General features: G+C 47.0%; 1 protein-coding gene across 6 annotated transcripts; it reads left to right on the top strand.

Annotated features, from left to right (window-relative positions):
• Positions 1 to 31,875: 31,875 nt before the first annotated feature.
• ELK3 (ETS transcription factor ELK3) lies at positions 31,876 to 69,693 on the top strand (the record flags this gene model as incomplete). Of its 6 annotated transcripts, XM_080705906.1 has the most annotated exons (5): positions 31,876 to 32,082; positions 54,163 to 54,506; positions 54,726 to 54,957; positions 62,382 to 62,504; positions 69,595 to 69,693. In XM_080705906.1, 5 exons carry the CDS (start codon positions 31,876 to 31,878, stop codon positions 69,691 to 69,693), a joined length of 1,005 nt encoding a protein of 334 aa, XP_080562032.1. The 6 variants fall into 6 exon arrangements, with proteins under 6 accessions (XP_080562032.1, XP_080562033.1, XP_080562030.1 ...); XM_080705907.1 differs by lacking the exon at positions 54,163 to 54,506 and having other exon boundaries at positions 54,619 to 54,957; XM_080705904.1 differs by having other exon boundaries at positions 54,163 to 54,957.
• Positions 69,694 to 71,568: the final 1,875 nt, after the last annotated feature.

The following is a 71,568-nucleotide window of genomic DNA, read 5'->3' as shown; positions in this document are numbered from 1 at the left end:
AAGTGTGCCCTGAAGGGACAAAGAAGGCCTAGCTTATATAGAATTTCCCACAAGCGTCTCACCTTGGTCTGCTTATGCCAACGAGGGATGCCACTCTGCCCATCCCTGAGAGGTTGGCATTTACATACAGCTAAAGGTCAGGTCCAGGGAGTAAAATGAGACTTCTGAGACGCTGTTCTTGGTAGTTGAAGCAGGAACACGCAAAGTCCTGAAGGTTCAGTTTGTGGACCTTTTCAGAACACAGAATACATGACTGGTCCTCCATCAGCAAATGGCTACCAGACTCCATTCTGAATTAAGGCCCAATTAGCCACTCCGCTTTTCTTAAAGTCCACACTACTATATGCCTTAGGGTGGTTTGTTACATAGTATTATCCCAGCACAGGCTGACTAATACACCTGTTCTTGTGGAACCTGGGCTTTCGTTTTCCTTTGAAGACCCAGCGCTCTTCTGCTCTTCATGTACAGGGTGTAGTCGCGCTGACTCCCCAGCTCTGCCCTGTGTACCTCAACACATCACATGGTCTCCCATTTCTCAAACGTGCAGGTATTGTGGGTCTTCTCTGGTGACCTCTCTGCTTTTTTTCATTAAAGCTGAGAGAGCCTCTCTCTCCACCAGCAGTTATGCACGACCTTCGGCTCTGTCATCTGCTAGAAAGGGCCCCTAAGGAAATCTTACTTCTAACCCACACGATCCTAACTCCTGACTGTTTTACAACAAAGGTAGGGAACGAAGAATGTGGATCGTGTATGTGCTCCAAGATACCACACCTCTTGGCTGATTTTTGATTGTGGGAAGGAAATCATGGAAAGCAAATAGTAGTTTTCTCTTGGAATGCAAAGAACAGAAACTGCAGGCACCTGCAAGTACAAGTTACTCCCTGGGCTTTGAGAAAGATGGGTGTCGAGCTCTGAATTATGCATTCATCTGAAGAGCGGAAGTCGGGTTGTGGCCTGTCCAAAGCACTACAGAAACCTAAGAGGGCTTCCTATGGGCTGGGGAGACCCTCGGCTGCACAGAAGAGTTTCTGAAATGCTTTAGACTCGGAGGTGCTTCTTCACAACAATTGACTGTTGGTTAAAACATGAGTACCTCTGCCCCCTTGCACATTAGGATTCTACACGAATTTATTATAAAAAGTAAAATGAAAAAAACCATAAACGCCCTCAATGTAATACATAATTGTATTTGGTTTGGGCATATACTTTTAAAAAAAATATAGATTTTGTATTTATTTGTTTGTTTACATACTTGCTTACTGGCACTATAGACTTAACCAAGGGGGATTCTACCTCTGAGTTACACTCCAGATCCATTTCTTTATTTATTTATTTATTATGAAGCAGAGTCTTGGTATGTTGCTGAGGGCCTCACTAAATTGCCAAGCTTAGCCTCAAACCTGTGGTCCTCCTATCTCAGCCTCTCAAGTACTAGGATTATAGGTGTGTGCCACTGTGCCTGGGTCTTAGACTTTGTTTTTAAAAGCAGTGTTAGGTTTGCAGTCAACTTGATGAGAAGGTATAGAGATTTCCCATATACTCGCTTAGGCACACATGAATAGCCTCTTCCATGACCAACAGCCCCCGCCAGGGGAGTTCATTTGTTACAAATGATAAGCCAACATCGTCACCAAAAGTCCATGGAATTCATCATTCACCTGAAGGTTTGCTCCTCATGTGCATTCTGGGGGCATGTTTCATTAGACTGTCATGCGGAGTAGTTGCACAGCCCTAAAAATCCTGTGTTCTGCCTACTCATTCCTGCCTGTTTCCAACCCTGGGCAATCAAGGATGTTCAACTATCTCCACAGTCCTGCCTTTTCTGGAATGTTACAGGTTGGAATCAGAGAGTGTCGTCTTTCAGACTGGTTTCTTTCTCAAAAAAAGCGACATGGGTTCTTATGCGTGTGTGTGTGTGTGTGTGTGTGTGTGTGTGTGTGTGTGTGTGTGTTTCTAAGGATAGTACATTTACATTCAGTGCACAGACAGCTGGCTCATATATGAACACAGTATGATTCTGCTGAGTGACAGAGGAAGCCAACCAGGCATTTAAAACGATAATCCCCAAAGTGGAAAATGAGCTGTGGAGAATCAGGGTTGATCAACAGTCCTCTTTCCCACACCTTCTTCTGCTGCTTTATTCTCTACCTTGACCTCCCACCCCCCACACACCACGTTTCCACAAGCCTTCCCAGGGCAGTCTGTACGCAGGGCTCACCGATCACAAATGCTGGACCTATCTATCTGTTAGGTACTCTGATGGGTACTGAGAGGTTGGGGTGCTGTGGACTTTGTAAAATACAGACCTTGTCCTTTAGAAGTTCATGCCTAATAGAAGCTAGAAATTTGTAAACAAATAATCTTTCTGTGAGAAGGCAAAAATAGAAACAAAGTGGAGGAAATATTAGAATGTGGTCCCTTTGAAAGAACTCAAGCCCTGCCCTCAGAGAATCTGGTTTAATTGGTCTGGGTTGAGTTTGTTGTTGGACAGTGTTCAAAGCTCTCCCCAGGTGATTCTAATGTTAGCCAGGGCTGAGAAATACCCCAGACAGACAGAATCTGGGACTCAGAGGGTGAGGCCCAGCAACCAGTGTTTTAACGAGCCCCCCAGGTCCTGAGGCAGTTCCAGTTTGGAAACCGCTGCTCTTGGGACTGGAAGGTTTTGGAAGGTTTGCAGTTGGGGTTGGAGCACAGGGTTGGGGAACGAGGGGCCCTTCAACAGGCATCACCCTGGCTTGCCTGCCGCGTGCTAAGGGCAGCAGCACTCCCCTGAGAGCCTGGCCCGAGCCCTCACGGGTGGGAGTCCAGTACTGAGACCCCGGAGGGAGCCTGCCACGGAAGCCTCGGTCCCTGGGCCTGGGGGTCTCTGATCTTTGCCACCTGAAACTCCTAAGCAGGAAAGTTGGAGCCATAGCGAGTACCCAGGAACTTCTCTTACTGGAGAATCCTAGCTTCCAGTGTTGTGACTTCTCATCCTTTTCCCCAAAGTGGGCCCCCACTGACTTGGTTAAAAAAAAAAAAATTAAATTAAACCCCAGACAAGAACTGTGTCCAACTCCATCCCCAGACAGAAAGGCCTCCTTTCCCGTCCATCCTCCATCCTCCCATCCCCAACAACCACGCCCCGCCCACCAGAAAAGCAGCCCTCGGCCCAGTGCAACCCCGGACCCCAATCCCGACGCCCAGCTGCCCCCCGACTCTGACAGCGGCAGCGAGCCCCCGGCCCCCGCCCGGCCAGCGGCAGGCGCGGCGCGGGGCCCCCCGGGCACCCGCACGGGGGCACCCCGGCTCCCGCGCCCCCGCGCCGGCTCCGGGCGCTGGGCGGCGGCGGCGCAGGCTCCTCCCCGGGCGGCGGGCAGGAAGCCGGGCGGGGGCCGTGCGGGGCGCGGGGGATGCGCGGGCCTCGGCGGGCGGCGGCCCCCGCGCACAGCCGCGGCCGGGGCGCGCGGCGCGGGGCGGAAAAGCCTGTTTACACAGACTGCACACCGCCTGGGGAATAATGCAGGAAAGGAAGTGAGCCGGCTCGGCCTGACTGCTCCAACTTCCTGCTCTCACACACCAGAGGAAAGAGAGAGAGAGAGGGGAGCGAGAGAAAGAAAAAAAAAGAAAAGAAGGGGGGAAAATCAGGATCTCATTACAAGAGCAACAGACCGTCTGCAGACGCCTGTCAGCATGGAAAGTCGGGGGCTTTCGCCCGGGTCCTCCTAGAAACTGCCCCGGAGAAGGATCCTGAGCGCTCCCCCACATCTGGGTAGGTGGCAGGGCTGCTGCCTGTTGCTGGGGCGCCTGCAAAGTTTCGTTTGCGGTTTGGGGTTTTATTTTTTTCCCTCCCCTCTGCTCCGGCGTGGTGGGGGTGGGGCGGGCTGCGGGCCGGGGTGCGGGCGGGGGCGCCGCGGGGATGCTGCAGCCCGCGCCGCGCTCCCCGCGCGGGGGCCGGCGGTGCGCCCCGAGGAGGGGGCGCGGGCTGCGAGCTCGGCACCGCGGGACCCGGGTCCCCGGGACTCGGGAGCCCAGGCTGGACCTGCAGGCGGGACGGCGCTGACCTGCCCGCGGGGGCCGCCCGGGCTCCCCCACCCCACCTCGGGGGCTGTGGTCCATCCAGGAGGGAGATCGGGATGCAGGATGGGGGTGGAGGACAGGGGGCGGCGAAGACAGCGGGCTGGGGGGCCGCGTGCACTCTCGCTGGGCAGGTGACCCCCGCCCAGGTCGCCTCCCCAGGCGTGCGCCCTATCAGTCGGACCTTTAAAAGCCCATAGAGTCTATACTGGATACGTTTTGAGAGATGACCCGGGTAAGAGACCTCCTATACCTCCTCCTGGGTCTTTAGCTTCGAACTGAATGCTGGCCTGCCATGCCACTGCAACTTTTTTTTTTTTTTTTTTTTTTTGGAAGGGGGAATTAAGTTGGGGGTATTAAACAAGAAAAACCCAAGGTCTTGGTTTTGTTGTTTTCTGGACTCAGCCTAGGGACAAGCTGCAAGTTAGGCCGGGGGGGGGGGGCTGGGAGCAAGAAATGCTATTTCAGAAACTGCAAAAGGGGCTTTTTAGAGAGAAAAAAAAAACGAGTGTCGGGAGAGTTTCTGGCTTGTCTGGAAACGGCAAGACTAATTGCCATGCGCTTCCGCTTTGAAACTGGCAGCAGACAGCATCTTGAAAATGACTCACTGGAGGAGCTCACAAAGAACTGTGGCTTGCTCCTTCTCAGGTTTACGTATTTGTGCCTTTTACAGTTTCCTTTGTAGTGTTGGAGGGTCCCCCGCCCCTTCTCGCCAGCCCCCTCCAGCCCTCCCGGCTCCAAAGGCCCCTGGCGGTCCTTAACTGCGCCCGCAGCCCCAGTCCTCCAGCCGGGCTGGGGGCAGACAGAGGGAGGCTGAGTTGTTTTTGGAGTTGGCTAGGGAGAGGGTTAAAGGGATTCTGCTGCAGCAGGGGGAAAAAGTTCCCTGAATTTTCCACTGGCTGCTGCAGGAAGAGAGAGCTCCTTTAGTCATTGCTAAGTAATGTCTGCACACACACCGACTAATCTCATTAGGAGTTTCCGCTGCTCCGCACAGGAGGGGTTTTGTGCAGCCCCTGTCAGCCTGGGGAACCCAGCGCTGCAGAGGGAGACAAGTTACTGCCCTATTTACTTAGAAGTGCCTTTCTACCAGAGGCCGCTCTCACGGCAGCCTCTAAAAACGGTGAATTCACTTTGGCCATTTTGAATTTCAGGCTTACAGGTTTTCTTTCGTGTGTGTGTGTGTGTGTGTGTGTGTGTGTGTGTGTGTATTCCGTTGCCCAAGCAGCACACACACACACACACACACACACACACACACACCCCAGTCTCTCCAGGCTGTGCTTGGTCTTTGTTAAGGGTTTGAGGGGGGTCGCTGAGAAACCCCGACATGTTCCGGGCATCTATTAATGAGCTTAAATGGATTTCTGAGCCATATTGCCCAACAAAAATACCCTCTGATCTCTCTCTCTCTCTCTCTTTTCTGTCTGACACACATTTATTTGGAAAAGGTCAGTTATGAGTTTGAATTTATGAAGATTATAAAATTACAAATGGTGTTAGGAGGGCATGCGGGTCAGACAGTTAGGGAAAGTATCTGTAAGTTCTTAGAGTTTCCAGTAATGATCTTGCCTGCAAACCCCCTGGGTATGAAAAGTGATGGCCTTTCTATGCCAAATATAGCACAGGCTTTCTGGCCTTTTTTTTCTTTTTCTTTTTCTTTTTTAAGCCTTTAAATGTTGCCTAGATATGTGTAGGGTTACTAAAAAGGGCAAAGAATTTTAAGTAAGGAACCCTATTGGAATGATTATCGATGAGGACATGCTGCCTCTCTTGGGGGGGAGTGTTTAAGGTGTTGGCATTTCTTTGATGGTGGCAAAGCCTGTCCTAAAAACAGCCCACCCAGCCGGACCTGGGTGCGAGTCAGTGGTCCTGTATACAGGGTGTCTCTCCCCATCACAGAAGAGGTGCTCAAAAAATCATAGCATTGAGCCGGGCATGGTGGCACACGCTTGTAATCCCTGCACTTGGGAGGCAGAGACAGGAGGATCGCGCAGGTTCGAAGCCAGCCGCGTGCGTTGGCTTAGGAGACCCTGTTTCCAAATAAAAAATGTAAAATAGGTCTGGGAGTGTAGCCCGGAGGTAGAAGGGCTTCCAGGAACCCCAGTACCACCAAAAAAAAAAAAAAAAAAATCATAGCATTGACACTGTAACTATGGTTACAAAACTTAGATTTTAAAAAAAAAAAGCTTTCAAGAGCTCTCATCATGGTGCATGAGAGTTCCCTAAGGTTGGAGGTTGTGAATATTCTCCAATATATTTCCATTGAGTAAAAAGGAGATAATTAGGGTTTCTTGTTTCAAGAGGTTGTTTGGCAAGTGGAAGGTTCACTTGTACCGGTGGTCCTCCAGCAGAAGAAAACTTTGGGTTGTCATAGCTAGAGTGGGTACAGCTGGCATCTACTGGGCAGAGGTCAGGGATACTGCTAAACATCTGACAATGCCCAGAAAAGGCCCTACTTTGCACAAAAATATTCCCTAGCCCCAAATGTCAGAAGTGGCCAGACTGAGAAATTCTGACTTACCTTACTGATGAGGATTAAGACTTTAATCTACATTCATTCAACAAACAGGGCATTGAAAAGTGGTCAGTTGAACTTTGTCTCCTTTTGCCCCATGTGTAACATGCCGTTTATGACTTCTCTCTCTTTCTCACTTTTTGGTCAGTTGTGTACAATAGGATTATGTGCAGATGCTGACGTTGTGACTGAATTCTGAATTAGACCCCCCCCCCAGCCTCCACAAGCACCGCATCTTCACACACTTAGACCTTTTTAGATGCCCCTTAGACCACGGTGGCAGCCCCGAATGAAAGAGCTGAGATTCTTAGCCTCACTTGAATTTTGAAGTTACCTAAACGTTTATTAACGATCTCTTTCCTATATAAGAAATTAAGTAATTCAAGATTGCTACTATACAGTAAATGTAACTCTGAGATCATATATTAAAATTTATATTTGCAATAACTTTTCGGAATCATTTGGATCTTTTCCTGAAATTGCTTTTAAAGGACTTTCCAGGCAGCGTATATAAATTAAAATGTTCCTTCTTCTCAGCCGTCAGATATTAGGTTTTGTGCGTTCTGTGCCACTCGGTTATATTTACAAAAGTGTCTGATTCAGAAGACCAACATGGCGCTATGAAATGCTATAAAACACGACCTATCAGCAAACCCAAAACACTTAATAAAAATTGACCCAGGGGAGGATGTGACGTCCTGGAGCAGTCTCTTTTCACGAAGGGCGTGTTACTGCTTACTAACTGGTAGTTTTGCTCCCTCTCAGGCCTAGGGAATGTCATAGTCATCTGCATGTTCCCAGATCTGGGCTTTCCCATTGCATCTGTAAAGAAATAGGGTCTCCAGCCGGCCTGTACACACACACCTGAGCAGCACAGGTAATCATGCAGATTACCTGAAGTGGTCCTTCAGGTATTTTGCATGAAGGACCCCACTCGTGTCAGATTTTCTCGTATGTTTCAGGCAAAAGTTTTTCAGGTCCTAGTTATCTATAACTTCTCTTCGCCTGTGGAGGTTGATTTATAGCATACTTGGGATCAGTCTAGCTTAACAGGCATTTCTAAAGGTTAGTTGTTTTTTCCTGTTGTTAAAAAATATTAGCCCAGATTACCTTAGGAAAATACAGAAAAACACAAGGAAGAAAATAAACATCTCTCATAATCCTACTGTGTTAACATTTTGGTGTGTATTTTTTAGTCTTTTAAAATCATGCGTGTGCTTACACAACACACACACACACACACATGTGCACACATAAAATTGAAATCATACTATGCTCACTGTTTTTTCACTTACCATATCATGCAACGCATTTTAATCATGAGTGCAGAGACCAAAATGACCACACAGAGAGCTTGTATGTATTGATCTCATAAGTGTGTTGACCCAACTGTGGATTGACATAATTTCTACATGGACTTACCCAGTGTTTTTTGTCCTCTGTGGTCCAAGTAATGTCCTAAGAATGCTGCCTTCTTGAAAGACCGAGTGCCTGTGTGCTGTGAAATTTGGGATTTTGATGGTTTCTCTCTGACTTAAGAATGAGTCATGATTTGCAGTAGAATATCAAGATGTAGTAACAGGAAGTACAGAGCGTTACACATCAAAATAGAATGTTAAATGATGAAAGAGGAGAGACGAGGCTGGACCGAAAACGCACCTTGCAGTGATCTAGCTGCCAAGGGGACGGGGCGCGCACTGGTACGCGTAGACGGCCCGTGTTATTACTGTTTCGCTTTATGTCAGGAGACTTTCCGAACTCTGAAATTGGTGTTTTAAATTGACTTTTAGCTCAAGGTTGCTATTGCCCACGGTCAGTTTGAATCGAGGTCATTCAGCTTTTTGATTGAAACCATGGCAGTGAGGCCACGGAGCTCTGGTTTTGCCGCTTATAGCTCAGCCCCAGTAAATTGAATTATCTGTGTGTGTGTGTGTGTGTGTGTGTGTATTTATCTGTGTGTATATTTAACTTTCTGTTAACATATCCTAAAGACCTTCAAAAATAGTAGAACATCCAGTCTTCTAAGTGAGTATTCTTTGCAGAAATTTGACTCTCCAGGATTCCCCCCCCCACCAACCAAAATAAAAATGGCTTTTCACCCATTGCTCGAAATTTACATATGTCGGCAGTTTTCAAATAAACTTAGAATTGATCATTTTAATAAACTGTGATTTGGTTTGACTTACCACTAGGATTCTGACTATTTTATCGATGTGTACTCATCTATATTTCCTGGAAAGTAATTGCTAAATTGTTCTAAGAATTAAATAGGATAATCTTATAAATTGGCTAATTTACTTGTATTATTTTTTAAAGAGATTAAGACGATGACGCCTCTAGTGGTGTATTCTACTTTGGACTAAAAGGAATTTATTCACCCCCAGTCTAAAAAGAGGACCAAAGGTTTATAGTATCATAAGGTTGGTTTTCTGTTTTTTTGGAGGGGGCTGTTTTGTTTTCCTTGTAGTACGGGATTGAATCCAGGGGCGCTCTACCACTGAGCTACATCCACGGTCCTTTTTGGTTTTTATTTTAAGACCCAGTCGCATTAACTTCCCAGGCTGGCCTCCCATTTGCCATCCTCCTGCCTCAGCCTCCCAAGTAACTGGGATTACAAGGTGTGTATAATCCCTGGCTGTCATACGTATTTTTAAACTACATTGTCGAGGAACAGTTTCTGATTATCTTTGTATAAGATGAGAGAGATCAGATAGGTATATCACACATATGTGGATATTTTAAGACCGATGAGGTCAGGGCTCCAAGTGATGGAATAAAAACATACAAGACTCTTGACATCTTTTTTTCATCCCTTTTATAAAAATAAATTAAGGCATAGTCATAATGACATACATTAAAATAAAACTGATCTTAAGTGTTACTGTATATATCCATGTATCCTTCCTTTCCTCCAATAAAGAATATGTCCATCACCACAAATTTTTTTCTGGCTATTTTGTTTTATCCTCTTCTGGTAATTTTGTGGTTCTACCCAGTAAATTCTTAAACCCCAGAGCACCTTGATAAAATATTGTACTATTTTTATTTAATCTGCATGGTCAAAAATGAATCACTAGAATGTATGGATTTCTTCACCATACAGTAAAAAACCTCTTCTACATTATTTAATATTCACAAAACATTTAACCAAAAGTGATCTGTATGCTGTAGGTAAAAATATATTCCCTTTAAACTAACTGGGGTGAGAGGATATTGTTTGATCTCTCTGGGCCTCAGTTTCCTTGGCTGGATGGTAATGTGATTGAAGTGGAGAAGCTGGGATGATCCCGTTCAGATGAGAAGTCCCATGCATGGACTAAAGTGTGATGTGAACTTTTGCCATCATCCCCCGACCACCAACTTAGAAACATCTAGACCAATTTAAACAAGCTCTATTTTTTTTGTGTGTGTGTGTGGTACTGGGGTTCCTGGAAGCCCTTCTACCTCCGGGATACACTCCCAGACCTATTTTATTTTTGGAAACAGGGTCTCTTAAGCCAGCGCGGCTGGCTTCGATTCTGCGCGATCCTCCTGTCTCCACCTCCCAAGTGCAGGGATTACAAGCGTGTGCCACCACGCCCAGCGCAAACTCTGTGATTTTGCAGTGGTAAAAGGAATCATCCTGAAGGGGTTCTCTTCAATTTTAACCCTTACTTGAGTAAAGAAGACCCCGACAGAAGGGCAGTAGCACCTGCTCTGCTAACTTGTGTCCTCCCTTTCGAGGCTTGTGACAGGCAGCACTCATTTCTGATGACTCTCAGCATCCTTGTTTTTTTTGGGGGGGTGGGGGGTAACTGTGACTTCCTCTGGGTTGGGTGCTGAATGGGCCCAGGTGGGGCTTTGATCACCCTCCTAAGTCTCCACTGACGCCTTCCCTCTGAGTCTCTGAGAACTCACCCTCTCCCCCATGACCCTATCTCCAGGGCTGGAGGTCCCTGGAGATCCATCCTCCACCAGTGGCCAGCAGCTAGTGCAGTCCTTTCCAGACACTCACCTGGCCTTTCCCCAATTCCTTAAGCGCCTGTGCCCGCTGGCCACTGGGCCTTTGTAAATGCTCTTCTCTCTAAGGAATCCCTGCCCGTAAGGACCCCCTGTGCCCACGGTGCCTTTTCAATTAGTAGTCACCCTTCAGTTCAGTCTCAGCCTAACCTCACAAAGGTCACCAGGGAAACCTCTGCTGGCTCCCAGATTACCACATCTCCCTCAGTCCTCCCTTCCTGGCCTTCGGAGCCCTTGCCTCAGGCTTGATTTACAGATCTCCTCATTTCCCAAATTCTCACGCTCCAAATTCTTGCTGTCAGAATCCAGGAACTAGACAGTTCTAGAGACCTACATACGTCTGGAGATAGGACCCTTGTCCCTCAGCATTCACTAATATTCTTCATCCAGAAGTCAGAAACCTAATACAATGGCCCTTACCAAATACATATAACCAAGTAGACCGCAGCCCTTGTTTTCTGAAAGTCACTGGCCAAACCCCGAAGGTGGCAGATTCAGAGAGTGAGGTAGACCCACACACGTGTGTGCGTTTCCGTGTGTTCCACAGCTGCGGTGCCCCGGGGCCCGCATCCTTGTATCCATCCCAGCACTTGGTACAATACCTTGCACTCAGCGAATTCAAAGCATCCTGCAGAGGGCCGGGGCGGGTGTGTTTGTTATGCGGCTTCTCTTCCTTTGCAAGTGGAGTTGCTAAAGCACTCTCTTGACTCTTTATGGACAGAAAACTGCTTGGATTACTAACAGGAAGCTCTCTTGGTTAAACCAAGAAGATCTTCTAATAGCATCTTCCATCGTTTTTGTCTAGACTTCTAGACTAGAGCAGTAGATGCAGGAAGACCAGGTTAGTGTCTTCATGTCTGAGAGGACAAACTTTAGTTCTGTTCTTGCTATCAGTGTTATTATGTGGGTAATGGCTGGTTAACAGATAAGTGATTCACAGGATAGTACAGCATGAATCTTAGCATAAAGTTCTTCCCGTATTAGAAGGAATCATTCTAAAATAATTATCCTTAGTCCTTTATTAAGACTTCAGTGAGCTGGGCGTGGTGGCGCACGCTTGTAATCCCAGTACCTGGGAGACTGAGACAGGAGGATCAAAGTACATGCCAGCCTCAGCTATTTAGTGAGGCCCTTGGCAACTTAGTAAGACCCTGTTTCAAAATAAAGAATTAAAAAAAAATAGAGCTGGAGATGTATCTTGGAAGTAGAATGCCCCAGGGTTCAATCCACAGCAACACACATAACATACATGCGCGCGCGCATGCACACACACACACGCACACACACACACACACACACACACACACACACACGGGTGGTAGTGCACCCCTCTAATCCCAGTACTTGGGAGGCTGAGACAGGAGATCTCTGATGATTGGAAGCCAGCCTCAGCAACTTAGTGAAACTCTTGGCAACTTAATGAGACCTTGTTTCCAAATTAAAAAAAAAAAAATTTAAAAGTAAGTCTGAGGGAAAAAAAAAGGATCTGGGAGTATAGCCCGGAGGTAGAAAGCCTCTGGGTTCCACCCCCAGTACCACCAAAAAAAAAAAAGTAAGTCTGGGAGTACATCTTGGAGATAGAATGCCCCTGGATTAAATCCCCAGCACTACACAAATAAAAGACTTCAATGAACCAAGTTTTCATAGTTTGCTTTAATAAACAGGTTTGAGTTCCATAATATTCACAGTTAAAAGCCCTTGTTCAGCTGGGCGTGGTGGCGCACGCTTGTAATCCCTGCACTTGGGAGGCTGAGACAGGAGGATTTCGCAGGTTCAAAGCCAACCTCGGCTACTTAGTGAGGCTCTCAGCAACTTAGTGAGACCCTGTTTCCAAATAAAACACAAAAGAGGTCTGGGAGTATAGCCCGCAGTTAGAAAGCCCCTGGGTTCCACCTCCAGTACCCTCCCCCCACACACAGGCCCTTCTTCACTTATACAGAAATGTATGTGTGCGCAACTTTTGTCCCTAGATTTTTGAGAATAGTGATGCTCTGACTGTAAAATAGTTTAAATTGAGGCTGTGTGATGAAGAGATCAAGGACTAAGTACCCAGATTGTTTTTGGTGAAGTGCTGGCTCTAATTATTTCCACCTGGGTTTTGCCAAGAAGCAGCCAAACCTCGATTAACCGGAAGGAAACAGGATTTTCTCCTTGCACTCAGCTGTCAGAAGAGTCACTAAAACCAACAGCAACATCAGCCCCCGGGGTTTATTCCAGGCTCTCTCCTGGGTTCTGTGCAGGAATTCTACACTGCCTCCACCTGTATAGGTTTTTATCGTCTTCCAACTTGATGATACGAACGACCTAGGCTGGTGGATGCTCTATGAAGCCATGCCCTGAGCCAAGAAAAAGGGGTGTCGATGTTGGAATAATTTTCCAACGCTAAAAAGTTAAGGGCACACCTTAGGTTGACACTCTTCCAATCCAGCGTAACTCACATTTCCCCCTTACTGGAGTTTGGAAGGTGTGCTTTTTCATGCTTTCAAATGCCAGCTCCAGATTTGGAAGTTTGTTGAAAAGTGAAAGAGATGGGTGTGGAAAGAGAGGAGTGGGTGCAGGTGTTTGTGCATGCAAGTGTGTACGTGTGTGCTTACATCAACAAAGGCTGCAAGAGGGAGGCACGTATCTAAGGAAAAAAAGTATGCGATCTCCTGCATTTCTGCTTCTCTTCTACACAGTCACTGTGGGATCTGAGCCCTGGCCCTCTACAGAGAGTGGGTGCAGACGGGACTGTTTACTGAGCTTCTCCACACAGAAGAATCCTCGTTTCATTGTGAGAAGTCAGGCAAGAACCTGCATTTATTATATAATTTTCAGGAAGGGAGAAAGTTTAGATTCCCATGATGAACATACGAGGAAGAGACCAAGCCATTGGGTACTGTTTGGAGGATGGTGTGAGATGCACTGCTTCGATTTTGTGTGTGTGTGTGTGTGGGATGGAAGCCAGGGGCATTCGACCTCCTAGCTACACCCCCTGCCCTATTTTTTATTCTTTATTTCGAAACAGGCTCTCACTGAGTTGCAGAGGGCCTCACTAAGTAGCTGAGGCTGTCCGCGAACCGCGATCCTCCGGGCTCAGCCTCCCGAATGCTGGGATTACAAGCGTGCGCCACCACGCCCAGCACTGCTTCCATTTTCTTCTACAGTCTTGAACTTGAAATCCTTTGGAATCCAGAAGTCCTGAGCATTGGTATGGAAGGCTTTTCTGCCAGTGTCCCCGCCTATTTTCCAAGCCAAGCCCTAGATACTGATCATTTAGACCAGAGGGCATTGGATGGCATCTTCTCTTTCTGTTCTTTTTGAAAGCATTTTAGAACAATGTCTCTAAACACTCCAAGGCAGAGGCATGTTGTCCCATCCGCGCTGCAAGCCCACAGTGCAGAACCGAACCTACTTCATTTTCGATGGCTGCAGGTAAATAAAAGTCAGTCAACCACTCAGCATCCTCCGGCCATGCCAAATTCACTCAGATAGTTGCTTTGTGAACCTCAATTCTGTATTTAAGACATGTGAGCAAATGGAGTTCTTGGAAGACTGTTAAAATGTTTTAAAGATGATGTTTGAAAATATCTTGAATCAAACCAAATGACCCAACCATACTGTGGTTCTTAAAAGACTGGGAACGACTGCTCTCAAAGGGGGCTGCTTCGTTGCCCTGATTTAAATCAGAGTTGAACCACAAGAACAGAATCCTTCAGCCCTTGCCACTTCCTTTGTGTTTTTTTTAAACCTAAATATTAAGACCTAGTAATTGATCTTAAAGTAAAAAATTTAAGACCTTGATGTAGATCACACATATACCATGTGATTAAAATATTTTACATAATAAAAAGGATGATATCCTTTACCAAGGAAGAGGAGATAGCCTGAATCTATATCTGACTTTAGTTTGTTAGGATATTCATACTGAACAATTATTAGAAGAGAAAATAGAAGACAGTTCTTGGGAGGCTGAGATAGGAGGATTACAGTTTTGAGGCCAGTGCATGGTAACTTAGCAAAGCCCTATTTAAAAAAAAAAATAGGGTTGGAGGTATAGCTCAAAAGTAGAATACTCCTGGGTTTCATCCCCAGTTTCAAAAAAAGAAAGAAAAAAGGGAAGAGAGAGAGAGAGAGAGAGAGAGAGAGAGAGAGAGAGAGAGAGAGAGAGAGAGAGAGACAGCAGACAGACAGACAGACAGACAAGTTATATGTGTCATTTCAGAAAGGGCCTGGCCAAGTTAGTGTCTGGCCGATTCCCAGATTCCCACGAGGGAACTGAGGACGCGGTGAGTTTGCCGTGGGTGCGGCCCTGGCGTTTGATGCTAAAGTTTCCAGCAGAGGCTGCTGGTGGGCTTTGTCCACCAGCATTCTTCTGTCTTGAATGAATGAGCCATGGGTCAGCCACTTGGTAATAGTTTTAATGTCATTTTGTTCATTTATTTGATGGATTTTGGTGATTCATTTAAAAAGTAGGTCTTAAGGATGAAGTAGCAGAGAAAATGATTTAGTTTTGAAATCACTCACTGTGTATTTTTCCAACAGTTTTCTTAGAAACAGCATCGTCCACCCAGCACACCAAAATATCTTAAATGTGTTCCACTTACTGCGGTTTGTCTACAAGTTGGGTGTGGTTTTAAATAACATAAGGTGGAAAGCGGGAGGCCCTTTGCTTGCCCTTTTACCTTGACACCATTAAATTTTCACTTCATGTTCAAAAGGACTGTATTAGAAGTGACCTAGGTTTCTATGAATCCCTTTACGTTGGGTGCCATAATTTCCATAGCCATGTATGATAATCTTAGAGAAACTCTTGCACACGGGGCGCAAGCGGAAGGGGACGGTCATAACCTCTCACATGCCGACCACATGAGCCGGGTGGGAAGACATTGAAGACTTTTCGATAGATCTCTTCCAAAGTGAATATATTATCATACCAGATTAGTATAAACACGTTCGTGCTTAGAATTTGCGTTTCCGAAACCACGAACAAGTTTGCCACGGGATGGACACCAAGGAAAAGCAGTGGAACCAAAGTGACCGCAGGACCAGAGGCCCGGAAGAGTCCAGTTCCCGGCTTAGGTGAAGCCCCTGTAAAAGGGCTCTTTGTTCTTCGAATCTCTGAACACGACGTCGTCGGTGGTCTCTGGCTCACTGTACCAGTAGTTCATAACAGTTTTTGTGAGAATACTATGTGTAGTAGGACCCAGACACCAGTGAATACAGCATCATCTGTCTGAACCTTCACGTTGCCAGGAACCAGTAACACAGTTTAGCAAATGTTTACTTTCAGAAAAAAAGAATAGTTTTATCATTCTTTTACCCCTTTGTAACTTGTCAGCAATTCAAATATTCTATAAAGTCTTAACCTTGCTCATACACTTTTAAACAACGTCAGGACCAGCTTCCCGATACCATTTTCTGTATCTGTGTACCACTAAAAGGAGAGATGGAAAGTGGTTTGGGGAAATTTACTCCAGGAAGAGGGAGAGGAAAGTTTTCCTGGAGGACTGGTGTTAGGAATTTTTTGTTTTGTTTTCAGTTTAGTGACTTTGCCATCCAGAAGTGATTGAAGGAACGAGTATTATTTTAAGTTCTATGGAGAAAACGAGAGAGTTCTGTTTCTCTGGGAAGAGCGTGGCCTTTCTCCTTCGCCGGGGCTTTCTGTGCAGGAAAGCTGGAAGCAGAAAGTCAAGGTTCCTATTACTCCATCCAGTTCCCTAGAAAATTGTAGCTGGACGCATTATGCATGTGCCAGAAGGCGCGGGTGAAGAGAGAAGTGTTTTGGGGATGACAGTAGATCAAATGGAAATAGGCAACCTATGGGGCTGGCTGTGGGGACCACGGTGGCCTTGGGAGGGCGAGGGAGCAGAAGTGATTCTTCAACAAGGAGTGGGTTTTGGGGAGGCCGGAGTAATGAGCCACGGTGGAGGGATAGGCTCTCTTGCCGCCCCTCCTCCCCAGTAGAACCAGAATCGCCATGCAGATGTTGGAGGTGGCCCAGACCAGGTGCAGCTGGCCGGGGGAAGGAGAAGGCGCACAGATGGCTGCTACCTCTCTGCCAGGAAGCGCCCGCCCATCGCTGCATCAGGACCAGGATGCACAGCTGTGCACACTTCCTGGTCCCCAAGGCCTCTTGGGGCTCCTTCTGAGAGGAGCTCACACCTGATCCCACCTGAGCCACCTTCCTCCCCCACAGGGCACCATCCTTCCTGGCCCTGGCGCAGCCCAGCCCCATGTGTGTGCACTGAACATTTGCAAGACAGAGACGGGGCAGGTGTGACGTGAAAGGTCACTTAGAGGCAGAACACATTGCAGGTTGGCCATGGAAAAAGAGCAGCATCCGGGCTTTTAATTAGAGAGGCTAAGACATGACTTTTATTAAGCGTGTTTTATCTTTTTTTTTTTTTCTAATGTTTCCACTGGGTGGTGCTGCAGGAATTCCTACCTTTTGCCTTGGATCCTACCCTTCCCAGAAAGACGCCTCTCAAGCATAATAGGAGGAAGTCCTGATTTAGAAAGATTTTACAGTTTCAACACAGTGGAGGAGCTGGGAGGATGGTCTGGCAGGAAATGTTTCAGTTTCTGGATGTGGAAAAACCACCCTCATTTTGGATCGTGTGAGAGCATTCTCACTGAGCCGGGGGTATATTTTGAACCTCACCAGCTTCTTTAGTGCCGAGAAGCTTTTAAGTTTAGCTGAAAGATTATAGCTTCCTTCTTGTGGAAGCGGTATGTAAGATCACCATTATTCTGATTTTTGTAAAGCCATCTTAAAGTATCTAAGTAAATACACCTGTTCTAATGATAAGGCAACCAGAGATGGAAGAAAGTATCTCTGCTAAGGCTTTATTTGAGGCTGAAGACAGTAATCAATTCTTATTTGAAACATTATTTTCATAGTGTGTTGCTCAAAATCACTTAATTAATTAACTTATTTATTTTGCAGTACTAGGGATTGAACCCAGGGGCATTCTACCTCTGAGCTACACCCTCAGTCCTATTTTTATTCTTTATTTTGAAACAGGGTCTAAGTTGCAGAGGGCCTCACTAAGTCTTTAGCTGACACTAGCCTCCAACCTATGATCCTCCTGTCTCAGCCTTCCAAGTACTGGTATTACAGGCATGCTTTGGCACTGTGTCCCACTAGTATATACATCTTTTAAGAGAGGAAATTGGTTTAAAAAGTAGTGGAGAATGGATTCAAAGATTCTTTCTTGAATGGAACCCAACAGAACAATTAATCGAGATGGGGCAAAACCAGAAGTGGACAGGATTTTTTCCTGACTCGATCACTGGCGGGAATGTGGCACTGGTCTCTGAGTTGGAGGGAGGCATTCTCTGTGGCATCCCCCAGTAGCAGGGGCTGTGTGGTGATCGTGGACCTGACTTGGGGAGTCAGATGCTCCTCAAGGTGGCTCTGCCTGCATCGTTCCTGTGGCCAGTGGCTGCTTTCACAGTTTTAATGACCTCCAAGGTATAGTGACTGTGGGTACAGAATTTAGATGGTAGGTATAAAGCACTCTGCACCATGCCTGGTACATTAGCGATCACCAAATGTTAGCGTTAAAAAGAAAGAAAAAAAACTCCTGTAGAAGTGTTTTTCTTTTTTTTTTTTTTAAATTTTTTTTTGCTCTGAGTCTTATACTTAAGAATTTCATGGAGCCTTAATATTGTGGTGGAGGATCTAACAATTTCTTTCAACAGGGCTCTTGATTTGAAATTAAGATTTGTCTTTGGGGTTTTACAAACGTTGATGAAATTGTGTGTGTGCGTGCGCGCGTGGGCGCGCGTGTGTGTGTGTGTGTGTGTGTGCGCGCGCGCGTGCGGGCGTGTGTGTGTCCCCTTCCACCCTTTCGAGAATTTTAGATTCTCAAAGAGTTTTGATTCACAGACCAAATACATGAAGAGGAGTTTCTGCTCTGGGTTTGTGGCTGTGTGTGTCTATTTTGTGTATATGATAACATGTTTTAGGTCATGTATATATGAGATTGTTAGTGTTTGACAGTTTTTGACCCACAGAAACAGCAATTTCATGGAGTTCGACCTAATAGTTGTGATGGGAAATATAATTTGAAATAGGACTGTAATGAGATTGATTATAATGAGATATGATTACAGCTTATTTTCGCATGTTATTTATCAAAGCTTCAAAAGTTAAAATTCATCAGGTGCCCTTGGACTGCCAGTAATTATATTTATCTAAAATGACTTCTGCTGTGCCTTGCTCGTGAAATAGCCTTGAATTTTCACTGGGGACTTACTGGTAACTTTATCACATCTAAATGAGTCGTTTTTCTAGTTGCACATCCTTTGATGCAAATGACTACTTTTAGGAGAACCTGATTAGTATTTCCCCCCCCTGTTGAAATCACAGTGGGGGGTCATAATTACGTTGGGGAGGCAAAAACTGCCCCCTTAGTTTGAGCATCGGTGTTCAAAAGCAAAGTTGGGCTGTTGCATTGAGGGTTAAAACAGACGCACAAGAGCAGCTGAAACCAGAGCTGCAGTTACAAAGTGGGACAGATGTAGGAGGCCAGGTTTCCTGTGGCCCATTTTCCAGTTTCCTGCCTACAACCTGCAGAAGAGGAAGCTGGGTGTTAGCAAGTATGAGAATTGAAAGGGGGACGTGCTTCAAGCCAGAAATAAGCTTCACACAAACAACACAGGTCATGAAAACAGTCACAAAGAAAGTGAACGGTCAGGTTTTTGTCCACACACAAATTGAGGAGGAACAACCCATCTGTGGAAAGAAAAAGCCCGATTCATAACGGAGCCTGTACTTCCATGGGGAGACCCTGCGGGGCAGGCAAGGATGATCCCAGGTTGCAGAAACCTCTGATTTTTACAGCCAGGACTCATCTTTCAAGATGTGGTCTGCTGTTTTAATAGGGTTGGTTACCTGGAAAGATTTCCCCTGCAGCGCCCAGGGCTTCTGTGTCTGTTTCCTGGGCATGTTGGTGGAGGAAGGAGGTGGATGTGGGTTAGCTGAGTGGCTGTAATGAACTACAGCCTCAATTTGGAAAGCCTGGGTGACCAGTTGCCTGCTTTGAACCAGCAGGCTCGCGTTCCTTTAATTGCCCCATAAAGTTTTTGTCTGATGTTTTCAAATAAGAAATTAAATGGAAATAGTCCGTTCAAAGCAACATCTTGCATGCTCCGGTGGCTCCCTGGCGAGCTGTGTGGGGATTTGCAGGGCTGAAACAGTCAGAAGACCCTGGAGAAGTAGACGAGTCCATCTTTCTCCTGAGGGTGGAGTGGCTCATTGGGCTTTTTTTTTTTTTTTTTTTTTTGGTACTGGGGATGGAACCCCGGGGGCATTCTACCTCCGAACCTCACTCCCAGCCTTATTTTTTCTTCTTTATTTTGAAACAGGGTCTCACTGAGTTGCAAAGGGCCTTACTAAGTAGCTGAGGCTGTCTGTGAACTGTGATTCTCCAGTCACAGCCTCCCAAATGCTGGGATTACAAGCGTGTTCCACCAGGCCTGGCCGTTGGGCATCTTTTTAATGAGGTCCTATTGTTGGTCAGGTGCTGTGTTGGAATCTCTGGGTGATGGCTAACTAAAGAAATGATGGCTAAGAGTAAAGAGCCATTGTGGAACCCTGGTGGTGGCTTCCTAGATGGCTGGTCAGAAGGCAGCACAGAAGCCTTGTTGACAACTTAGGGAGTGGGGAGTATTCTTATTCCTCCACTTATCTCATTTAACTGCACTAGCTTCTTTGAGGTACAGAGAAATAGGTGTGTGCTTCTGGGACGACCAGTTATTTATTTACCGTGCAGACCCACCACCTCTTCTCCGGGTCCAGAAAGAACAAACTCTGTACCAGTGACTTTAAGAAGTTTTGGGAGTGCCAGGCATGGTGGTACATACCTATAATCCCAGTACTTGGGAGGCTGAGACAGGAAGATCGCGGGTTTGAGCGTAGCCTCAACAGCATGGCAAGACTTCCAGCAACCTGGGGAGATCCTGTTTCAAAACAAAAAAGTAGAAAGGGCTGGGGCTGTAGCTTGGAGGTAGAATGTCCCTGGGTTCAGTCCCCAGCATGAAAAGAAGTAGTAGCAGTAGCAGCAGTAACAGTAGCTTGAAGAGGCTGCCAAGAGAGAGATCAGAAGCTCCCACTGGAGGCTGCCTAGAGTGATGTGTACTAGGAACACGTGGAGTAAGATAAGGTCGGGTTGTGCGGTGGTGGGGTGGGGTGGCGAGCAAATGCAAGCCGTTCTGGTACTTGCGTAGCTTTAAGGATGTGAAAGGAAGTAGAATGGTCCCAGATACTTCCCCGGCCAGAGTCAATGGGACCATCCAATTACTTTCCCAAGAAAACTCCCCCATACAAAAGCCACCAGTGGGCCAACTTGATGCTTCTAACTTGCCCTGAAGCAACATGGTCAGAAGGAAGGAGAGGTGGCCGGTAAGCACCAGAGCTCCCCACGTTTTATTATGACAGTGGTTGCCAGTGACTTCTTCTGAAAAGTCCTTTTTCTCTTGCCTCAGATGGAAGAGTTATTTAAGACCCAGCATTGCAAACTCTAAAGGGTAGATCAATAGGCTGCACTCTCTTTTCCTAGTCTCTTTTCTAAAATAAAATTGTAGCAAAGTTTGAATATGTAACAATTAGTCTGGCTATTATGTATAATCATAATGCAACAATAACAAAACAGGACAAACAAAAAGAAACAGTCTTTAGATATTTATAGAATAAATGAGAATACAAATGTGTTAGTCAATGAAAAGAGCTTTGGGAAACATAAACTTGCTCTCATTTTTTTTTTTTTTTTTTGTTATGCTTTGTTGGTACTGGAAATTGAACCCAGAGGCATTCGAGGCATTCTACCTCCAAGGTACACCCCAGGCCTTTTTATTTTTATTTTTGTACTGGATGTTGAACCCAGAGGAACTCTACCTCTGAGCCACACCCCTAGCCCTATTCTGTTTTTTTTTAAATTTTGAAACAGAGCCTCACTAGGTTACCACCCACTGGCTTCAAACCTGTGATCCTCCTGTCTCAGCCTCCCAAATACTAGAATTCTAGGCATGTGCCATCCCACCCAGCTCATAATTTTTTACATGTTTTGGTTGAATATAATTAATTTTTTTGAAAATAAATTTTAATATTCTTAGTTTAACCTAACAAAAATAATAAAAGAATTCAGAATTTGTAGGGGCTGTCTATCGGGTTATCTTTATGTAATATCTTAGGCTTTTCTGTGCTTAGTTATTGCAGACATCACATAATACAAAAATACTCTTTTCCAGTTCCTTGGCTTCAGTGTGCTTTGTTTTATATAAGGAACTGAGCTCTACCCTTTCACGTGTACAATGGTAATCTAATGTAACAGGGACACTTAGGTGCTGCTCTGGACCAAGGAATTAATTACACTTAGAATTTTCAGTAGGAAAAGTACAGACTCCTCATTTCTCTAACCATGCGCGTCTTAGCAAATAAAATCACACGGGCTAATTGAGTGCCTACCGTGTGCGTTCCTCATAGAGGAGCGGGCCTCCCTTCTTTGGGCTCACATTTCCGTTTTCTTTTTAATTAATTTCTTTAGTTCTCGTAACCTATAAGCTTATGAAAATAAAAGACGATCATTTTACCCCTTCAACTCCCGCTTCAGTCCAACTTTAAAACTTAAACCCAGAGCGTGCAAAGAGAACCAGTAGAAAGAAAAACAAGAGGGTATTTGGACTTCTGAGAATGGAAGGAGTCCTTCCAGCTTCGCCTAAGGATGCGGTGCAGGCGCCTCACACTAGGACGTCTTGCGCCACCTTGTGGCCGGCAGAGAGCAGAGTCGCCTCTAAGAAGAGAAGAACCGCTGGGGGAAGGAGGTGGGAGAGGGGGACTCCTGGGGATATGTCTAGATTAAGAATCAATCAAGGATTAGGAAAAATGCAAGAGAAAAGACTAAGAGAAATAGAAAACCATTCTCCTATTCTTTACGTTCTTTAAAAACGAAGAGAGTTGGAAGCACAGAGGACAGAGAATCAGCCTGTGGCCGTGTTCCTTCTGTGCTAAGGCCCCCTGTGCGTGGGGCCCCCTCCAGACCTCCGCCTGCCGGCCTCCTGGTCCTGGAGTCATGGGAGCGGTCTTTAGTGCCTTGGCGTGTCATTATTTATTTATTTATTTATTTTTGTGGTACTGGGGTTCCTGGAAGCCCTTCTACCTCCGGGCTACACTCCTAGACCTATTTTATATCTTTTATTTGGAAACAGGGTCTCTTAAGCCAGCACGGCTGGCTTCGAACCTGCGTGATCCTCCTATCTCTGCCTCCCAAGCACAGGGATTACAAGCGTGCGCCACCACGCCCGGCTTGGCGTGTCATTTTAAAGCGTCCCTTTTTTTCTCTTTCTGACCAATAGCGCTCAGAACGAGCCCCAAGGGCAGCGTGACACCCTGAGCCCCTCTGCTGAGGTCACACAGCTGAGAGGCCTCACCCCAACATTCTCATCAGTGCACCCGAGCTGGAGTCAGAGGACGGTGCTCAGGGATTGGGGTTATGAGCAAGAATTTAAACACCTTTGTGTTTTCATTTCTGATGCTTGTCAGGGGGAAAAAAACGAACATAAACATAATCCAACTCACCTTAAACAGGTGCCGTGGAGCCGGGAGGGAGTTCTCCCTGATGAACACGGCACCGAGGTGGACACGAGGCCCTGATGTCGCAGAGCGCTCTGTGAACGGCTCTCTTGCATTCCTAAAAAGGAATAAACACCTAAGTAGCACTTGCTGTGTGCCAGGTGTGGCGTCAGTGTATTTATTAATTACTCCCGTAATCCTTATAGCAACACTATATGAGAAATACCTTTATCGTTATCATCTCATTTTGCCCAAGAGGCACAGAGGGGTTAAGGAGCTTCCCTGACGTCCCACAGCCAGACAGGACTGGCGCTTGCATCCAGACCCAGACAGTCTGGCTACAGAATCTGTTCTTACCCACAGTGTGGCTTTCTAACCCAACAAAGCAGCTCCTTTTATCTCACCTGCTTCAAGGTGTAGAAAATAATTGTACTGCAGTGTGTTTTTTTTTTTTTTAAGTGCATTGTCTAGACTCTACAAGAAGACCCCTCTGGTGCCATTCTGATTTTATGGAAGCTATTTTACAACCTTGTTAATTATAGGGAACTGGATGCAAAATAATCCTTGTCTATAGATATGCAAATTCAGTTCTTACAATGTCTCATTGACGCCCCTCCCGCCCCCAATTTTGTCTCCATTTGCATATTTATTTCAGTATTTCTAATCTATAAATGCCTCTATTATTCAGATCCTTTCTTGAATCCATTGTCACGTCGACGTGGCTCCCTTGTTGGTTAATAGGTAAAATAACATCTTTGACATGTGTTCATTATTTTATTCGTATGGCAGCCATGATTTTACTCTTCTGAAAATTATTTTTAACAAAGGAGTTTTCTTTCATCCTCTCAACAAGGCCTTGATGACCACCTTCACATCTCTGCCACCCTCTACCTGCACACCCTGGTCTCCCACCTCTAACCCGGCTCTTGCTTTGCCGTAGCCCTGATCTTCCGATGAGATTGCGTTCTTCACACATGTTTTCATGGCCTCTCTTTTACTGGAATGTAAGCTCTGTAAGACAGAAGCCCTGTCCCTTTTGTTTACCAATGTGTCACAAATACCTTGGCAGGGAGAGAAGGAGGGAGGGAGGGAGGGAGGGAGAGAAGGAGGGAGGGAGGGAGGGAGAGAAAGAATAGGAATATAAGTATCAAGTGTCTGATAAGATATATGATATATAAATATCTTGTTTGAAAACACCTACACTGGAACAGTGATCGCCACAACTTTTTCTGTGAGAGCCGGATGGGTTTCAACAAAACATCATCTGTCATTTGTAATATTGATCAATAGTCTGAATGGGGTAGAGGAGGAAAGTATTTTGTCTCTAAATTTTATTTCATTGCTATATTAGGTTTATATATCTTGAGTAGCCTTAAATCCAGTTTTGTTGATTATACTTAAGAGAAACTGTAATAAATGGTATAATAATTTATCAATCTGCCAATGCGTTAATCTTTTTTCAGCTTCTGTAAAGAAAGTATGCTTGCTTTTCAGAACTGACAAGCTATTTCGTTATTCTTAATTGACATCATAATTGTATATGCTTATGAGGTGCAACATAATGTTTTGATGCATGTGTACCTGTGTGATGATTGAATCTGGATAATTAATATATCCATCACATCAAACATCTATCATTTTAGCGCCGGGCGTGGTGGCGCACTCTTGTAATCCCCGCGTTTGGGAGGCAGAGACAGGAGGATCATGCAGGTTCGAAGCCAGCCACGCTGGCTTAAGAGACCCTGTTTCCAAATAAAATATAAAATAGGTCTGAGAGTGTAGCCCAGAGGTAGAAGGGCTTCCAGGAACCCCAGTACCACAAAAAAATCTATCATTTCTTTGTGGTAAAACATGCAAAATTCTCTCCTAGCTCTTTGGAAATACAGAACACACTGTTACCGTCTGCAGCCACTCCACTGTGCAGCAGGATACCAGAACTTAACCCCCCATGTAACTGTCGCTTCAGAGCCATTGTCCAGCTTCTCTCCACAACCCCAGCCCAGCCTCTGTTCCCCTCTCCACTTCTAGGAGATTGGCTTTTTGTGATTCTGCATATGAGTGAGACCAGGCAGTATTTGATTTTCTGTCCTTGGCTTATTTCACTTAACATTTTTTTTCCTTCAAATTAACCATGTTGTCATAAATGACCGCATCGCACCTTTTTATGACAGAATAGTATTCCATTGTGTACAGACTACATTTTCTTGATCTGTTCATCAGTTGCCATTTGGGTTGATTCTGTATCGTGGTTGTTGTGAATAGAGCGACAGTAAACCAGCACAGATGTCTCATTGACTACCGATTTCATTTCCTCTGGATGTGTACCCAGTAGTGGAGTAGCTGGACCATGTGGTAGTTCTCTCTGTAATTTCTTCAGGACTCTTCATACAGTTTTCCATAGTGGCTAAATTAATGAAGCTTCCCACCAGCGATACATAAGGGTTCCCATTTCTCCATATCCTGTCCAACATTTGCAAGCTTTTAGAGCTGATCTATTTGCAACTGTAACAAGGTCTAGGCTGTAAGTTACACAGGTGTTATGGTTTGGACCTGGAACATCCTCCAGAAACTCGTGTGTTTAAGGCCTGGTCCACAGTGTAGCAGTGCCCAGAGGCAGGGATTCGGGGATGCAGCTCGGACCCCTCAGTGGGTTGTTTAATCCATCGATGGCTTGAATGGGCCACTGGGCCATGGTGGGTACTGTAGGCAGGGAGGGTGTGGTTGGAAGACTTAGGTCACAGGGGGCAGAGCAGTGGGGATATATCTTGTCCCTGGCCCCTCATCCCCCCCGTCTTGGCTTTCCTTCACCACATCTTTCTCCCATGATGTTTCTGCCTCGGGACCCTCTACTGGAATCATGAGCCAAAGTGAGCCTGTCCCAAGTATTCGTCACAGTGGTGAAAAGCTACTAACACAAAAGGAAAGAAGCATTTGGGGCGGTTTGTAGGTGGCCCTGCTCCCTGGAGAGGGCTGGGGGATCTGGGCCAGCTGCTGGGTCTGTCTTTGGTCAGCTCCGGTAGAAATGGTGGGAGACGGCCAGAGATGGAAAGGACCCGGAGGAGCAGCAGGAGCAGGAGAGAGCGAGGCCGACGAAGGCGAAGGAAGAGCTCTTCCCCTGACAGCAGTGTGCCTTTGTCTATTTCTTTAGGTACTGGGGATTTTTTATTTGGAAATGGAGTCTCACGAAATTGTTGAGATCACTAAATTCCTGATGCTGATCTTGAACCTGTGATCCACCCGTCTTAGCCTCCCAAGTGCTGGGATTACAGGTGTGCACCACCACGCCCGGCAGAGCAGTGTGCCTTTAAAAATGGGCTGAAGCTGGGCGAGGTGGCACACGCTTGTAATCCCAGCATTCGGGAGGCTGAGACAGGAGGATCGCAGTTCACAGACAGCCTCATCTACTTAGTGAGGCCCTTTGCAACGAGACCATGTTTCAAAAAAAAAAAAAAAGAATAAAAAAAAATAGGGCTGAGGGTGTAGCTCAGAGGTTGAATGCCTCTGGGTTTCATTTCCAGAACCTCACCAAAAAAAAAAAAAAAAAGTGGACTGAGTCTTCCATACGAGAAAGCAGAGAGCTTGCTTTTTCCATAAAGAATGGCATTAAAATACCTGACAAAATTTCATACATTCAAAATAAGTCCTGGGGAGGGGAAGGAGAAAGTCCTGTAGCTAGAGAGAGAAAGAAGCAGTAAGTTCTACTGTTCCACAACACAGAGGGGCAGTGCGAGTTCACACAGTAACCTGCTGTGTATTTTTTGAAGATCTAGAAGGGAAGAGCTCAGAAGCTTTAAATGTAAAGTAACGATACGGAGAAGGAAACGCTAATTGCCCTGAATTGATCAGCGAATGCTGAATGCACCTGTTGAAATATAATACTGAACCTCATTAAGATGAACAGTCAATACACGTTAGACACAAAAATGCACCAGAAAAGATCTGGGGACTATTTTTGCAGTTTCTAGCATTTCTTTCGTGGACTCTACAAATTTTAAGCTGAGAGTTGTGGGCAGTGAGTTAAGCTGATGAAACGTGTTAACTTAAAGCAGGCCTCTGTTGGCACAATGACATATCAGACATAAATCTCAAGAATCAACACTTCTTGAATTTTTTATTAATAAGAACCACAGCACGCTGCCTGAATTACGTTCCTTTATAGTGACTTCCATAAAAATGGAACTTTATTGTATTTTTGTGTTCAGGTATCAGAGTTCATTAAGGATTCTAGTCGTCAAAGAATTAACATAGGAAAAATATTTCTTTTTTGTGTGTGTGGGGGGGTGTACTGGGGATTGAATCCAGAGGATTCTACCTCTAAGCCACAACCCCAGCCCTTTTTATTTTTATTTTTAAATTTTCAAACAGGGTCTTACTAGGTTGGCCTTGAACCTATGTTCCTCCTGTCTCAGCCTCCCAAGCACTGGGGTTCCAGGTGTGTGCCACCATATCTGGCTTAAAAGGTGCCCCCCCCCAGCTGGATTTGCTAATGTGGATAGTATTTGGGTAACACTTCACTTTTGCTGCTCCCTGGTCACAGTCTTGGGACTCTCTTTACTATGGGCAGAATCCATAGCTGGCAGAGGTGTGATAGGACAGAACGCATGATTGTATGTGCAAACTACAGTAAGTTATGAAACTCGATTTATAGTAATTTAACAGTGGAGGCGGATGTGGTGGCACATGCTTGGGATCCCAATACTTGGGAGGCTGAGACAGGAGGATCGTGGGTTCGCGGACAGCCTCAGCTACTTAGTGAGGCCCTCTGCAACTTAGTGAGACCTGTTTCAAAGTAAAAATAAAATAAAATAAAAAATAGGGCTAGGGGTGTAGCTCAGAGGTAGCGTGTCCTTGGGTTCCATCCCCAGTACTGCAAAAATAAATAAACAAATAAATAAATAAATAAACAGTGGAACTAAAACTCAAAGGACACCCAAGGGGGTGAACAAGAGCGTTCTCCTCGCTGCTGGCCCACCGCCGGCCTGCACCCCACACCCAGTACCCCATTTTAGTCATGCAGGTGGCTCTGGCCAGAGTGGACTGCAGGGCCCAGAGGGGCCCCCAGGATCTCCCAGAATGACTTGCGGTGCATAGCAAGGAGCGGCCGATCTTTGCAGATAGGGTTAGAAGCTCAAAGGGAAATGTTTCTGAGACTCATCTCTGAGTAATGTGAGGCTTTAAGTGACTGCACAGTCATCGAAACTGGCACCCAGAGCAGGGTCAAGGAGCGGCTGGGCTGGAGGGAGCGGGAGGAGCTCAGGCCCTCGGCAATGGGCGGGCCGCCTTAGACCCCGAGGCCTCGGTCCCTTAGTCACCTCTGGTGGAGAGGGCTTGCTCACAGCAGCCCCTCTGAATAACTCTGTGGTGCTCCCCAGTGCCCCAGCCACCGCCCAGGCACCGCCCGACAGCTGACTGGGCTCCTCCGTGAGTCCCAGCCACCAGCTCCGGCCACAGAGCCCATGTCCTCTCTTTTAGTGTCTGGGAGCCCCTGAACCAGGGGGTTCCCATCCCCACCATTTATACCTCTGCCCATTTTCATTTTTCTCTTTTACATCTCTCTCCATTTTCCTTCCTCACTTTCCCTCTTCAGCCTTTGATTTAAGGTACTACCTTGGCACTAGTACGGGCACTACTTCTGCAGCATGGGTACTGCTTTAGTACCCACGGCTGTTGTTCAGCCCGCTGAGGCCGCTAAGTGAAGATGTGATCTCCCAAAAACGTAGCACGTGGCCACAATGCCCAGCACACCTCAGAGCTGTGAATGTGAGCTCTAGAGTTTAAAGACGTTGGCACCCCAGCCCAGGGAGAGACGCACGTGCGGGATGATGTAATAGTCCACTTTGGCTGCAATGGTGCTGCGTAACGAACTTCCCCGACAGTCGCTGGCTTGCAGCAAGCAGCATTTCTTCTCCTCACCAGTCAGCCTCAGAGATGCCGCTTCAGGCTGTGGGTTGGTAGAACTTGGTTCCAGGCTTTGGGGCGAGCTCAGGCCGGCTCCCTGGGCCTCGTTGTGGGGCAACAAGTTTCATGGAGTTGAGGAAACACAGGAGAGAAGGTACAGACCTGACGCTTCGGACCTCAGCTCAGAATGAGCATGGCGCCACGTCCACCCAGTAGCCCGTTGGCCCAAGGAAGTCACACGCACGATCAAGCTCAAAGATCAACATGAGGGGGAGAAAGTACCGCACCCAGTCAGGTGCAGCATCCCACAACAGCCACCGCAGGAGGGAGTGAGAACATTTAGCCAGGCTGCCATACAGGGCCTCGTAAGTTATGCTCAAACACAGTCTGATGCACAGGGTTGAAACGCCATAAAAAGTGATTCCAAGAAGCAGGCTTCATGGAATCTTGGATGCTTCAAGGAGGCCGGGCTGCGGGGAGCTCTGTGTGAGACTCGTGCAGAGCCTTCCCCGGTGCCCTCTGGTGCCATAGGCAAGGGTCAGTTGTTGGCCATTCCGGGGGGGGGGGGGATGCCGCTGATACTTTTGCACCTGCTGCTTCCCTCTCCACCCCGCCCTTCCCGGCGCTTGCCTCTGAGCACCCACTTAACATTTCAGAGATATTTTAAAGCTCAGTCTGAAGTGTTTGGCCAAGAAGACACCAGGAATTTGAAACAACTGGTAGCAATTCTTAGTGCCAGTGACAAGAAACAAGTTCGTGGCTCATCCTCAAATCCTCAGAAGAGTGGTTCGCATTAGGAACCGGGGCCCTGGGAGCTGCTGCATGTCCCAGAAGTTGTCCTTACAAGACTCAGGGGACACAGATGTGGTTTGGAGCCAACACTGAGTTGATTGACCCAGAGATGGAGTGGCCATCGTGGCGAATATTGATTTCTGCAAGGAAAATCTCCTCTAAAGAGCCATAAAATGCCCTCTGGGTATTTGGAGAGCCTTCCTAATCTGCTTTCCTTTAGCCGAGAAACCCTTGTTACGCCATCGCTCAGAGGGACAGTGAGACTCATTCTTCCTGGCTGAGCTCGTGAACAGAAACGAGGAATCTGGGCTTGCTGTCAGGCGAGGCATTTCCCACTCTGTTCCTGTGTGCAAAGGGAGAAAGCTGATTGCTGTCAGAGTCTGCAAGCTGCTTCATGAGCAGCAAGAGAGGCGTGCCGGAGGGCACATAGCTAGAGACGCAAGCCGTACACACCTACAGTCCCAGTACTGGAGAAGCTGAGACTGGAGGATCATGAGTTCAAGGCCAGCCTCAGCAACTTAGCAACTTAGTGAGACCCTGTTTCAGAAAAGGGGGGAGGGGCTGGCGGCACGTAGCTCAGGGGTAGAATGCCCCTGGGTTCAATCTCCAGTGCCTACTCCTCCCAAAAAAGATATAGCTGTAAATGGCCGTATTGTGGCATCCCTGTACTAGAGTTGTGCATCTTTCCCAGTGGCCCCTACTGCTGTCAGCTGGGCTGTCCTGAGGGTCTCCGGGCTTGCCATAGTAAAGATGATCCTTAGGCCTGTCGGGCTCACCCCTACCTCACAGCTTGGCTCGGTGAGTTTCTCGTGCCGGAAACTAGACCCTCCCGACTCTGGTCCTTCCGTGGCGTCCTCAGCTGGGCTCTGAGGGCTCAGTCAGGCCGGAGGAGTCCACTGTAACAGCCGATCCACGGCGAGGCTTCTGAGGCCAGCCCAGCCCCTTCTTATTTCCTCATTAAACACAACAGTGATAAAACCCAAGGGTAGCCATTATTGTTGTGGTTTCAGGATCATTACACATTGTTGTGAACATCCTCCGGTAACCGGCGGTGAGAAACTCTAGCAGGCCCCACTTGAGCTGGGTCAGGACGGGTGAGCAAGAGTTCACCAGGCTCCAGGGAACAGCGTTCTAGAACAGGGAACAGCGCTTACGAAGCCGACAACATTAGTCAGAGGAGAACAGTGCACAGTGTTTCCTCTCCTGATGGGAAGCGATGCTTTTACCACCTGTGTGTTTTTGGGTTTTTTTGGTACTGGGGTTCCTGGAAGCCCTTCTACCTCCGGGCTACACTCCCAGGCCTATTTTTTTTTATATTTTTATTTGGAAACAGGGTCTCCTAAGCCAGTGCGTGCGGCTGGCTTCGAACCTGCATTATCCTCCTGTCTCTGCCTCCCAAGCGCGGGGATTACGAGCGTGCGCCACCACGCCCGGCCACCCGTGTGTTTTAACTATGAGGTCTGAGCTGCCCCAGGACGCTGCCTGGGAAGGAGAAGTTTCCTTTAATTGGCAATAACTGAGTCTTCAGTTCCCCCAACACCTACTGTCTCAGCACCTACCACATTGGGGTATTGTGTTGCGTTGTGAGTCCGACAGAGTCCCTTCCTCTCAAAGCTCGTCATGTGGTAGGAGGGATGGTCACACCTGTGGGTATCCCCCGGCCTCATCACCCCTGCCCCCTTCTATACATGGGCACAGCCTGGGTGCCAGCAACTCAGCGAAGGGGGGGTGAGACGGAGACCGAGCGACAGCGGCGCTGGTGGGACTGGCGGGAGTGGGCTCGAGTGTTACGCGAGGGAGAGTCTGAACGGGGACTCATTCCACAGTGCTCGTTTCTTTTACCATCCTTTCTCATGTTCTCGGTGCAGTGTGGTCCCGGGCTGGGCTGTGTGTAGCCAATTCCAGGACCTCTGTGCTTCCCTGCATTTCTGGATCTGAGCTGCTTACAAAAATGTATGTCGCCAGCAGGCTCCTGGTTCAGAGTGGCCGGGCTGGGTGTGGAAGCTACTTTCCCTCCCTGCAGCTGTGGGCGTCTCACCTGCCTCCTCTCCCCGCAGGTATGGAGAGTGCAATCACGCTGTGGCAGTTCCTGTTGCAGTTGCTGCTGGACCAGAAACATGAGCATCTGATCTGCTGGACCTCCAACGATGGTGAATTCAAGCTCCTCAAAGCGGAAGAAGTGGCCAAGCTGTGGGGGCTCCGGAAAAACAAGACGAACATGAACTACGACAAGCTGAGCAGAGCCCTGCGGTACTACTACGACAAGGTAGGCACGGGGCTCAGGAGGCTGCGTGGGGGACGGCGCCCCGCCAAGCAGAGGACCCAGGGCTCAGGAAGGGAAATAGACGGGGAGGCTGAGACAGGAGGGTCGTGCTTCGAGGACAGCCTCAGCTACTTGGGCCCTGGACAACTCAGTGAAACCCTGTTTTAAAATTAAGAATAGCCGGGCGTGGTGGTGGCGCATGCATGTAATCTCTGCGCTTGGGAGGTGGAGACAGGAGGATCACACAGGTTTGAAGCCAGCCTTGCTGGCTTAAGAGACCCAGTTTCAAAAAAAAAAAAAAATAGGGGTGGAGGTGATGCTCAGAGGTAGAATGCCCCTAGGTTTCATCCCCAGTACCGCAATAAATAAATAAATAAATAAATATAAAAAAATGAAATAGAGGCAGGTTAGCTCTGTAGATGTTCTTATCGCCCATTATATTGTCACTCCTGTATTTTCCTCTATAGTTTGCAGAAGGACATTGCTAACAGGAGAATTAAGATGCCGGGAGGTTCTGGGGCTTTCCTAACACTGACTTGCTGGAGGGATGTATAAGTATTCAAATCCAAAGTCTCTTTGGCCTGTGAGTCTATAGTTCCATCGTAAGGGCCTTTTCTGAGCAGTGGCAGCTTGGACTATTGATTTTTTTTTTGTACTGGGGACCGAACCCAAGAGCCTGCTACCTCTGAGCTATACCCCCAGCCCTTTTTATTTTGAAACAGAATCTCTCTAGGTTGATGAGGATCGTCTCACTAAGTTGCTGAGGCCGGCTTTGAACCTGTGACCCTCTTCCTGTTTCCTTCTTCCAAGTATTGGGATTACAGGAGTGTGCCGCCACGCCTGACTTGGGCACGTGAGCTCTAAGGATCCATTGTCTCGGGGTCCCCGGTCTAAATGGGAATCATAATAGTACCCATCTTGGGGTTGCTGGGAAGATGGAGCCATTCTGCGTCAAACACTTGGAACAGCGCTTGGTACATGGCTTTTGCAACTTAGTGGAAAACTTCTCCAATTAGTGGAAAGTCTCTTTTCATTTCTAAGTCACAGGGGTGAGGCAGAGTGCTTTGTTAAGTAAAAATACAGCCTCGTTGACAAAGCCAGGACCGCTGGGTTGGTTTTACTGAATTTCTGGACAAGCGGTTAATGTGCAGTGAGGGTCAGATTGCTGCCCAGTAGGGAAACCAGTCTAGGCCTGTGACTGGTGACCATTTCTGTTTGAATCTATGGTTGCCGAATATTTAGCCTCGCAGACATCAAGACTCAGAGTCATACTAACAGCAAGCTTTTGTTCTGGTTTCCCTCTTCATACTGAAAGGTGAATTAAAAGCTGATTTAAATATTAGCTCCCGATCTATATTTAGTGCCGACTGTCTGCCAACCTCTTTGGAACTGAAGATGTAAGGATTACACATTTCAGGAAGTGAAGACATCATTAATTATAAAGTGTTCCTTTATATGATCGTGATTGCAGATGATTATGTCATTGAAATGCTAAAACTGCTTTCCTTTAATGTGGCAATTAATTAATCCTGGCTTAATGCGGAGCCCTACTCAGATGTGCGCACTTCTTGCTAATTGCCTCGTCTGAAAGCCAAGCAGATGGTGTATTGTTTTGCATTTCCCCCAGGTTCTAAGTAATACCATGGGAATTGGTCCCCTAAAGGAAAACAGTCCTTCTGCCTTGCCTGCTGGCAGAGTACCGAAAAGCCTGGTGTTTTCATTGTTTTAAATCAAGGAGTCCTGCCTTGTCTGGGACTCTGTCCGCCTCTGTGCTGGGCGCTGGGCTGACGGTGTCTCCCTCCAGCAGGACAGGGTGGCCTGGGCTAGACATGACTGCTCACCATTGGCCGTTACCGGTGGTGTTTAGACTCAACAGCATTTCCTGTGGCTGATTTTTTTTTTTTTTAATCTCTAGAGAAAGCAGTTTCAAAGCTTTCAGTCAACAAGGACATTTGGGACTTTCTGGTTGGCATCTAAGACACCCGGCTGAGCGCTTCCTGCCCTGGTCTCCTTCAGACTAGACATGATCCCAGGAGACAGGCACAAAAGAGAACATGGGTATTTGATTGAGAAACCTGGCCAAGCTCACGCAGCCGGTGAGGGGCAGAGCCCAGATTTGCACCCGGCTGGTGTGCCCAGGTCCCGAGCCAAAGGCACACGCACACCTGCCTTCCGGGCTGCGTTCAGGTCTGTGATCAGGTTGCCCCAGAGTTGTTACAACCCAAGACATTTTTCTTCATTACCAAGAACACTAGTGAGGAAAGATCCTGGTAGAGCCGAAGGTCCGGGGCGCAGGTGTGGAGGGGGGCTTGATTGCCTTCCACATCACACGTATGCGCGTGCTCTCCGGACTCTTGGATGCTCCCAGATGCAGTGCATGTAAGGGATGAGTACCGCTGCAAGCCAGGCTCTTGACCAGTTCATTTTCTGTTGCTGTAACGAAACACCTGAGGTTGGATACTTTGTAAAAAGGGAATTTCATTTCGCTCACAGTTTTGGAGATTCCTGAGCGTGGCACCTCCCCTGGTGAAGGCCCCCTTGGCCGCATCACAGCATGGTGGATGACGTCATGGCAGGATAGGTGTGAGAGGGAGAGAGAGCACGGGAGGCAGGAAGCCAACGAGATTGGGAGTCAGGCTCACTCTTCAGCCCCATTTTATTTTTTTATTTGGAGACAGGATCTCATTAAGTTTTAGAGGCTGGTTTTGAACCTGTGATTCCTTACACGCCTGGCTAGGCTCACTCCTTTATAACAACTCACTCTAGTAGAACTAACTGGGGTGTAAAAAAGTAATTTCTTTGGAGGGCAGCCTTCCCAGTGACCTAGTCACCTTACCCTAAGCACCACTTCTCAAAGTCCCTCTGCCTCCCAACACTGCGGCCCTGAGACCCACGCTCCCAACACCGGGACCCTCGCTCCAACCACATCCAGATCACAGAAGACTTAGTCTCAGAGTTTGAGAAGAAAAGAAGAAGAGGGGAGGAAGATGAAGGGGAAGAAAGGAGAGGCTGACAGGGGGCGGAGGGAGGAGAAATAGGGGGGAGGGGAAATAGGAATGAGGGGGAGAAGTGTAAAAGAAGGTGACACGGGGGATGCTGTATGTTACATTTTACGTGAACACTTTCAGCTTCTGCAATGACTTGCTGACATGTGTGATGAACAGAACAAATTGCCAACGTCTGACAGTTGTTGACCTCCATCATGGCGGTCAGGAATGGTTGAGCCTCTAACCTGAGGGACGGCACAAAGTCACCCTTGGTTCCTCAGGCTGACCCTGTCTGCTTTTCCATCTCTGCCCGTCTCTTCTTCTTCCTCCTCCAGACTTATCCAGAGCCTGCAAGCTGCGTGAATGAGCTAACCATCCCCAGGCTCAGCAGCCATGTTCTCTGTCCTGTTGTCTGTTCTGTTCTTGTTTTTCTCTTGTCTGAGACTGCACATCTCTTAGTTGGTCCTATTAGGGAAGCTTTCCTGCCAGATTAGACAGGCATAAGGATATCATTATTTTATATGTTATATATTACATTTTTAGCCCATTCCAGAATATTAAAAGCTGGCAGAGGGGAAATACAAAGTAGAAATATGTGCAAAACTCACCTGAGGGAAAGAATAGATGTGCTTGTGACGTCAAGTCAGGCAAGGACCTCTCACCCCCGCTCCTTTAGTGCCTGCGCCCCAGCCGGGCTGTGGACAGCGGGTGTTGCAGCAGCAGCCCTGAGCTGGCCATGCGGGTTTGTGTCCAGCTCCGGCAGAGCTGCTCTGCACAATTGCTCTGGGCCTCAGCTTCCTTTTCTGGGCAATGAGTGTCACCGTGGAGCCTGTGCCTGGGGTTACGGGTGAGCCACAGAGACACATGTGCAGTATGAGAGCCGAGCCCAGGACCCGTGGGTGTGCTGAAGTGTCAGCCAGGGTGACCACGTGGGTGCTGTCTTCTCTATCTCAAACGTGAAAAAGCCACGTAAGTTCAAAGAAGACATTGAAGCCTTTATAGCAACTTCCTGCATGGGCACTCAGTGAAAGGAGCGCGGGGTCCTTGGAATGGCGGCTGTTTTCATTCCGGAGCACTTTGTCCTGCCCTTTTATGACTGAAGACAGACGACAGCTGTTTCTTTACCACTTGACTGTATGTCTAGGCTGCCACAAACATTCAACTAAGGCACTTCCCAATTTAAACGACTCTGAGCAGGGTGTGGTGGCACGCACCTGTAATTCTAGTACTTGGGAGGCTGAGACAGGAAGACCATAGGTTCGAGGCCAGCTTCTGCAACTTGGTGAGGCCTCGCTGCAACTCAGTGAGATCCTGTTTCAAAATAAAAAGAATAAAATAAAATAGGCCTGTGGGTGTAGCTTGGTGGTAGAATGCCCCTGGGTTCAATCCTCAGTACTGCAATAAATACATAAGTTGGTACATAAGTGACTCTGAATCAACCTTGCACACTTCTCTTAGCACCCCATGGCATCAGGCTTTCCCTTTTCCGCACCCCTCAGCAGCCATTGTGGCTTTGTATGCACAGCTGTGGTCAGAGTCCCATGTCTCAGCTTCCCCAGGGAAAGGCAGGGGGATCTTTGGGTGATTGGATCGCAGGTAGATTAAGAGAGGATATATCCGAGGTACTTGGCACAATACCAGGTACCTGGTGAGCGCACACTCCATAAAAGGCCATTTGCATTATCTGTGTTTATAAACCTTCCCGGGTTTTGCTGTTTATATGGGACACCTTTCTCACAGAACCACTTTGATGGTCACGGCGGCTTGCATAGTATCGGGCATGCACTAATGGCTCAGTAAATGCTAAACACAGGAGCAAATGGGTAAAATAATGAAGTGTAGACTACTCAGGTACCAATCACTTCTAAAAATGTTATATAAACTTTAAAAACAAACCTTGCCACCTTTTGGGTATGGTACTCTCTTAGTCTGCTAGTGAATATTCTCTAGGGTTCAGGAGGCCGGAAGCTCAAGGTGGGTGTGTCAGTGGGCGGGGCTCCTTCCAGTTGGTGGAATCCTTCCAGGCCTCCTCCTGGCTTCAGGCAGTGGCCATCAATCTTTGGTGTCTTTCTCTTGCAGCTACTTTACTCTGTCTCTGCCTCTGTCATGACACGATGTTCTCCCTTCATGTCTCTGTCCAAACTTCCTTCTTATGAGGATACCAGTCAATCGACGAGGGCCTCCTGTCCTAATGTGGTATGACTTCATCTTGACTTGGTTACATCTGCAAAGATCCTACCTCCAAATAGGGCCACAGGCACTGGCACCGGCATCAGCAAGTAGGACCTTGGATGGAGATGCATTTCTTTTCCTTTTCCTTTTTCCTTTTTCTTTTTCTTTTTCTTTTTTCTTTTTTTTTTTTTTTTTTTTTTGTGGTACTGGGGTTCCTGGAAGCCCTTCTACCTCCGGGATACACTCCCAGACCTTTTTTTTTTTTTAACAGGGTCTCTTAAGCCAGCATAGCTGGCTTCGAACCTGTGTGATCCTCCTGTCTCCGCCTCCCAAGTGCGGGGATTACAAGAGTGTGCCACCACGCCCGGCTTGGAGATGCATTTCAACCTATAATATGTATATACATCTCAGACACTGTGGGGCTTTTGTTTAGATTTTTAGAACTACATCATAGAGGAAGAGCTTTGGAGATGAGGTCTGATTCAGCAAACTAAAGACAACTGCTCCCATGATATGTTTGGCAACTAGAATCAGTGGTAGGTGCAACACTAGACTCAGTAACAGGTATGACTTATGATTCAACAGCAGGTGCCCGGGTGGGGCCTGGGGTGGAGGAGATGAGTCCTGCTTTGGAGGGATTCAACGCCTTTGAGAATTCTGTGGTCCTCTGATCCTGAACAGCAAAGGACCTTCATAGATGACTGAGGTGGGAAGAAAAGCCCCCTGGGGGCTCTGATCCCAGGTTGGCAGTGACTGAGATCTAGCTGAGATTCCCGGTTCTCTCCCTCCAGCTGCATTTCTGTGGGTTCCCTGGTGCATGTGTCAGGGAAGGCTGGAGGGCCAGGGGTTTGCAACTGAATGCTGCCAAAGACCTCCTCCCCCACTTGGAGCTTTTGAAGGGGCTGCCCCGGCAAACCCAGGTAGCCTTGGGAGTAATGGCCAGTAATAGCCAGGGAGCATCGGGCTTTCTGCTTCCCTGGGGCTGGGGACTGAAAGGTCCCTGGTCAGTCTGAGAAGTGCACTGGTAGCGGCACACTGAGGGCAGAGACCAGGGCGGCGGAGACCTGCGCAGGGCATTTTGTTTGAGGCTGGCCATTTTACAGTGACCCTCTGCCACACAGATTGTTTTCCTCAGTGTCACTCTGAGCCCTAGGGCTTGTTAATGTTGTTCTGATGATTTGAATTTGGGGGAAGAGCTTTTTCCCAGTTACCCCCCTCCTCGGGTTCAAATTAAGTTTTCAAGGAGGGAAACTTTCTGATGCAATAACAAAGATCTCTTTCTGAGATTTCATTTACTCACAGGATGGCCAACCACTTCTTTTTTCCATTACTTAACAGCCTGGGCAGACTTAGTGTTTAAGTCTTTCTCCTTAGGGTGGAGAAGGGAGCAGCCAATGCATGCCCGCGCTGGCCCTGGCCGCCGCCATGGGAGCTGTTGGGGTTCACAGCAGTGGTCGAGCCACCTCTTGACTGGGTCCTGGGTTATTTGAGTTGTGCATCCACTAGCAGGTCACATGACCCCTTCTTTCAGCTCTGCCTTTTCTCCGTCATTCAGCCATTCCTATGAAAACAGTCCTCTCTCCCCTTGGACCTTTCTGCAGCAGCTGATGGTTGGAGACAAACATGCAAACTAGTGCTCTCTCCCAAATCCTGGGAAGCGTTAGCGTAGACAGGGTGCCCAGCCTTTCACAGGAGCGAGGGGGGCAGGGAGGCTTCTGGAGGTTAAGAAACTTGCCCTGAATCTCCAGGACTGAGAATGAGTTTGCTGTCCCGAAAATAGTCTGGGCTGAATCTACCAAGAGTGGGAGAGCCTGTGCGAAGGCGGGAGGTGTGGAAGAGTTTGACTTTTCCAAGCAGCAGCGTATTTATTTAGGAAGCGAGGGAGGGAAGAGGCTGGGATGCGCGTGGGGAGCCAGCCAACGTGGAGTGGATCCCGCCACTGTGAGCCCTGGTGAGAGCCTCACGAGTGCGGTGATCAGACTCGCGTCTCTTCTCCTCTTGGCATTGGCTGTCCTGATCTGTGTTGCTGGGTTACCGGCGATCCATTTCTCCTCACTGGAGAAGCTGGTCCTGTCTGCCTTGCTCCAGAAACCCCAGGGTGGAGAAGGAAGGGGTGACACTGGGCGCTCACATTGGGCGGGCAGCTGTCCCAACTCTCTTGGTGACTGCAGAGGGACACCTGGAAGCTTGCACAGCCCCTCACCCTTTTCTGTCAGGCAGACCTTTGTCCTTGTTGGCGGTGAGCAATCATCCCAGGGCGAGGCTGAACACCCTGCCAGTCCCCTTCTTGTCCACAGATGAAAAGACTGTGGTTACAGCACAGTCCTGTGCCCACAGCAACATCCTGCTCAGCCCTTTTATGTGTGAGGTACTGGGGATTGAACCCAGGAGCATTCTACCTCCGAGCTACACCCCAGCCCTTTTTATTTTATTATTATTATTAATTTTTGTCTTGAAACAGGGCGTCACTAGGTTACTGAGAGTCTCACCAAATTGCTGAGGCTGGCCTTGAGTCTCCAATCCTCTTGTCTCAGCCTTCCAGGTAGTGGGATTACAGATGTGCTCTACCGTGCCTGGTTCCCGCTCAGCCTGTTGATGGACTAGATGATCTTTACTTCATTGGGAGGGGTTTAAGGGCAGATAGTTAAGGCAGAGTCTCATGGTTCTGGAAGTAGAACACATCACCTTCTTAAGTTAATTGGCTAATCCATTATGAATTGGGTGTGCGATTGCAGCAGGGAAATGTGGGTATTAATAATCCATGTCTGAGGTCGACTGCCTGTGCCAATAAGCTGGACCATGGCAGAATTCTTAAATCCCCTAAATAAATTTTATGAAGGTAAAAATGATGTATTGTCAGAGCAGAGAAAGAACAAAAGTCTAGCTAGACCGCCTTTGTTGATTGTGGAATTCCACGGAAGACCCCTCTCTCCTGGACTCCGTTGACAGTGCTCTGTGTAGCGACAGAGCCATCGGTGCCCAGTGCTGGGCCCAAGTGTGAGAAGCCCGTGTATTTTCTTGGCTCTTTCCTTCCCTTTTGCACCATATCCGCTGCTTGGATAGCTTGAAGCATAGCAGATGGCCACTGGGCTTTTTGCCTGGAGACCAGGGCTGGGGGACGGGGTGGTCACCAGGGCTTCACTGCGTGCATTTGGCCCCAGAAGCGGCTTCCAAACCCACCGAGTAGGTTGCTGCCTCCTGGAGATCTTCCAAGCTGATCACCTTGCCCGGGGAGTTAGCAGCCCAGCCGGCAGGCATAGGGGCCAGGCTGCAGGGGGAGGGGGCGGACACCATGCTGCCTTGGGGTGCCTCCCGCCTTGTGCGAGCTTCTGAGCCAGCTTCCCAGTGGCACTCAGCGTTCCCCCAAATAGGACAGTTGCTAAGGAACGAGGACGAGCCGGAGTCTTGGGAGCACCTTCAGCCCCACATTGATGAAAATGCCTTCGCGCTCCGCCTGGCTGCCAAAGCTCCCGCAGCCCTGCCAGGTCCACTTGCGTCAGGCTGTTCCCCGAGCCCACACGGAGCCTGCGCCTGCCGGCAGCAGCAGCCCTGCTTCTGGGCGTTTAGCTGCAGGAAAATTTAGGGGTTGTATAGACACACTGACAAAACCCTAACATTCACATCACACCACCTACTGCCCACTACCCCAGCTGCTCCTCTCCTGGCCTCTCTCCCACCTCCAGCCGTGCGCACCTCCCACCCCAGATAGTAGCCTGAGGAGGGCACACACATGGACAGAGCATTTTGCTTTATCCGGTACTGCGTTGGGTCTTTTTGCATCTATTAGCTCATTTTCTCACTCCTGAAGCACCTGTCCTTATGGTCAGATGCAGGCCCAGCAGAGAGAAGAGGATACTGTGTCATAGAGGTTGATTGACAGCTGGCCCATGGTGGAGCTTTCTGCCTGGAAGCCTTGAGCCCTAGGTCCCTGCTGGGATCGTGAAGCTGTGGAAAACTCTACACTGCAGATCCACAGGCCCAGACTGGACCCTTCCATTCCTCACCTTGTACATTACTGCCGCAAGGGCAGGCAGAAGGGAGAGATGGAGCCAGATGTAGTGATGCACACCTGTAATCCCAGTACTTGGGAGGCTGAGACAGGAAGATCGCAGGTTCAAGGACAGCCTCAGCAACCTAGCGAGAGACTTTGTTTCCAAATGAAAAGGGTTGGGAGTGTAGCTCAGGTCGAATGCCACTGGGTTCAATTCCCAGAATTAAAAAAAAAAAAAAGGAAGAGACAGCCCCCAGCATTTTTTATTTTAATCAAGTTGACAATGAAAAGACTCCAGAGGAATTCTCTGAGCCAGCTGAGAATGAGAGGTGCTGATTCTGGTGGCTCCTACATCCAGAAGACTCTTCCTAAAGACAGCCAGGTGGTGTCAGCACACGTCTGCTTGTGCACCTCCCAACCTAGCCTTGGCCATGGGCAGGACTCCACAATCCCTTCACCATCTGCCCCCAACCCCAGGTGGCCACTGCTCCTTCCCTCTGGCTCCTGCCTGTCCCGCCCAGGCCGGCTCTCAGCTCATCTCCGAGTACACCTGCTCCAGCCAGGCCTGCGCCGTGTCCCTGCCCTCACCTCCTGTCATTCTTTCTGCTCCTGAGCCCATGCCGTGGTCCCTTATTATCCCAGCATGTCTATGGTGCCAAATAAAAGCAGAACGCAGAGCCGGGCATGGTGGCGCATGCTATAATCCCCGCGCTTGGGAGGCATCGCGCAGGTTCAAAGCCAGCTGTGCTGGCTTAAGAGACCCTGTTTCCAAATAAAAATATAAAAATAGGTCTGAGAGTGTAGCCCAGAGGTAGAAGGGTTTCCAGGAACCTCAGTACCACCAAAACAAAACAAAACAAAACAAAAAAAACAAAAAAAAAAACAAAAAAAGCAGAATGCATATGTGAGTAGCCAGCACAGCAGAGTTCCATCCTAGTGACTTGGAAGGGAACCTGTCACCTTAGAATGTCAGCGTGGGAAAGGACCTACAAAACCAGCTCACACCACCTCCATGCCTGTGGCCAATGAGGACCCCACAGGGAGGTGTCTTTCTTTCGTTGTATTTTTATTCTTTTTCTGTGTGGTGCTAGGGGTTGAGTCCAGGGCTCTACCACTGTTCCCAGAACTGAGTTCCATCTCCAGGCTGGGAGGTGACTTTTCAGTAAATCGGTGGCAAAGCCGGAATGAGAACACATTCCCGAGTTACCTGTGGCCCCTGACTCCCCCACGCACCTGCCGGCACTGGAGGGGGGTCACTGCCACCACAGACAAAGGCCACTGTCTCAAAGTCCCCAGGAAAAATGGGGGAAGACATGCTAGGGGAGCTGTTTGCATTTTATTGACTACAAACATCCGTGAGTGTTTAAAGAGAGGCAGGGGGAGCCCGGACCCAGCGGCAGCCAAGGAGGGAGAAGAGGGTGGGAACATGTCCAGTGTCCTCTGGGGCCAGCAAGATCACGGTTGCTCGGGCAGCAAGGCTGAGGAGCCCTCCCCCATCAATTTCAGGCTGAATTTGGTGAGACAGTTCACACTGCAGCTTCCCAGTGCCAAAAAGTAAACAGTTCTCAGCCCAAACCACAAAAACTCCTCCCCTGGAGGCGGTCTACTTTGAAAATCAGAGCCTGTTCCGGGCACGTTATTCTTAGAAGTTTAAATGGAGTGTGTGGGTGTGTGTGTGTGAGAGAGAGTATACATCAGAGAAAGGACGGCAGGGCTCCAACTTGTCCAGTGCCCAGGGCAACAAGCACTTCTCGGTGACAGTGACAGCCAGCGGCAGTGCCGGCGTCACAGCAGGGAGGCGCTGCTGAGCCTAGCCCGGAGCCTTCCTTCCGCCGGACCCCATCTCCTCAGCATGTTTTGGGAGAGCACCTGCTTATTGAGAAGGACCGTAGTGTGTGATTCCCACAGGCATGGCTTGTTCCAGCTTTGGAGAGAGGACAGTTCAGGTTTTGTGTCAGAAAAGACTGAGGGAAACTGCACTCCCGACGGCAACCCGAGTGAGTCGCTGAAGAAAAGGCGCGGACATGGATGGGATGCTGGAGCGCGGAGCCCGCAAGTTCTGCTCCCTAATTGTGCAAACTCACTGGCCGGAGCCCCGGGGCCCTCATCTGTGAAATGGGCTTGCAGCATCCTGAGACTCACGTGAGACCATGTGTAAGCCCGCTGTCACATGTTTTAAGGACCTGTATGAGCAGGTTCTGAGGGCACTGACATGTATGACCCTGTAGAACAAAACTACCCCTTGAGGTATTCTTATTCCCGTTTTAAGGATGAGTACACTGAGGCCTACTTCAGCAAGTTCTGTAGAAGAGAGGCTGGGAGCTCAGCCCGGGCCTGCCTGTGAGATCTGACTTGTGGGTTCCTGGCCTTGCCCCGGGGGGAGCTGCTGCTCTGTGGGTGTGTGGGGGCTGTGGACACCAGCCCCGGGGGGTTTCCTGGCACCTGCTGTCACACAGACAGCCAGTCTCTGCCTCCTGGGGAGCTGCTTCCTCCGCAGAGGCTTTTTTCCCCCCGGGAACTCTGCAGTTAGTGCTCCTGAGCTCTGGGGTGTGGGGGCCCCTCGGTGCTGGCGGGTGCCCTTAAGCAGCTGTCTCTGGGACATGTGCCCGACACTGCTTCCTGGAAGAGGTGTGGCTGAGGAATCGAAATGGCTGGAGTGGGGGTTGCCGTGGTCGGGGACAGCTGGGTTCAGACTTCAGCTCATCAGTGATGAGCTGTGTGGTCCTGGGCTAAGCCTTCATTTGACAAATAATACGTGTGATTTTTGAAAATATGAAAATATGGGTGAGCAAAAATCAGTATTAAAATCACTAAGTTTTAGCCGGGCGTGGTGGCGCACGCTTGTAATCCCCCTGCTTGGGAGGCTGAGAGAGGAGGATTGTGCAGGTTTGAAGCCAGCCTCAGCTGGCTTAAGAGACCCTGTTTCCAAATAAAAAATACAAAATAGGTCTGGGAGTATAGCCCAGAGGTAGAAGGCCCCTGGGTTCCATCCCTAGTACCACCCCCCCAAAAAAAAATCACTAAGTTTTATTATACATCTTTTAAGTTTTTTTCCCTTCTTTTATATAAAAACACTTGTATCTCTATAGAAAATCATCTCGCTGCTGGGCGTGGTGGCGCGTGCCTGTAATCCTAGTATTTGGGAGGCTGAGACAGGAGGATTGCAGTTTCCAGGCCAGCCTCAGCAACTAGCAAGACCTTGTTTCCAAATAAAATATAAAATAGGGCTGAGGTGTAGCTTAGAGGAAGAAGGCCCCTGAGTTTCATCCCCAGTATTACACACACACACACACACACACACACACACACACACACACACACACACATCATTTCGCTAAAATAATGGGGTCCAAGTGTGCACATGATCATCATCATCATTATTATTATTATTATTATTATTATTATTTTTGGTGGTACTGGGGTTCCTGGAAGCCCTTCTACCTCCGGGCCACACTCCCAGACCTACTTTTTTATATTTTTATTTGGAAACAGGGTCTCTTAAACCAGCGCAGCTGGCTTCGGACCTGCGCGGTCCTCCTGTCTCCGCATCCGAAGCGCAGGGATTAAAAGCGTGCGCCACCACTCCTGGCCTTACACGGTCATTTTTCATTTAGTGTATATTTAAAGACAGGAGGAAATACAAATGCTGTTTTGACCATTGAACTAGCCAAGGGTGCACCACTGTGTGGCTCACTCCACATCGAACCCACTGCCAGGTGGTGGAAATGAAACCTCACCATCCAGGCCAGAGCAGCGGCCTTGGACTTCCTCACCTGTCAAAGCATGGCAGTGGGCACCTTGCGAGGCGGGTGGGGTACCAGCAGGTGATTGGCTTTCCTGGAGGAAGGCTTGGTGCTTTTCTCCATCCATTCTACCCACGGCGCCGTCCTCAGAGAGGGCCTACCACAGTGAAGATAAACATGCCCCAAGTAAGCCCACTGTCCTGTGTCTGCTAGCCCAAATGCCTGGCCCCATGTGTGGGGGACCTTGGACAGGCGCTCCAGGCCAGCAGAACCTACCGGCCTCTACCAGGAGTCCCTCTCTGCAGAGGCCTGGCTGCAGTCCGCACCGCGAAGCCCCCGGCCTGTGTGGACAGCTTGTTTCTTGCTCTGACAGCAGTTGGGATCAGCCAGGTGTCGGGTTTAGTGTCTACACCACCTTCTAGGGCCTGATGTGCTCACCCTGACTGCGGAGTGCTGGGCTTCGGCGATCACCTCCTGGGGGCCACCCTTGCCTCCCCCATCCTGGAGTCAATTGGATTTGTGAGGTTCGCATCATGGTGGATGTCCAGTGCTGGCTGTACCTTGAGTCTATTTCTTGTCTGAACCCAATAAATAAGCCATCACGTTTCTCGTCATGGTTGATGTACGTAAGCCAGGTGTAATCATCCTGCTGTGCCATGGATCACGTTAACACAGCCGTGAATAAAGTGGGATAGAATGTGCACAGCCTTCCCAGAGGGCAGATAGTGACTAGTAAAATGTTACTGGGACTGACAAGAGGGTAGTGTTTATGTTTTGGGTTTTTTTTTTTTTTTTTTTTTTGGTGGTACTGGGGTTCCTGGAAGCCCTTCTACCTCCGGACCACACTCCCAGGCCTATATTTTTAGAAACAGGGTCTCTTAAACCAGAGCAGTTGGCTTTAAACCTGTGTGATCCTCCTGTCTCTGCCTCCCAAGCGCGGGGATTACAAGCGTGCGCCACCACGCCCGGCTTATGTTTTGGTTTTGTTTAATTGGAGTGTAAGAATAATGATAATTGTAATAGCTAGTACACATCACCGACTTACACATGTGCAGATGTCGGGCATTCTGATACGGGTTTTAGGCATATAGGTCTGTCCCCGTTTTATAGATGTGGATACTGAGGCGCACAGCTAGTGTGAGATGGGGTAGCAGTAGCTTTTGTGATGCTGTGATCTGGTGGTTATTTATTGGAAAGGCGCCTACTGCTGCCCCCCTTACTCAGCCCTGCTACCAGTGTAGGGGTAAGAAAAGGCCCAGGCCAGTGTTAGCAAGAGTTTTCTGCACATGTTTTTCTATTTTCTTAGGGAACTATTGCCCTGCCTTGAATTTTGAGAAGATAGGAAGGTGCAGTCGGGGAGCCTGAGCTGGGTGGTCAAGGGGGAACCAGCCCAGGCCTGGCTCCTCCTAGGGAGGAGATTGGGTAACAAGCCTGAGCATACCATAGATCAAATCAAGGTGCCAGGCCAGCATGATGGACAGACACCTGGGGAACGTTTTGCTGAGTCAGCAGACAGATGAAATTACAGCTCATTAAGCTCTCAAGGGAAGCATGCAGTTGAGGTGTGCTTATGGCCGCGGTGTCTGTTTGGGAGTTTTCAGTTTAATGCCAACAACAAAAAAAAAAAAAAAAAAAAAAAAAAAAAAAGCAGGCCGGGGCATGGTGGTGCACGCCTGTAATCCCAGCATTCAGGAGGCTGAGACCGGAGAATCGGGGTTTGCGGACAGCCTCAGCTACTTAGTGAGGCCTTCTGCAACTCAGTGAGACCCTGTTTCAAAATAAAGAATTAAAAATAGGGCTGAGGGTGTAGCTTGAAGGTAGAATGCCCCTGGGTTCCATCCCCAGTACCGCAAAAACAACAAAACCAAAAAATCCATCTGTGGTTGGGACACATACCCATGGAGCTTTAACCACCTAGGGAATTGGCCTTAGAAAATATGTCAGTCCTGGGGCTAAGCCTCTGAATTTTGAGAAGCCTCTGGCTTGATGCTGGCTTTAGTTTTTCTCATTCATTCACCAAACATTTAGTTAACTTATTTTGATATTAACCTGATAACATCATAATTAATAAGGTAAACCAGGCATGTTAGCATGCCTGTAATCCCAGTCAGTACTTGGGAGGCTGAGACAGGAGGATTACAGGTTCAAGGCTAGCCTGAGCAACTAACTTACTGAGGCTCTCCTGCAACTTAGTGAGACCCTGTTTCAAAAATAAAAAAGAAGCTGGGTGTGGTGGCACACACCTGTAATCGCAGTACTTGGGAGACTAAGATGGGATTGCTGGTTAGAGGACAGCTTCGGGGAGCAGTAAGACTTTCCTCAACCTAGGGGAGACCCTGTTTCAAAATAAAAATAGGGCTAGGGATGTTGCGCAGAGGTTGAACACACCTGGATTCAAACCCCATTAACACATGCGCGCGCGGACACACACACACACACACACACACACACACACACACACACACACGGTAAATTAAATTTCAAAAGCATCTCTTTCTATACCTACTTCTGTTTGTAATTTTTTAAAAACCACAAAACTTAATTGAAACATTTCTCATCTATCTTTTACAACCATGGATAAAAAGTATTTGGGAAAAATAAATTGCATCTTTACCAAACATGCACAGACTTTCATTCCTTGTCATTATTTCCTAAATAATATGGTATAACAACTCTTTCTGTAGCATTTATGTTGTGTTAGGTCTTATATGTAACCTGAATATGTGCATAGATTATATATAAATCACACCATTTTATTCATTCATTTATCTGTTTATTCATTTTTTGCGGTACTGGGGATTGAACCTAGGGACATTCTACCTCTGGACTATACTCCTCAGCCCTACTTTATTTCTTTTTAATTTTGAAACAGGATTTCGCTAAGTTTCTGTGTCTCAGCCTCCCAAGTACTGGCATTACAGGTGTGCATCTCCATGTCCAGTTTACCATGCCATTTTATAGAAGGGTCTTTGAGCATATGTGGGGGTTGGGGGTTGTTTCTGGACCATCAGACACTGAACGATTATATTTGAATTTATTTACATAGGCTCCTTTTTCCCTCCTCAGAGGGAAAAGGCAGTATACCCTATGTCCGTGTGTGTGTGTGTGTGTGTGTATTAAATACAACTATGTGCACACCTAGTGAGCCCTGTAACCTGCTGTCAGGCAGCAGGCAACCCCAAGGGACTTGGATTTGCTGACTGGTGTCTTCTGCCCTGTTAGGGGGTGACAAGGGGTGCTCAAGGGGGAGTTAGTTGGGAGGCCTCTCCAGGCTGCACGTGAGGCTCCTGCGTCATCGTGACACCACGGAGGATGGGACAGTGGCATTCATCCCCCGGTTTGCTCTTTTGCTCAGAGCTGCCTGGGGCTCCTTGTAGGAGAAGGTCACTTCTTCCCTCCCTCTGAAGTCAGCATGCCCCTGCTTGCTGCCTGGAGCTGTCCTGGAACGCCCAGAAAAGCTGGCCCTGGGACACGTTTCCCAGGGGATTACACAGGCTGGTCCCACACGCATAAAGGAGGCAGATGTGTGGCTCTCAAACCGTGCCCACAGTGGCTTGGACCGGCTGGGGACACGCCAGCATCTGTCCGGTTACTAGGCAACTAGAAGCAACAAATACTTGGGAGTCTGGGGTGGGGGAGGGGAAGGAAGGCAGACTGCTAAATATCTTCATCATTTCCCATAATGAGAACCCTACGTAAGTTCTCTGTCATCCTGGGCTGGCCAAGTGCCACCAAGGATGCCAGTGCCCCGTTGGTCCTCCCCAAGTACAAGCCTGTCATGGTGCATGATTTATGCTCTCTGAGCCTTGGTTTGTTCACCCCTCAAATGGGGATAATAATAGTTCTGATCTCTCTCAGGATTACATGAGATGCTTGTCAAGTTCTTAGAGCAGAGCCTGACATACTATGTGCTTAGCAAATGCTAGCTGGTATCATCCTCCTCTTCCTTATCATCATTTGTGGTATTAGGGATTGAACCCGGGGCGTTCTTCCTACAAGCCACACCCCACCCCTTTTTAAATTTTGAAACAAGGTTTTGCTAAGTTGCTGAGAGCCTCACCAAGTTGTTGAGACTGGTCTCAAACCTGCAATCCTCCTGTCTCAGCCTCCCAAGTACTGAGATTACAGGCATGTGCCACTACACCCGGCTAATATTGTTATTATTATTGTTTGCACTATGAGTCCCCGGTACCACAAAAATTAAGTAAGTAAGTAAGTAAGCCAATAAATAAGTAAATAAATAAAAATTAAAAATAAAAACAAAGCTGGGTGTGGTGGCGCACATTTGTAATCCCAGTACTTAGGAGGTGAAGACAGGAGGATCACAGGTTTGCAACCAGCTTCAGCTACTTAGTGAGGCCCTCCGCAACGAGACCCTGTTTCAAAATAAAGAATAAAAAAATAGGGCAGGGGGTATAGCTCAGAGGTAGAATGCCCCTGAGTTCAGTCTCTGATACTACAAAGAAATAAGTAAGTAAATAAATAAATAAATAAATAAATAAATAAATAAATAAATATAAAAACAGCTTTATTGCAATGCAGTTCATTCATTTAAAATAAGTGTATAGTCCAGTGGCTTTGACTATATTCAGAGTTATGCATCCATTCCCATAAAATATCTTTATTGTCCCCCAAAGAAACCCCACTCCAGCTAAGCCACCATCCCCCATTCCTTTACCCCTCTCAGTCTTTGGTAACCAATATCTACTTTTTGACTCTATGAATTTTGCCATCCTGGACATTTCATATACATAGAATCTGTAATATGGGGCCTTTATACTTATGTAGTATCTGGCTTCTTTAGCATGATGAATTCTAGGTCATGTTGTAGCATTCATTAATACTTTATTCATAATTATTGCTAGATATTATTCCATTGTAAGGATATACTACATTCATTTAGCCTCGGTGGGCAGGCATGTGGGCTGTTCCTCATGTTCTTTTGAACCCATAGAGGCTCAGCAACTCTATCTGTGAGTGTCTTTTGATTTCTGACTGTGTGTGTGTGTGTGTGTGTGTGTGTGTGTGTGTAACGTGATAAAACCTAGGGGTGTGTTGCCACTGAGCTACATCCTTAGTCCTTTTTAATTTTTTTTTATTTTTCAATAAGGTCTCACTAATTACCACACACTGGTCTTGAACTTGCCATCCTCCTGCCTCAACCTCCTACATAGCTGGGATTACAGGTGTGCACCACTGGCTTCCAGCCATTTTTTGATGAGTAGACACTTTTTTTTTTCCAGTACTGGGGATGGAACCCAGGGCCATTCTACCTCCAAGCTACACTCCCAGCCCTATTTTTTATTCTTTATTTTGAAACAAGGTCTTACTAAGTTGCAAAGGGCCTAAGTATCTGAGGCTGACCACAAACCCTCCATCCTCCTGTCTCCGCCTCCCAAGTACTGTGATTACAAGCATGCGCCATTGTGTCCAACTGTAGTAGAAACTTTTTAAAAATAACTTTTATCACAGACCTAAATTATTTCCTGGCTTGTTCATGAATATACTCCCTCCTCAGACATGAGGGAGTTCTGAGCCTGTAAGAAAATTAAAGATTTTAAGGAAAAAAATTAGTTTATAAGACGTGCCAAAAGAAAAAATTCAGACCTTACCATTTCTTTTTTTTTTTTTCCCTTCTGTATAATTATTTAGGCTCAAAAGATTCACTCAGTTTAGATGAAGGTTGAAATTGAAGGCTGAGGAGGAAAATAGTTTGCCCCCAGGGAGGAAAATATTATGGGTAAAAATCAAAAGCAGCCCAGAATTCTAGTACAGGACGCCCACATGCTCCAAGACAGCACATTTTCTTTATAATAGGAATGGACTCTGGGACAGGTGGGTTCCATGACACCCTTATTTAATCTTTTCCTGCTGGGAGCCTGGCTCGTTCTCTACCCAGGTCTGGTGCTACACTCTGCAGATAGGGAGCTGGGCCCAGGTAGAACCTTTCAGTCCCCCAGCTTCTGAAGGCTTGCCCGCCTGGGTATGGGACTGAAATCAGCTGGAGTCCTGGACTGGGTAGGGTAAGTTGCATCCAGAGCCCAGGATGCCAGCCGCTGGACCCGTCCAGCTGTCAATCAGATCTAACCTGTCCCTTGGTGAGGGCCAGCCTCCTGCGTGCTGGTGCTGCGTGAAGTTTCCCCAGGACTTGCATGAGTGGGGTTTCCTGTGCTGAGTGAGGATCTGTGTGTGCCCTGTTTTAGATACTTGCCCCAAGGAATTTCTCCTTGGAAATCCCAGTGACGTGTGCCATTTCTCCCTCCTTCCATCTCTTCCTTCCTTCCTTCCTTCTTTCCTTCCTTCTTCCTTCCTTCAAGGGAGCAAAAGGCAACTTAGATCCGAGTACAGTGGTTCATACCTATAACCCCCAGTACTTGAGAGGATCACAGCTTCAAGCAGTTTAGTGAGACTGTGACTGTCACCATTTAGTGAGACTAAAAAAAATATAAAGGGCTGAGTGTGTGTGTGTGTGTGTGGGGGGGTGTAGCTCAGAGGTAGAATGCCCCTGGATTCCATCCCCAGTATCACACAAACGATCATCAAAAAAGGCAATTCAGAATACCATTAATTAGCAAGATGGCAGGCCAAACCCTAACATGTTTATATTTTGGACCAAGCCATAATCACCAAAGGAACATCAAAATTTAATGAAATCAACTCTATTGGGGGTGTTCTTCGATGCTCTCTCTTCATATTTGTGTGTGTTAAATGTGAAAAGTTCAGGCTCTAGGACCATAGGTCCTGGAGGTTTGGGGCAGATGCCACCCCATCTCTGAGCCTGGGTATGACTGGAAAGTTAAAGGATGCAAGACGGTCGGTGTCGAGGTCCCGCGCCTCAGCTTGCACACAGATGGCCTGTTCAGAAGGGCTGTCCACGGGAGGCTGCTTCTGAAGCTCTTCTTCCCCAAATGATTTTATCTTTTGGCCCTTCCCTCATACGTATTTTATTTTATTTTTAATTTTTTTAATTTTTTGCAGTACTGGGGATGGAACCCAGGGGCATTCCACCTCCAAGCTACATCCACCAGCCTTATTTTTTATTCTTTATTTTGAAACAGGGTGTTACTGAGTTGCAAAGGGCCTCACTAAATAGCTGAGGCTGCTCGCGAACAGCAATCCTCCTGTCTCAGCCTCCCAAATGCTGGGATTACAAACGTGCGCCACCTCGCCCGGCACTCATACGTGTTTTAGGAGGAACAGCTCATAAGAATCATCAGAATCTTTTTCTCACGGAGTGGCACTAGCTCTTTGTGCTGGAGGGAGTCCATCTCTTTCCCCTAGGCACCTGGGACCTCACCCAACCTCAGATTGAGGCACGTGGCAAGTATTCAATAGATAACATTTGGAATCTGGTGGATTCTGCAGACAATTAATGTACTGACTTAATAAACTCCAAACAAGGCCCAGCCTTTACTATAAAATTTCTTTTCCCAAAGGGCTTTGTATTGTTTGCAGTGTTATTATTTTTTTTTTCATTTGCATCCTAATGTTTGAGGACTGGAGACATAAACCAAAGAGCCAGAAGTAGATACTAGGAACTTAAAATACTAGCCAGGTGAGGCGGTGCACACTTGTAGTCCCAGTACATGGGAGGCTGAGATAGGAGAATTGCAGGTTCAAGGCTCGCCTCAGCAACTGAGCGAGACTCTACTTAAAAATAAAAATTAAAAAGGGCTGAGGATGCCGGGCGTGGTGGCGCACGCTTGTAATCCCAGCGCTTGGGAGGCTGAGACAGGAGGATCGCACGGGTTCGAAGACAGCCTCAGCTACTTAGTGAGGCTCTCAGCAACTTAGTGAGACCCTGGTTCCAAATAAAATATAAAAAAGGTCTGGGAGTATAGCCCGGAGGTAGAAAGCCTCTGGGTTCCACCCCTAGTACCACCAAAAATAAATAAATAAATAAAGGGCTGAGGAGGGTGTGGTCGTAGGTAGAAGGCCCCTGGGTTGAATCCCCAGTGCCAAATAAAACAAACTATATGAGTGCCATAAATATGCAAGACAATAAATATCCAAATAGACAGTTTTTTTCCGGCAGTGGCTTTCTTAGCAGGAAGTAGGAAAGGCAAACGTGGTGATATGGATTAAGAAAAGGTGTGCTGTGTGGCACGATGACTTTGACTCCTGTGCCGCTTTCCGGTCTGCAGGGCGCTTTTTCATTATCGTCTCCTTACTTTCTCTCCCTCCAGGGGTGCTAAGACATGCCGCTTCCCACTTACCCATGGGGTGGGGGTTTGAGTTATTTAAGTGCTCAAATTTAAACTTACCTCATAACTTTTACTTATTTTTATTTCAGCGCTGGGGATCAAACCCAGGCCTTGCACATGCTAGGCAAACATTCTACCCCTGAGCCACATCCCCAGCCCTCTAGATTCTTTTTTTTTCTTTTCTTTTTTGCAGGTCTGGGGATGGAATCCGGGGGGATTCGACCTCCAAGCTATACCCCCTGCTCTAGTTTTTATTCTTTAATTTGAAACCGGGTCTCACTAAGTTGCAGAGGGCCTCACTAAGTAGCTGAGGCTGTCCATGAACTGCGATCCTCCGGTCTCAGCCTCCCGAATGCTGGGATTACAAGCGTGCGCACCATGCCCGGCTCTTTTGATTCTTAACACAGAAATAACAACACCTTCTTCCTAGGAGCACAGCACAGATTATATGAGATAAGGTCTAAATAATCCCAGCCACGTGATTACTTTTTTATTTTTTTGCGAGTCTGGGGATGGAACCCAGGGGCATTTGATCTCTGAGCTATACCCCCTGCCCTATTTTTTATTCTTTATTTTGAAACAGGGTCTCACTAGATTGCGGAGGGCCTCACTAAGTAGCTGAGGCTGTCCACGAACCCGCGATCCTCCGGTCTCAGCCTCCCGAATGCTGGGATTACAAGCGTGCGCACCACGCCCAGCGTTCATTACTATTACTATGTTATTAGGAATGATAATCCTTGTTTTACAAAAGAGGAACTCCCAGTTGACATCAGCTGGCCAGTGGCCGCAGCCCTACTAATTAACAGGACAGGATGCAAGTCCAGTCCTACAGCCTCTAACTTTCCTCTTCTTCCTGCCTCTCCAAAGCCAGCGTGTGTGCATTGGGGATTGGCGCTCGCGACGGGAACATGAGCCCTTACGTTGCACGGCCTACGTGGTGTCTCGGGTGCCCTCCCATCTTTAAATGTCTCCTTTTGTATCTGCAGAACATCATCAAGAAGGTGATTGGGCAGAAGTTTGTGTACAAGTTCGTCTCCTTCCCGGAGATCTTGAAAATGGACCCCCACACGGTAGAGATCAGCCGGGAGAGCCTCCTGCTGCAGGACAGCGACTGTAAGGTGTCCCCCGAGGCCCGCGAGGCCCACAAGCACGGCTTGTCCGCGCTCAAAACCACGAGCCGCAACGAATACATCAACTCAGGCCTCTACTCCTCCTTCACCATCAACTCCCTGCAGAATTCCCCCGAGGCCTTCAAGGCCATCAAGACAGAGAAGCTGGAGGAGCTACCTGAAGACAGCGCCCCCGTGGAAGAAGTCAGGACTGTGATCCGGTTTGTGACCAACAAAACCGACAAGCACATCACCCGGCCCGTGGTGTCCCTGCCCTCCACGCCGGAGGCCGCCGCCGCCTCCGCCTTCCTAGCCTCATCCGTCTCAGCCAAGATCTCCTCTCTAATGTTGCCAAACGCCGCCAGCGTGTCGTCCGTCTCGCCCTCCTCGTCCCGGTCCCCATCCCTGTCCCCCAACTCGCCCCTCCCCTCTGAACACAGAAGCCTCTTCCTGGAGACCGCCTGTCATGACTCGGATTCCCTGGAGCCCTTGAACCTGTCATCCGGCTCCAAGACCAAGTCTCCATCTCTCCCCCCAAAGGGCAAAAAACCCAAAGGCTTGGAAATCTCCGCGCCGCCGCTGGTGCTGTCGGGCACCGACATCGGCTCCATTGCCCTCAACAGCCCTGCTCTCCCCTCGGGGTCCCTCACCCCAGCCTTCTTCACAGCGCAGGTAAGAGCTGCTCCAGGGTCCTGGCCGCACCCAGATTCACTGCTTAGCCACTTCCTTCTGTCCTTCCAGAGAGAAGCCCACCACCCTTGTCTCACTGTAGATCCAGGAAGGGAAGTCGCTTGCTTTTCCATCCACAGACTAAGGTCTTCACGGGAGACAAGGCTGGGATGCTGGTGATGGAGGCTGGTGGGCTGGTTTCTTGCTTCTAGTGGCCTAAAGTGACCAAAAGGAGAAAGACGAGGTGCCCACCGGCTGTCAGGGCACATCTGAACAGTGGTGTCCTGTGGAAATCGAGGAGGGCAGATGTCTGCTTTAGGAGGCACTGGGGCCTTAGGAAGTTTCCTGTCAACAAGCGTGGAGATGTTCACAGGTACCAGCATTGGCGTTTTGAGCGTGGGTCTGAGCTCATCATGTTCGCCTCCAATAAGATATGCAAAGGCCACAATGGGCAGGAGATTGGTCGGTAAATACAGTGCTGTTGGGCGTGGTGGCGTGAACCTGTAATCCCTGTGCTTGGGAGGCTGAGACAGCAGGATCACAGATTCAAAACCAGCCTCAGCAACTTTGAGAAACTCTCAGAGACCTAGCAAGACCCTGTTTTAAAGTAAAAAAGGGCTGGGTGTAGCTCGGAGATATACCCTCAGAGGTACCCTAGGTTCAATCCCCAACACCAATAAATGAATGAATGAATAAATAAATAAATAAAAGCGCTATTGTGAGGAAGTGCAAGCCCGCATTGCAGAGGAGAGGAGAGCACATTTGTTAAGCATGGAAGTCTTGGTTGCTGTCGAGCCAGGGAGAAGCAGCCTTTTCCTTAAAATAAAACATCGAGTGGCACTAATCTGGTCCATTTGGCAGCCAGAGTGGATTCTGTTTCTCCTTGAAAGCTGCAAACAGTTTAGTGGCAGAAGTTAAGAGCTTTGGTTTAGGGGTCACCAGCCCTGGGTCCCTTTGGATTCCATTCCTTGCCCCCAGCTTTGTAGGAGTTGTTAAATGTGTGTGTGTGTGTGTGTGTGTGTGTGTGTGTGTGTGTTACTGGAGGATGGAACCCAGGGGCTTTCTACCTCCGGGCTATACTCCCAGACCTATCATATACTTATTTGGAAACAGGGTCTCACTAAGTAGCTGAGGCTGGCTTTGAACCCGTGCCATCCTCCTGTCTCAGCCTCCATAGCTCTGGGATCACAAGAGTGTGCCACCATGACCGGCTTTAGGCAGTTGTTCCCTGAGCAAAGTAGATTAGTGTAGGGAAGAGGGGAGGCGGTGGTCCTGCTACCTGGTGGGTGGGGGCACCTGGAACTTTGTGGCCCCTGGGTGGGCACACGTGCTAGGTTAAATCAGAGCCCGTGCCTCCTGCCTCTGTGGCTGTTCCTGTGAGCAGCCTCTGCACATGAGCTCTTCCTGTGTACCACTCCCTTGTACACTCCACAGGTCTCCCGGTGTGTTCTGTGGACTCTGGGGTCCAGCTGGGGCGAGTGGACTCAGAGGTGAAGTGCCTTATCTGGGGTCACACAACTAGAGGAGAGAAGGAGCGACTTTGGACCCATGGGTCTGCCGTCAGAACCTGTGCTCTGGAGGAAATGCCCTCTCCCGTCCCATGGGGAGAGCGCCCACTGTCTCCTGGGGTGATGGCGACCGTGGGGCCTGCCAGCGGCTGAAAGCAGCTCCTGGTCACTGTCCTCACACTGGCTCCCCGGAGATCACATAGCACCTGGGATAGGCGCTGGCGGTCACCCTCCTGCTGCCACGGGCAGGGGTCATGGCTGACAGGTTGGAGTGAGCTCCTGTGCTCTGACGCCAGGCTCTCTCTAACAGATTGAATGCTGGAGACCAAGGACTGCAGCTGAATGGCTCAGAGGCAGCTTCCCCCAGGAGCCCGGTGGGGGGTGGGGGCAATCTGAGCTTCTCCTCCCCTGGTTTCCGTGTTTGCAACTGTAAGGCTGAGAAGGGGCTAAAGCCTGGCCAAGGCCCACTCTGATTTCAATGCCTGCGCTCTCCTCTGTGAGCCTGTACCGGCTTCTCTGAACACAGCCGGCCCCGTGCCAGGCTGTCTCAGGGGAAATCAGCGCAGCTTTGCCCTGGGGCTCAGCACCTGTGCATCGCAAACATGGGGTTTCCCCGCAGTGGGGCTGAGCCACCGAGAGGAGGGACTTGATCTGAGAGAGGGATCTCCAGGGTGGATGCAAATAAAAGACACTGCAAGGGAGCAGGGGACAGGCCCCATTGGAAAGGCCCCAAAGCTGGGAGGGGGGTGGAGGAAGGGCTGCCGTGAGAGGCCGTGCGGCCTGGTGGTTGGTGGAGTTAGTGCCAGCAAGTCCCAAGCTGGGGCCCACGCTTCCCGCTTCCCGAGGGAGGGAGGCAAAGGCAGGAGCTACGAAAGCAGGCCCAGGCCCAGAGGGTGCCTAAGACCAAGCAGAATGCAGGAGTGGCTGGCAGGAAGGGAGAGAGGAGAGGCAGGTATTCAAAGATGGAGTCTCTCCCCTATTCGGGACTAGGCAGGCCTGCAATGTAGAATGTAAGATGCGCATCTGTAGAGACATCTGCTCCCGAGGTGACCGCAGAGCTCACCCACCTACCCTTGGCTCTGTGTGGGTTGTGTGGGTGGCAGCCAGAGCCCCTGGGAGTCTGATCCAGCTGCACTGAGCCTCCCCGGAGGCTGCGGGAGTGCTCAGTCCCCAGCTCCTCGGCCTTCCTTCCACCGCAGCACTTTCTGTCTGTCTAGAAACCCTCCTCTCCTCTGCGGGGAGTGCCAAACACCTTCTGTGGGCACGTGGCATTGGGTAGCCCATGGGAACCTACAAGCTTATCCTCTGCTTTTTGAAGAGGAAAGGGGTGTGTTGTAATAGCAAGATGCCCTATAGATGAGATTCCCAAGGCTGGCTCTTTCCAGCTATATATGCAGCAGGAAGAAGGGGAAGGATGTCTTGGCATGACTGCACCGTGTGGAGACAGTTCTCTCCAGGGACCTTACAAAACCACCTACTGGTTTAGGCCCAAATTCAGATTTCAAATTTTGATACAACACAACGTGTGTAGAAAACCCTTCAGCCTCATTCTGGCGCTCCCCCCAACCCTGCAGAGCCACTGTTTGCCTCAGAAGTAACTGCGGTGCATCTGCTGGGATGGGGGGCTGTACGAAGTGCAGACTAGATTACCCTTGGTTTTGCGTTTGTGATAAACACAGATCATTAACGAAGACAGGTTGATCATCAGCCAGGGACCCCTTGAGCCTGGGACTCCCAGGAACTGAAACACTTGAACACAAATGCCAGCTGGGTACCAAGGAGTGACGGCCCTGAAGCTTGGCCACCGAGGTCGTATTTGAGTGTCGCTGAGAAGCAAGGTTGCTGTCTCTGTTGGCACAGGTGACTGAAATCGAGACGGGGGAAGATTCAGGACACAAAGCCCTCCTGGTCCATAGCCAGGCACCTTGGCAGCCTGAGAGGTGCCAGCTGGAGCTCCCCATTCTCTCTTCTACCTCGGTCTCATCTGTCCCTCTTCCTTCCACTTAGCTTTTCTGTGTTGTTTTTCCCACCTCCTTTCGTAAGAAGGCCAAGTTTATTCAGAAGCAGAGGCTGGCACACTTCATTTCCCCTCGTATATGCCAAGACCTGTGTTAATCTCACCTGGGCTATGCAAGATGCTGAACTCAGATACGTGCGGGCACCGGGCATGGTTCGCCGTCAGAGTCTGAGTATGCATGCCCCAGGATGTTTTATTAGCAGTAGCCTGGGATTGGCACTAATGGAGCGCAGACAGCCTGCCGTAGTCTGGAACCTCCGTCCTTTGTTACCGGTTGGCAAAACAACTTTGAGCCAAGGTCAGAAAGTGGGAATCTGGAGCGACCTGGATGTGCTTGGTAAAGAGCAGTTAGGGCATAGGCTTTCCTATCCCCAGCTATAGGGCATCCATCCCTCCCTCATAGATCTATGGCTGGTTTTTCATTTTATTGTCTCGTTTTGTTATTATCATCAAAAGGAAGAAGTTTACTTTCCCCCCCTTTCAAGGACAATACAACTTCCTTCTTACTCTATAGCGCTTCCCCAGCTCAGCCTGCAGCTGTCAGCCATCCTTACCAGGCAGAGAATGCCCTGTTGGATCCCTGTGCCATGAAGATGCTCCTCCAGGCAACGGTTCCCCTCTCCCCAGCTGTGGCTTGTCCAGATGGGCTGGGGGACACCCTCCTTCCCACTGGGGACACCCTCCTCTCCCCCTCCTTGTCTGTCTGTCGCTCCTCATGGTTCTGCTGCCTTGGTCCCAGTCCATCTCCCACCACTATCTATATCAGCCCTAGACTCCTCTAAGTTTCCCCTTTTCTTAAGATCAGTGCTACATAAACTCCTGTGGGGTCCTATTCTCTTTTAAGAGCCTGTAAAGCCACATTTTTACTTGTTGAAACAACTGTAGGTGCACCTGGAGGTTCATGGTTACCTTTTGTTTACTTAATCCCAAGGTGGCAGGCATGGGTTCTCTTGGCATTTGTGTAAATTTAAGATTAGAGCTGTTTGTATAGCTTGTCAACAGACATCTCAATTTCTGTTGCCTTTACTTTCCTACACCCTGAATGACTTACCAATATCTCAAACCACCAAATCGAGTCAGTCAACAAATATTTGTTGCTTAGCAGCTCATCCATATTCTGTTTAGTTGGTCAAAGTTAACAAATGCCTACCATTATTTGTTGTTGTTATTATTATTAGTAGTAGTAGTAGTAGTAGTAGTAGTACTGAGGATTGAACCCAGGAGCATTCTACCTCTGAAGCTATACCCCCCATCATCCTGGAGGAGGGTCCTTCCCCTTGCAAATGAATGTCCACTACCCTGTGCATCTCTTTCCCTGGCAGCGTATGGGATCAAGGGTTCCCTATGGCCAGTTATTAAATCAAGCTTTCCTCCATGGAGGAAAAGAAAGCATGGTTTTGCTTGTGACTTTGCTCCTTAGCCCTCCCCCTCAGGAACCTTTCTGTTTGGCTCCAGAAGCACCAGGAGAGATGCTCTAGGAGCTCGCACTGTCCCAGAGATAACCCAGGGCCGACTTCATAGGAACTTTCAGAAGTAACCAGGGCTTTAAGGCCATAAGATTTTTAGAGAGAACAGGAATGGGCGGGAGAGAAGATGAAGTCATTTCAGTGTTTACTTGCATATATTATAGAAGACATTTCAAACATATTAACCAGGAGAAACAGAAGGCCACTGTATTCCGAGTACATCCTGTATCCCTTGGAAACAAATGTGCAAACATCTCAAATTCAGAGATGGGTGAAATATTTTAGACGACGGAAAGCTGCATCCTAAGTCTGACCTATGGCCTAGAGGAGTAGAAGAGACAGGCCTGTACCTGTGGCTCTAGAGGAGAGAAAGGCAGTTGAGTTTTGTGTTTTCTAAGTGGTCTCTTGAGGCTTCGAGAAGCCTTCACGGACCGGTGAACCAGGAGGCTCTGAACACACGATGTTAATGTGATCTACTGAGGTTGGATAGAGCGTAGCTTCTGAAGAACAGGCAAATACTGGTTCCCAGGTCACCGGAGCCTGTGGACTTGAGCCCAACCCACTCGGAAGAACCTATGAGCAAAGCTGACGCAACTGTGTCTGTTTCAGCGTCTTCAGTCCTTTTCTATATACACTTGAGAATTTCTCCCATAAATACATGAAATGCATTAGCAAGTACATCAGGTACACTTTTAATTAGTAACTTGTATATCCATTCAAAAACATTTACTAAACACTTAGCGAGATTATAGTCTTCAATACTTGCTGGCCACTCCCATGTGGGGGGCACATATTAAGAGCTTTAGAGAGATCGTATTTCATCTTCCCAGAAAGCTTGTAGTGTAAGAATTTTTATTCTCTCCATTTCTCAGATTAGGAAATTGGGCCACAGAGTGGTTGGGGTGCTTGCCTGAGGGCCCTGAGCTAGGAAGCGGTGGTTCTGCGATTGGAATCCTGGCAGAGCTCACCCTGTGCCACTAAAAAATTCTTTACAGGCCAGATGGGCCTGGCATCCTTGTGAAATTGGTTGAACTAAAACAAATGGACAGCTTATTCAAAACATGTATTTATCCTAGTAACCTCACAGGTCATTCAATATGCAGGAAATGCCACGGAACCCAAGAGTCAAATAATGCGGTGAAAATCTGTTTACCTTTCAGCACCACGCGGTTCCAAGATCTTTAGATGTTGGTCTCTGTTCCCCTGAACAGAGCAAACCTTTCAATGCACATTTAAGCCCGAATGCTCTTGATAATTAATGGAGCTGCTGAGGCCAATTCTAGGGGGGAAAGTAACACTTTTCGCATCCAGCATGATGCAATGTGAAGTGCTGGCGCCTTCGCTGTGGTTCTTCTTACACAAAGCCCCCTATTGACTTTGCAAACCCGAGGGGTTCCTGCTAGTCAGCAGAGGTGCAAAACCACCCTGTGCTGAGAAGCAAAGCTGTGATATCGTGTGTCTACTGGCTGGGGAGGGTCGTTTCTTCTTCTGTCCTCTGTCTGGCCGGTGGGCCAGGGCTCCTGCTGCGTGTGCGCAAGCAAGAGCCGGCCTTGGCACTCTCCCGGGAAACTCAGTGTTGGCTCCACATCCAATCTGACAAGAAAGAATCCGCCACCCACCCCCACCCCTTACCACTGCCAGGGCAGTGAGTCCTCACCAACCCCACATCCGGAGGAAAATCTGGAAAATCCAGCTCAGAGCCCCTTAAGAAGCCACTACGGGGTGGGTGTTTTAACAGCAGAGTCTCCACTATTAAAGGGCTATTGATAATGGAAAGTGAAACTTGAGAGGCCATTTTAAAATGTGTCTGCATGCCCGTATGTGTTTGTAACCTAAGTAATGGATGTCTATTATAGAAAAGCAATTAGATAAAAAATAAAGCAGCCGGGCATGGGCTTGTAATCCCAGCATTTTGGGAGGCTGAGACAGGAGAATCTAGGTTTGCAGCCAGCCTCAGCTACTTAGTGAGGCCTTTTGCAACTTAGTGAGACCCTGTTTTAAAATAAAAATAGGGCAGAGGGTGTATCTTGGAGGTCAAATGCCCCTGGGTTCCATCCCCAGCACCGCAAAAAAAAAAAAAAGAAAAAGAAAAAAGAAATAATTACCCCTTTGTGGGACCCCATTTTGATTGTTTTGATTGTGCACTAAATTTTATTTAATCTGGGATGGGGAGCAAGTTAAAGAAACCATTTGGGGAAAAGTTGCTACCAATTTGAGTTTTCCATCAGAAGGTTAATGCCTCTTTTCATTATAAGTTGCTCATAAAATTAGCTTTGAAGAAAATTAAACTATTCACAGCCCTGTAGCAGTAAAGCTGCCCAGTTCTCCTGAGCTGGCAAGGCTTGGTGCTTGGTCTGTGGCCAGTGCACCTAACTACTGTTGATCATGGCCGGAGCTGGACGAACCTTTACCAAACTGTCTATTTGCTTTTCTCAGACACCAAATGGATTGCTTCTGACCCCGAGTCCACTGCTGTCTAGCATACATTTCTGGAGCAGCCTTAGCCCCGTGGCTCCGCTGAGTCCTGCCAGACTGCAAGGGCCAAACACGCTGTTCCAGGTAAGTGTCTGGAAATGAACTCTCACGCATACAAATTCTAAGGGATTTCCCTAAATCCTACAAAGGCTTCAGATGGTAGTTTCTGCCACATACTCAGTGCATATGTTAAGTGTCCAGAGGGAGTTTGTGTGGAAGGGTCCGTGAGGCTGCAACACCCTTTTAGAGGCAAGAGATTTTACTGAGGCAGAAATGGAATACTTATGTCAGGTGTCCATCAGTAGAGCAATTAGTCATGAGGGTGTTTTGTATATTTTGATTACGGAACTGGGAATTTACAAAGGAAACATAAAACTTTAAATTTATGAAAGCTCATGAAGACTTTCAAAATATTAAACAAATTAACCAAGTTCAAGTGATTAGCTTGAAATAAATGGGAAAATGAAAATAGTGATCAGTTTCTTCATACTGGGATAGAAAATTACTTGCATAATTCTGTGAATAATAATTAGGTTCTCTTTGCTATATAATAAAACAAAAAAGAATGTCCATGGCATTTGGGTAAAAAACAATGAAGATAGCCAGGCCTGCTGGTACACCCCTGTACTTGGGAAGCTGAAAAGAAATGTGAGGGTCATAGGTTTGAGGCCAGCATCAGCAATTTAACAAGACCCTGTTTTGAAATAAAAACAATGGCCTGGGGGTGTATCACAGACGCAGAATGGCCCTGGGTTGAATTCCCAGCACTCCCTCCCCGCAAAAAAAAATAAAACTAAATACAACGAAGTCTTAGTGGCTTTATCCCTCAGATCTCCTTCATTCATTCACAGGCTAGAATCTTACAGTAGCCTCACTTGCTATCATGGATGGATATCAGTATTTTCTCTTTGATTCTCAAAGGTTGTTACCTGCTGACCCGAGGTGTTACTGCCAAGATATGTGAGTACAGGTAGAAAGGACCGGAGGGACAGGAATGAAGCAAAGCAAAGGAAGATAGTGTGATCTCCTTTACCCTCATCCACCCCGTGTCCCTTGCTCCCAGTGCGGCTCTTCCACTGCACTTAGCACTCAGTACTTTTGTGTTATGACTGCCTGTTGATCTGGCAAATTCTGTTAGACTCTGGGCCCTCAAAGAGACTGAAACTGTATCCTGTTTATTGTGGTATTTCCCAGAATCTAACATGTTGCTTGGTATGCAAATATCAGTAATTATCAGTGGCTGACTAAGTGAAAAGATGCCCCAAAATTTGTAAAGATACATCAACAAAAGGTAGGTGTTAAGAAGATGAAGTATAAACTGGGTGTGGTGACGCACACGCTTGCAATCCCAGTACTTGGGAGGCTGAGGCAGGAGGATTGGAGTTCATGGACAGCCTCAGCTACTTAGTGAGGCCCTTTGCAACTCAGTGGGACCTTGTTTCAGGAAAAAAAAAATAGGGCTAGGGATATAGCTTTGAGGTAGAATGCTCCTGGATTCCATCCCCAGTATTGAAAAAAAAAAAAAAAAAAAAAGATGAAGTCTGTTATCTTCTGAGTTGGCTGTTCTGCTTGCCAAGGCCAATATTTTCTGAGTACCTTCTCTGTACCAGGAGCACATACATGCACATACTGGGATTGAAGGTCTCATTGAAAGCAGTCTTGCTTCTCTGGTTTCCTGGTGGGCTTGGGGTAGAGTATCGTGATGTGACACTATCTTTGGAGTAATTGGGTTTCTTTCTCCTAGCCCTCACTCCTTTCACAAGAAATTGAGCAATAGTGATGTGCAGCCAACAAGTTGACTTTCAACCATTTTAAGTTGAGCAGGGAAGCAAAGACTAGACATTGTGAGCAAAATTAGCAATGAGTGAAAGTAATATTTGGAAAACTTTAGATAAGATATCCTAATCTTTTGGTGGGATGATGAAAGATCTCAAGATTGGAGCAGCAGCACTCTGTGAGTAAGTAGGGCAGAAGGGAGCTGTATGGTCAACTCCTCGGCTAGGGTTACACGACTCCTCTGGATCTTGACACAGTGCTTTAGGAGAGCTCAGCAGATACTTGTGAATAATGAATGGCCTCTCATTTTCCACCTATGGGAATTCTGCCACATGATTGGTGCATGGCTTGGTGACCTAGTAGGAAAACCATGAGAAGTACTGGAACTATGCTAATATTTTCCAGTCCAAATATTCCCAAGTAAGTATTGTCCATGTCCACAGTGGTTCTACATCTTATCAAGATCTCTGGGAGTTGGGAGATATACATACCTAGTGGTTGTCAAAATTAGTACGTAGTAGCATCAACTGGAGGTTGTGCCAGAATAAAGATTGCTGGGCCCCGCCTTCAGAGTTTCTGACTTGCTAGGGCTTGCTTGGACAGGGTCAGATAGTAACATTTCATTCAAGTTCCTAGTGATGCTCTTGGTCTGGAAGCCATACTCTGAAAACCACTAAAGACCAATGGTTCCTAATTTACATTTATAATTCTACAGAACATATTACTGCATTTAAAGGCCACCTGCTGAGAGTTTCAATTTTAATTTCACCATGTAGGCCTGTTCTCTCTCCTGGAACCATTAAAAAATCAACCCTGAAAGAATAAAACAAGATAAAACCCAGTCTGGATAGGTTTCATGGCTTTGGGCCCTTTTTTTGTGTGTGTGTGGTTGGAGCCATGAAACCAAGGGAAAACAATTTTGTACCTTTAAATATGATTACTCTTCTAATTAAAATAATAGTTTTGAGTTTGGTGAAAGTTGAAGGCAGCAGTTTTAAAAATGGTAAACAACAAAATGTGGTAAAAGAAAGACTTTGATTTTTTTTTTTTTTTTTTTTTTTTTTTTTTTTGGTGGTACTGGGGATGGAACCCAGGGGCATTCTACCTCCGGACTACAATCTCAGACCTATTTTATACTTCATTTGGAAACAGGGTCTCTCTCTCTCTTAAGCCAGCTGAGGCTGGCTTCAAACCTGCATGATCCTCCTGTCTCAGCCTCCCAAGCGTGAGGATTACAAGCGTGCACCACCATGCCTGACTAGACTTTGATTTTTAAAACTAGACATTGCAATTGATAGAGTTTCAGAATTCGGATTACTATTGAGTCCTTTCTAAACTAATGAAAATCATTTCCTTTCAAAGTAACAAATATCTTTCGCATATTAAATGTGTTGACTGAAGAAAAAAAAGGACTTGGCCCTACAACAAATTTTAAGTGATGTGATTTTGGCAAGTTTCTTGTTGAGCTTTTTGGTAAATCAGAATCCTTAGGCTACTAGTTGACAGAGCTGAAGTATTTCCACACAGCAGATCAACCCCAGATAATACATTTTTATAGTAGATAGAAAGGAAAATTACAGGAGAGAAAAGAGGTATGCTTTTTAATCGAGAAATGTTTTAGCAGAGAGAGAGAGAGATGTCAAACACATTGTGCCAAGTAGAAACATACAGCCTAGATTTACAAATAATTTTCAACTGGATAGTTGGCATTTGAGTTTATATACTTGATGTTTATTCCACTCCAACTTCGGAAATAGATTTTGACCAAATTTGGAATGCACCTAGTAGGTACAGGTGCATGTTTTAAAAAAGGGGGACTAATTATGTTTTTAGTGGAGAATGTGCTCTGTAATTTTTAGTTCAACAGCTCTAACCCAGCTAATATCTGCAATGCTCAGCAGCAGGGACTGTAGGAAATATACAATATATGAATGGTAGGAGTGTAAACAGAGTGTATACTGAGGTCCTGAGCGGCTCTTTCTAACTAGACATAGGCTCCAAGGAAAAGTGCCTCCTGGGCTGAGCTGGGAAGAAGGGACAGGATTCTGAGAGAGCACCGGACTTGACTTAGGATTTAATAGATCCGCATGGCTTGGATGTGGAAGTCTGTTGAGGGAGAGACCTGGGGATACGTCAGGTCTAAAATGCAGATGTGGGCTTGATGAGATGCTCAAGAGTCTCCACCTCAATCTGTTGTTCAATGTTAAGGCTTTTTGCACTGGAGATAAAAGAATGAGCTTTCTACTTAAAAAAAATTCACTGATGTCCATGCGGAGGAAGAAGGAAGACAGGAGAAGACGATTAAATTCCTTTCACATACTGAAGGGATGATTATCTTTGGACCGGAACAGTGGACACAGGCATATATTTAGAAGACACTTAGGGGCAAGACTGAGAGGAAGACCTTGAGTTGGGTGGGAGGAGTATGCAGGAGTGAAAATCAGGAAACGGCAAGCCATCAAAAGACTGGGAAGGCCATTAATAACCAGAGTTAACATTTATTGTGGCTTCTCATTTAATACTACCAGTAGTTCTACTTTAAAGCTGAGGAAGGAGAGGCACAGAGATCACACACTAGTGAGTGGCAGAGCCCTGGTTCAACTTTAGTTTGTATTCTTAACCACTGTTCGTAGTGACTTCAAGGGAGCGTGAGGGGAGAGCAGGTTTTGTGGGAATGAAGAATACACTGAGGACAAGGAAAATGGAAATAGCTGTCAAGTCCAGGTGTGGTAATGGAGACAAGAAGGCCGAGGGCAAATGTTTGGGGGATGTTGCAACTTAAAAAAAAAAGGACTATGGTGGAAGCAGAGCCAATAAGAAGACTAAGGGTGACGGGAAAGCCAGGCTAGTCAAGAGAACCGTGACAATGGAGTGCGCAGACATGAAGAGTGAGGGCCAGAAGCCAGTAATTTCTTTTAAAACAGAAAAGACTAACACCACCAAAGCCGATTCTTTCAAAAACCAGTAAGATGCACAAAAACAGAGAAGACAAAGCCACTAAGTTCAAGACCTGCTCTTTTTCCAGTGTTCATTCTAAGTCAGTGGCAAGAGTGCTTAGGACCATGAGCCTCAAATACAACAGTATAACTTATATGTGCATAGATCTGAGACACGGTCAGAGCAGATACAACTCTAGAAAATAGTAAATTTCCAAAGCACCAGGAAAGAAATGAAACCTTGAATATACCAGTAACCATCAAAGAAATAGAAACAGGAAAGTCCCCCTAACCCCTGCCAAAGTAAGTTGGACAGTTCAGTACAAAAAAATCTCAGAGTATAAAACTAGGTGTTGCTGCTTATTAGCTGTGACCTTAAGCTAATCAGAACTTATTTAAACTCCATTTTTCATTTGTAAAATGAGGATAACAAACTTAGTTTACAGACTCTAGATATCAAATGAAATGACTACCCTTGATAAGCAATAAGGCACTGAAGGGAAGTTACTAGAATAGTTTGGAAATTGCAGAAATATATTTTCTTGTTCTACAAATATTTACTGTACTTCTTATATATGCCAGGCTCTGTAGCTTGACATTTGGTGCTGAAGTTTAATATTTAACTTACCTAGACCAAATAGCAGTTAAGCTAGAAAACAGCAAAGGGTGATCATTTTTACACAGGTCACACTACGCAATGGAAAGTCTAGTTGCAAGTAGTCATATACTAAAAGGAGGCCTTTTGCCGGGCGTGGTGGCGCACGCTTGTAATCCCCGCGCTTGGGAGGCTGAGACAGGAGGATCGCGCAGGTTCGAAGCCAGCCTCAGCTACTGAGTGAGGCTCTCGGCAACTTAGTGAGACCCTGTTTCCAAACAAAATAGAAAATAGGTCTGGGAGTATAGTCCAGAGGAAGAACGCCTCTGGGTTCCACCCCCAGTACCACCAAATAAAATAAAAATAAATAAATAAAAGGAGGCCTTTAATGAAGGAAACCTTTCCACCGACATCATGGAGTATGTGAGAATACAAACGCTGATCTCAGTATCATGTATGAGAAAGAGGGGCGGGGGGGTGGAGAGCTCCCCAGCTGCTGTGTGCATGCCACGGTCACTATCAACTATATTTCTTTCCCCCAGTACTGGGGATGGAACCCAGGGGCATTCTACCTCCAAACTACACAGCCAGCTCTATTTTTTATTCTATATTTTGAAACAGGGTCTAAGTCGCGGAGGGCCTCACTAGGTAGCCGAGGCTGGCTGTAAACCTGCGATCCTCCTGGCTCAGCCTCCCAAGCGTGTACCACTATGCCTGGCTAAAAACTACATGATGATGTGAAGTGATGATGATGTACCAATAAATGTATTAAAATACAACTGGAAACATGCTAATAAAGGGAAATATAGGAAATGTGAAGTGATAATGTACCAATAAATGTATTAAAATACAACTGGAAACATGCTAATAAAGGGAAATATAGCAAATGTGAAGTGATAATGCACCAATAAATGTATTAAAATACAACTGGAAACATGCTAATAAAGGGAAATATAGGAAATGTGAAGTGATAATGCACCAATAAATGTATTAAAATACAACTGGAAACATGCTAATAAAGGGAAATATAGCAAATGTGAAGTGATAATGTACCAATAAATGTATTAAAATACAACTGGAAACATGCTAATAAAGGGAAATATAGGAAATGTGAAGTGATAATGTACCAATAAATGTATTAAAATACAACTGGAAACATGCTAATAAAGGGAAATATAGCAAATATACAAAAAAGAAACCTTAACTTATTCCTGTTTGATTTTGAGGAGAGCTGATGTCTTTGCTTCAGGCCTGGACGAAGCATGTATCTTGATCCTGCTCTTTTTCACTTTAGTTGCCAACAATACAGAAATTAATTTTAATCTGTAAGGTTTTCACATATGACCTAATGATTTTGATATTATTTGTCAAATAAAGACTATTTTCTCGGGTCCAAAATATTCCTTCTAAATCTTTGAAGATTAAAAAAAAACTCCTCATTTTTAAGTTGCTGAGAAACCTCTTTCTAGCACTCTGGAAAACTGACAACAAATTTCATAATATAGTATTAGAAATTACTGACTCATGTCGAGTCTCATTTTCAAAAAATTTTCTCAATATTTAAAGCAAATTGACATTCTAGATTTAGATAGGAACTTAAAAAAAAAATACTAGAACAGGCTTTACCAACATCTAAAGTACGTATCTTTTCTGGAAGCCTATGCATATAACAATTAGGGACATTTTCCGGGCCTTATCTTCTGCTCACTGTAATCTTCCAATTATTCAGTAACATAGGCTGGTAGCTGGCCTCCATATCACAGGGACAAGGGAGAACTGAACTGGGGTTGGTCTGGGAATGCACGGCACCAAAGTCCTTCCCGATGGATCTGTAATCATAATTTTAAAACCCTTTTGTCCCCTACAGTTCCCCACACTGCTGAATGGCCACATGCCGGTGCCAATACCCAGTCTGGACAGAGCAGCTTCTCCAGTACTGCTTTCCTCAAGCTCTCAGAAGTCCTGATGACGTCTGGCCACCATTAAGGACTCATTAACTGATGAAAGAAATTTGTCCCCATGGGCTAGTTTACCTGTGTCTTGAGAAGGACATTGTGAAACTCTCTGTTAATTTGGTTTGCACTTTTCATAACATGGATAGTCTAGATTTATGTTAGCATTTTAAAAACTTTTTTATATATTCAAGTATATATGAAAATCTGTTTTGCATTAAGTGAATTTTAATGTTTTTGTTTTTATATCCTCTTAGCTCTTAAGTGTTGAACACTGTTGACAGTGGAAAAACTTTTCTTAATGTTTTCAATATAACTAATAAGGATGTGAAGCTTTTCTTCTCTTTAATTCTGCATATGATGAATTGCGCTTATATACACACTATAACCAGCTGTGCCTTCCTTTGCATTTAGTTTTATGTAAATGATTTATATATTTTTTAGTATTAAGAGAAAATGTTTGAAAGACAAAAATTAGTATCAAACAGCTCTCTAGTAGAATTTCATTATTTTTCACAAGTAGGCAAAATATGAAAGCATATTCATATCACTTTTTCTTTTTTGCTTTCAATTGTATAAGAATTGCCTTAGAACCTCTTTTAAACTAAAGCTCAGTACATTATGTCCAAATGTTTTTATAAGAATGAACTAAGCCATATTCAGACAATAAACATGCATAAAAATGTTCCAAAGTGCATTTTTCAAAAAATGAACTTTGAAAGGCTAGTCTCTTAGCTGTTTACAGTTACCTTTGGTCCTCCCTAAAGAAAATCTGAGATGGAAAAAGCTGATTCCACGCCATCCAAAACCCTATACTTACTAGTTATTTTTATTTTAAAAGATTAGCCCATTCCTACCTGATAGATGTTTTGTGTCAGTAAGAGTTAGGGTTTCTCTAAATATTTGGAACTATGGTTAACATTTAAAAATTAGTATTTTAGAAGCAGCAATTGGGTAACACCAGTATCCTTGTACAGGCATTCACAATTTTTGATCAAAAAACGTACTGTAACACAAATAAAGAACTGGATGTATTGAAAGCCTTGCTTGTGGAAATTGAGACAGAGGAGGCACCGCTTTATATTATTAAATTTATGTTGAGAATGAAGGAAATCTAACAAAAAGAAAATTCTTCAGAAACCATATCATTAGGGAACTGATTCCATCACAATTTTAAACACTGGTGTAAATTCTTCTGTGTAGTATTTACCAGTGAAAGTAGAAACATTTTCTGTTCTTTCAAAAAACCAGCAGGCACTAACCATTACAGAGGCACCACACCTGTACACAAAGCAGGAATATATATACTTCCAATATAGATAAGGAACTAGAAAGTGCCCAGTGCTTACAATTCAAGATTAGGTTAATTGAAACGAACCCTTCACTACATGTTACAGAAACCAATTTGAAATGTGACTGAACAACAAACTGATCCAGGCACCAAATGGCAGGGATTATGAAAAAGGATTTAAAAATGAAGTTATGAAGACACATTTCTTGAATTTTCAAAAACTCTAAAATTACATTTAGATCCTTAGAAATGTGGTTTGGCCTTACTGGGGGGTTGGAGGGACACACCAAACCATGCCAATAAACCTCTGACTATAGTCATGGGACTGGCTCCAAATTCCACAAATACACACTACTGTCACTCCCTCGTAAGCTAAGGACAATTCTGTACTAAAATAAAAGGTGCTCATTTATGGATAATTATTGAAAGTAAAATGTTTGAACATGAAGGGGCCTTTGAGAATGCTTCCCTTGCTGTCTCTAGGTCAGGACAGATCCCCAGGAGAAGCTGGGCGTTGTGTAGGGTCAAGCATTGAAGGCAGAACAGTGATGAGTGCTCAGTCCAATTCCGTTTACCCAGCGCCTGACCATAACTACTG

The sequence above is a fragment of the Muscardinus avellanarius genome (genome assembly GCF_963383645.1).
Source record: "Muscardinus avellanarius genome assembly, chromosome: 11".
NCBI lineage: Eukaryota > Metazoa > Chordata > Mammalia > Rodentia > Gliridae > Muscardinus > Muscardinus avellanarius.
This window is presented reverse-complemented; position numbering and strand designations above follow the sequence as displayed.